Source organism: Lepidochelys kempii, chromosome 3, assembly GCF_965140265.1.
Source record: "Lepidochelys kempii isolate rLepKem1 chromosome 3, rLepKem1.hap2, whole genome shotgun sequence".
NCBI lineage: Eukaryota > Metazoa > Chordata > Testudines > Cheloniidae > Lepidochelys > Lepidochelys kempii.
The window spans coordinates 107,334,407-107,406,495 of record NC_133258.1 but is presented as its reverse complement, the minus strand read 5'-3'; positions in this window follow the sequence as shown (position 1 = coordinate 107,406,495).

Genomic DNA, 72,089 nt, shown 5'->3' with positions numbered 1-72,089 from the left:
TTCCAAGGGAGATGGGGAAGAAGAAAAAAGTTATGATAGAGATTTCTCTTGGAAAGGCTGATATTATGGGTAGGGTTGCCAACTTTGATTGTGCAAATTCCTGGAGATTTCATCACATGACATAATCTTTAATTAAAGCAGGAACTTTAATGCCTGGAGACTCCAGGACAATCCTGAAGGGTTGGCAACCCTACTTATGGGATGGTGTCAGGAGGTCATCCATTTGGGAAAGATGCCATATTCTACCCCTGCAGTACCACTTAGAACATAATTCAGAAATTGCATTACCACATTCATTCTGCACCGCTTCAGTTATCAAAAGGCAAATCAGGTGTTGCCAAGGAGAAATAATTGTCTTGGCAGGAAGAAGATTTGTAAACTGAATATTTTCATTTTATATGGTGTGCTTTAGTGAGATTAGTGAGCATTAGCTACTGGCAATGCAAGAAAACAGTGAATTTCTTTGGATACACGAGCAAGAGAACCTGCCATTCTCCATTACTGTACCTGCAAGTTATCTGCTGTAGCTACCAGGGAGACACTGTCAATCAATTCTATTGCAAGGATGAAAGAGTAGATGGTACAGTTTAATTTTATTATGGAAATTGATTTGCATCTTTTATATTTCTTGATTGAAATCTTTCCAGGTAATGGCATTGAAGAATACTCATAAAACTGCCATGACTGTGGTAATAACTATTATTATGATCAAATTTAATAAAAAAAACCCCATGCCTGCAAGGTGGGTGATATGAATAATTCATGTACAGTGTTGTTTAAAATGTGATAGAGAGGAAAAGACTTGTAGGAAAATTCTTAATGTATCCAGACAGGGATGATAATTGGTTTTTCAACTAAATGGGTACTTCATGTGCAAGACAACACTAACAAGGCAGGAGAAGAAATCTACACATTGGGAAGAAAACTTCATTTATCTGGTTACAGCAGAATATAAATGGTTTTCTTTAAAAGAATTGACAGAAAATGCATATCCTGGTAATAATTAGTTTTATTTGTGGCTACAAAACAACATAAGAGACACAGTAACATCTTTTCAATATGTAATAACATATGTACTGTGGGTCCATATGTCCCCCAATGATGCTATTAATCAAATAATGTGTACACATAGATCTGTTCAAATATATTTTTTTCTTAAAAGCAAGAGCAGGAGGCCTGCATATGGAGAAATGTTTCACAGTGGCAGTTTATTTAATTTAGTTTGATTTCTTTTAAGTATACAGTGCTGATCAGCTTATGTTTCATGCTTCTATTGCCCACCATCTGGTGGAAAAGACATGCAATAGCATAGCAGGGTACAGAATATGAAGGAAATATTTTGGTTGAAAGTTTAATTCTCCAGTGAACTCTTGATCTGGGATGCAAATTCTGGCAACAAAAAGTCCCTTTTAAAACTACCCTTTGGTCATGCCCCAATGAATGGTTTTGCTAGGCTTGTGATCCGGCATTTGTCTTCAGACTACCACTGCTGCAATCTTTCACATGTGAATTTGCATGTATGTCTTACCCAAGCAGGAGAAACCTCAAAATAAGTAATTTACCAAAACCCTACACAGTAGCAATGACCAAAATTGTCAAACTTGGGTGGCTAAACTTAGGCATCTGTATCCACTTAGCTTGGTTTTTTAAAAGACCCACAGTTCCCAATGACTTGGATAGGGTATAAATATGGATTCAGGTACTCAAGTTTGAAAACTGGGGCAAATATTTCTATCATATGACAATGTCAAATAGTCACAGAATTAGTTGTTTGCTTCAAACTTTGAACAAAGGACTTTATTAGTATAATGAAATAGGGCAATCCTTAAAGTCTGTCTCTCAGTACAGCCAAGCTTCTGCAGCTCCTATCCTGCTTGGCTTCCTATTACACATTTAAAGAAACTGAACACATCCGCCCTCCTTGTTAGTTTGGGATGGACAAAAGCTCATAGCTAATATTCTCTAGAGCTGGATGAAATTAGTGAGGCTTGCATTAAATTATTTGCTAGTACCTTTCGGAAGGTTTTTTTGAGTTCCTGAAGTTTCATTTTTTGTGTTTTAAGAACGCATAAACTTTTTGTGGAACCCACTCACAGCTTGAAATTTCTTACACTCACATTTTCACACACTCAAAAATTCCTGTTGTACAAAGATGTCAGCCACATTGAGCAATTTTGCAATCTGGTGAGAAGATGGGGAGGGGGAAGGACAGAGAAACACCAATAGTCACGTACATACTTATCAGATATTACATTTTAAAACAACAACAGAACTCTGACATCAACAAAACATGTAAATTGCACCATTAAACAAGCAAAAATCAGGAAAATTAAAGCTAAGCTTGACTTAACTCTGCTGTTTTGTGCCTATGCATAAATTATGTGATCTGATATTGTTTCCCAAAAACCACCATTCAATTTCCTCCCATAATCTTGGATAGATATGTATATCTTTTATTACTGATTACTAACATACTGTTATACTGGGAGAAGAGTTTAAACCTGGTGGATGAAACCACCACCCTTCATTAAAAAAAAATAAAGAAACAATCAAGTTCCTTTTATGGAATAGATGGCAGTAGTATAAGGGGCCTACTATCAATCAAATGTAGGCCCCACCCTCTGACCCCGCTCAGGCCCCGCCCACCTGACACCCTAAGACCCGCCCCCTGGGGTTATTAATTCCAGGGTCGAGACAGACACATGACCGGAAGCAAATGGTGTCATGTGCTCCCTCTAAGAATTCCACCCACTGTCCTCTACCGATCAGGATGGGTTTCACCCCCTGTAGGACCACCCCGAGAGGACATTTGATGAATCCGGGGTGGGGTGATCTGTCCAGAAGTGGGTCATGTGATCCCTCTATGAACTCCTCCCACTTCCCTCTACCAATCTGGATGGGTTTTGCCCTCATATAGGACCGCTCCCCGAGAGGAGATTTGATCATCTGGGGGTGTCCCAGGGTGGGGTGATCTGCCCAGAAGTGGATCATGTGACCCCTCTAAGAGCTCCTCCCCTCACCCTCTACCAATCAGGGTGGGTTTAAGCTGCAGAGTTTATGCTTTGCAATGTCTGGGCCTAACCCAAGAAAATTTAGCACAAGGGGTGACCTGTGCAATTCAGTGGAGACCCTGACAGTGTTTTAAAGAAAATGATCAAACCAGAAGATGCCTGCTTACAGTGTTATATTGACCATCTGGTCAGCACAAAAAGTTACAGAACCCTGCTTAAGAAAAAGACTATTTGTAAGAAATCTAAGAGGATTAAGTTAAAGAATGGCGAGGGGACAAACATGCATAAATCTTGGTAACTGTAAATAAAAATATCTATAGAAAAGGGCTTTGTGGCTATCTGTGTTTCAGTTAGTGTGGCCCTTAAGTAAGATAAAAGTTTTGATGGAGTATCTTGGTTTGTTTTTAAAGGGCCTGTATGTCTTTTAAATAAAAAAAAATAGTTTGTGAGAAACTAGCTCTTGTATCTTTGTGTAAAAGACACCTATTTACAGCAAAAAGCTGAAATGTGTGTAGTAGAATCTTGTGGGAGAAAACCTCCCCCCTCCCAAAAGTGTTTAAAATTAAAGCCCCCCCAAAAAAGGCTTCTACATAAAACATGGATGTTTGAAACATGTGTTTGAATACAATAGAGCTGACTCACCCTGTTGAGCTGATAGTTTAACCACACCCCCACTGAATAGCAAGGTGGACTCTATTCAGTCTCTAGATGTGATTACCCATCTTTGTCTCCATCAGGACTAAATGCATTAGTGATCAGTAATTAAGTTTGATGGGTGTATACCCACAGTAAGGGAGGTGAGTGGGGATGGTGAGCTCTGATTAATATTAAATGAAATAAAACCTCAGAAGTTTGTAGATGCTATTGGACAGTTTAAATATAACCCCAGGAGTTGGTAGAACTCTATTGGACAGTTTAAATAAAACCGCAGGAGTTGTTTGAACACTATGGGTCACGCTTTCTAGCAACTCAAAGTCATTAAAATAATACATTTACAAAATTAAACAAGGGTCTAACCCAAAACTGAAATGTTTCAAGGGTTCACAAACCTCCACCATACTTGTATAGAACAAGCATTTGCTGTAAAAACATTTAAAAGCTAGGGGTATTTGTAGGGTGTTTACTATGGTTATGATACATCGATTTTATTTCAAAAGAACCCAAATCTTTAAGCTTGAAAGAAACGTGTTTAAAAACAAACAAGACATTCATTGATATCAGTAACATTAAGGATTGTTGTGTATGGTGATTTACTGTTTAATACTGTAAGAAGGCCCTACAGTGCTCTGTTTTTTCATTGAAATGGAAAAATGTATTTTAACTTAAAAAAAAGCAGCCCAGTTGTGCAGACTACTTAATTCCCCCACCCTTCAGATCTCACAAAAGGGAACTTTGCCTAAATTCCTGAAGTATCTATTAATTCAGAGTTATAAGTGATCGAATCAACCTGCTAACTAGAGACTCTGAAACAAAGAGTTAGGATGGTATAAAAACCTCAGTTTTTTGGAGTCTGTCATCTTTCAACAGAAACTATCTTGAACAGAATAGCTGCTGGACTGCAAGACTAAGTATGCTGCTTGTTTTTAACTCAGAAAATATATATTATATAATATCACTCTTTGTCCATGCTGTCCTTACTAAATAATGGTATCTATCTTTCTTGCATGGAAATAGCATGGAAATAGCAACTTTAAGCTGCTTTTCACCAGGGCCAGGTAAAACCCCATTTTTATCCATAGTTGTGCTTAATACTGTTAAATTTAAAAACACCAGGTATAACACAGATTGAATAGAGATTTGATACAATTGGGGAATAATACTAACTAAAATTTTTACTTGTTCTTTAATCCAAAGGCCCAAATATACATGGGCGAAAACAGAATAACCAGATGCCAGTATCCTTTACCCTATGGTGGAATGCCTTTAAAAGCATGTGTGTGTTTTAAAATGTTTTTAATTAATTTTAATGTTTAAATTGTGAGTTAGGGGTCTGTGCAAGACATGGGGTGGGTTTTCTAAAAGTATATGGTTGCAAACAGTTGATTTGGTTTGTTTCAAACTAACGGGTTTTTTTTTACTCTGCAAAATGTGACGTGTGTTTTTAAAATGGGTTGTTTTAAAATTAGTTTTAATGTTTAAATTTTTGTTGGTAATTCAGGGGGCCTATGCTAGAGATAAGTGTGGGTTTTTTCAAGTATTTGGTTGCAAACTGTTGGTTCGGTGTGTTTAAAACTGCTGGGCTTTTTTGTGTAATTTAAGGGACCTATGCTAGCGATAAGTGTGTGGCGTTTTACAGTATTTTGTTTCAAAAATTTTGGTTTTTACTCTGCAAAATGTGATGTTGTCATAAATATAAAGGGAAGGGTAAACCCCTTTAAAATCCCTCCTGGCCAGAGGAAAAATTCTCTCACCTGTAAAGGGTTAAGAAGCTAAAGGTAACCTCACTGGCACCTGATCAAAATGACCAATGAGGAGACAAGATACTTTCAAAAGCTGGGAGGAGGGAGAGAAACAAAGAGTCTGTGTCTGTCTGTATGCTGCTTTTGCCGGGGATAGAACAGGAATGGAGTCTTAGAACTTTTAGTAAGTAATCTAGCTAGGTATATGTTAGATTATGATTTCTTTAAATGGCTGAGAAAAGAACTGTGCTGAATAGAATGACTATTCCTGTCTGTGTACCTTTTTTGTAACTTAAGGTTTGCCTAAAGGGATTCTCTATGTTTTGAATCTAATTACCCTGTAAGGTATCTACCATCCTGATTTTACAGAGGTGATTCCTTTACTTCTATTAAAAGTCTTCTTGTAAGAAAACTGAAAGCTTTTTCATTGTTCTCAGATCCAAGGGTTTGGGTCTGTAGTCACCTATGCAAATTGGTGAGCATTTTTACCAAACCTTCCCCAGGAAGTGGGGTGCAAGGGTTGGGAGGACTTTACGGGGAAAGACGTGTCCAAACTACGTTTCCCAGTAAACCCAGTTAAAGTTTGGTGGTGGCAGTGGAAATCCAGGGTCAAAGGATAAAATTAATTTGTACCTTGGGGAAGTTTTAACCTAAGCTGGTGAAAGTAAGCTTAGGAGGTTTTCATGCAGGTCCCCACATCTGTACCCTAGAGTTCAGAGTGGGGAAGGAACCTTGACAGATGTGTTTTTAAAATGGGTTGTTTTAGTGTTTAAATTGTTGTTGGTGATTTAGGGGGCCTATGCAAGACATACTTATGGTGAGGGATTTAAAAAGTATTTTATTGCACACTTTATTTTTGGATGCATGGTGGAAACGTGTGCTTGTACTAAAAAAAGTCTAGGTTTTATAGAAACACTAGTGGAGGAATTAAACCAAAACCTGTCTTTGTTGTACTTTTGTTATCACTTTTTAATAGGGCTGTAGATTAATTCGCAGTTAACTCATGCAATTAACTCAAAAAATTAATCCTGATTAAAAAAATGAATCACGATTAATTGCACTCTTAAACAATAGAATACCAATTGAAATTTATTAAATATTTTTGGATGTTTTTCTACATTTTCAAATATATTGATTTCTATTAGAACACAGAATACAACATATACAGTGCTCACTTAATATTATTATTTTTATTACAAATATTTGCACTGTAAAAATGATAAACAAAAGAAATAGTATTTTTCAATTCACCTCATACAAGTACTGTATTGCAATCTCTTTATCGTGAAAGTGTAACTTAAAAATGTAGATTTTTTGTTACATAACTACACTCAAAACCAAAACAATGTAAAACTTTAGAGCCTGTAAGTCCACTCAGTCCTACTTCCTGCTCAGCCAATTGCTAAGACAAACAAGTTTTTTTTACATATACAGGCGATATTGCTGCCTGCTTCTTATTTACAATGTCACCTGAAATTGAGAACAGGCATTCACATGGCACTTTTGTAGCATTGCAAGGTATTTACGTGCTAGATATACTAAACAAAAAGTTCTGGGACTACACATTCCTAGCACACAATTCCAAAGGTTATGATGTACCTTGTCATTAGACAGTTACTGAAAGAAAAGATGTGCATAGAACTGATAACTCAGGGTAGTAAACTAATGTGTGTGGAAGTTAAGGCCCTGGACATTCGTTTTATAGACTCTTTAAACTTCTTGCCCATGAAGCTTAGCAAGCTCCCGCAGGTGATGGGATTTGAAGATTGCAAAGGGTATTTCCCACATTAACACTTTAGAAAACCAAAATTACATGGGGCCTATGCCAAGGGTGGAGCACTATGGCACAGACAGCATGATGCCCAGGGAGAAAGCAGAATTTCTTGACTAGTATTGAGACAACAGATATGAGACGTTTGACTTGCAGAAAGAGCTTGTGTATTATTGTCAGCGGGATGTCAAAATTTTGAGATGGACCTGTATCCTATACAAAGAAGAAATCATGAAAATGACAGATATGGGAGATATTGTCAAGAGAGGCCGTGGTAAATTCACAGAGGTAGAATTGTGTTTAGATCCTTTCCAGTACATAACATATCTGAGCTGGTTTGTGTAAAGCACAAGTGTCCTGGTCTGAAAGCTAAGCTGTTACGTGTCTTCTATTCAAAGTTTTAGTATGCTTTTTGGCTGCTTGAAAAAGAGGGTTCACCCCACTGAAGCACCCAACTTCCCCGGGGTGTAATATATTTTCTTTAACAGAGCCGTCTGCATAGAAATGACTGTTACTTGTACCATCTTTTACTAACACGAGAATGGAGGGGACACATTCATATTGACAAATGTAAACAAGTTTTATTAATTGCCTGGCTTAACATGCCCTTTTACAGTCGCCTGTGAAAATGGATGCCATAACCCCTACAAATAGGGAGCCTGAACTGGTTCATTCTTCCATTTTGTACTTTTCCAGATTTTCCTCTTGAGATCTGTGTCTCAGACATGAGCAAAAACAGCTGACGCATGATAGATTTATTCCCACAGGGCTATCGATGTGTACGTTCTCAAAGGCCTCTAGAAAGGCATCATCAAGTTGTCAAGAGATTTTCAGAAAAGAAACAGTGTAACCCCCCCATCGCTTGTTTTTAGATTTACGCAACCCTGGGTCAGTTCCTAACCCCATTACACCCCATCCTCGACCATCACTTGTTCTTTGTCTACACTATGAAATTAGGTCAAATTTATAGAAGTCGATTTTTTAGAAAGTGATTTTATACAGTTGATTGTGTGTGTCCCCACTAAGCGCATTAAGTCAGTGGAGTGCGTCCACAGTACCGAGGCTAGCATCGACTTTTGGAGCATTGCACTGTGGGTAGCTATCCCACAGTTCCCGCAGTCTCCGCCACTCATTGGAATTCTGGGTTAAGCTCCCAATGCCTGATGGGGCAAAAACATCGTCGCAGGTGGTTTTGGGTCCATGTCATCAGTCGCCCCTCCCTTGTGAAAGCAATGGCAGACAATCATTTCACGCCTTTTTTCTGTGCAGGCGCCATACTGCTTTCAGCAGATGGTGCAGTAGGACTGCAAACCATTGTCATTGAATGACCGCTTCTGCTGCCACTCTGCTCTCCTGCTCTCCTGATGCTATGAATCCACCTTGCAGGTCTTCTATATGACCGTCATCATCCACCGCTTCCGCTGCCACTCTGTTCTCCTGCTCTCCTGGTGGTCTCGCAGGGCCGCTTCCGCTGCAACTGTGCTCGGCTGCTCTTGTCTCGCCATACCACGGCAAATGTGCAGCCCACTCAGCTGTTGTGTCCTGGCAGCAGACGGTGCAGTAGGTCTGCAAAACTGGTCATCCAACCAATGCTTCCCCTGCAACCCTGCTCTCCTGCAGACCCCATACCACGGCAAGCATGGAGCCTGCTCAGATCACCGTGGCAGTTATGAGCATTGTAAACACCTCGTGCATTATCATGCACTATATGCAGAACCAGAACCTGCAAAAGTAGGTGAGGAGGCGATGGCAGCGCGGTGACAAGAGTGATGAAGACATGGACACAGACTTCACTCAAACCACGGGCCCCTGCAATTTGGCCATCCTGGTGGCAATGGGGCAGGCTCATGCTGTGGAATGCCGATTCTGGGTCCGTGAAACAAGCACAGACTGGTGGGACCACATAGTGTTGCAGATCTGGGATGATTCCCAGTGGTTGAGAAACTTTCGCATGAGTAAGGGCACTTTCATGGAACTTTGTGACTTGCTTTCCCCTGCCCTGAAGCGCAAGAATACCAAGATGAGAGCAGCCCTCACAGTTCACAAGCGAGTGGCAATAGCCCTGTGGAAGCTTGCCACGCCAGACAGCTACGGGTCAGTTGGGAATCAATTTGGAGTGGGCAAATCTACTGTAATCCAAGTAGCCATCGCAATCACTGAGCTGCTGCTATCAAGGGTAGTGACTCTGGGAAATGTGCAGGTCATAGTGGATGGCTTTGTTGCAATGCGATTCCCTGACTGTGGTGGTGTGACAGATGGAATGCATATCCCTATCCTGGGACTGGATCACCAAGACAACCAGTACATAAACCCAAAGGGGTACTTTTCAATGGTGCTGCAAACACTGGTGGATCAAAAGGGAGGTTTCACCAACATCAATGTGGGATGGCCGGGAAAAGTACATGACGCTCGCATCTTCAGGAACTCTGGTCTCTGTGAACAGCTGCAGCATAGGACTTACTTCCCAGACCAGAAAATAACTGTTGGGGATGTTGAAATGCCTATAGTTATCCTTGAGGCAAATCCCCTGGCCGCTGATTATGCACAGCCAGACACCAGGGCGGTGTGATAGTTCTGTTTGTTTCTCCTTGATGAAAACCCGCCCCCTTGGTTCACTCTACTTCCCTGTAAGCCAGCCGCCCTCCCCTCCCCATTTCGATCACCACTTGCAGAGGCAATAAAGTCATTGTTGTTTCAAATTCATGCATTCTTTATTAATTTGTCACACAAATAGGGGGACAACTGCCAAGGTAGCCCGGGAGGAGGGAAGCACCAGGCGGGGTGAGGGAGGAGGGCAGGAGGGGAGGACAAGGCCACACTGCACTTAAACTTATTGAATGCCAGCCCTTGGAGATCTTTTCAAATATTTTGGCATTTCATCTTTTGGTACGGAGTTCTGATAGCACAGATTCGTCTCCCCATACAGCAATCATGCTATAGCTCTTTTGCGATTCTGGGACTCCATGGTCATCTCTGCTGATGAGCTCTGCATGGTCATAGCACGGTGGCCAAACAGGAAATGAAATTCAAAAGTTTGCGGGGCTTTTCCTGTGTAACTGGCCAGTGCATCTGAGTTGAGAGTTCTGTCCAGAGCGGTCACAATGGAGCACTTTGCAATTGCTCCTGGAGGCCAATACCGTCGAATTGCGTACACACTAACCCAAATTCGACCCGGCAATGTCAATTTCAGTGCTAATCCCCTCTCAAAGTACAGAAATAAATTTTAAGAGCCCACTATGTCAACAAAAATGGCTTCATTGTGTGGACGGGTGCAGGGTTAAATTGATCTAACACTGCTAAATGCGACCTAAACTTGTAGTGTAGACCATGGCTTTTAGAAATAGTCCTTTTCTTATGCAGGGTTCTGTAACTTTTTGTGTGGACCAGACAGTCAATATAACACTGTAAGCAGGCATCTTCTGGTTTGGTCAATTTCTTTAAAACACTGTCAGGGTTTCCACTGAATTTCACAGCATTTACCAAGGTCATCCCTTGTGCTAAATGTTCTTGGGTTAGGCACAGACATCGCAAAGCATAACCTATGGCAATAACACTGGTTAATAAACTTTTCAAACACAAGACAGCGCACAGGTCCTTGAGCTTGCACTTTATATCCTCTGAAGTCTAACTCACACAGTTATGGTGCCATTGGGCTGGTGTGTCTATGACACAGCCCTCACAATCTTTGAAAAGCTTTTCCTAAGGCAGTGATTAAGGATAGCATAAACAGCAACACATACAATAGAATACATGCCTTTTTTTATGCTCACAACGTGGCACTGGCTCAGTTAGTTCTTATGCCAAGCCTCCTCCTTAAATCTTCGGTGACCTCATCAATGATTTTGTACCTGCTTTGAGCAAAACCAAGATGGGCCCAGTTCATCTTTGTTGTCTGATGCAACGCTGTCCAGGGCCTCTGGGTCCTCTAGAAAGGCATCGTTGAGCTGTCGAGAGATTTTCAGAAAAGAAACAACTGTAAGCCCCCACTGCTTGTTTTTAGATTTATGCAATCCCGGGTTGGTTCCTAAACCCATTACACCCCATCCTTGACCATCACTTCTTAATTGTTCATTTGCTTGAGCGACATCTTTTCTGTTCACCTGGTTCACCGGTAACTCCTACAAGCCTTCCTCCTGTAGGGGGGTGGATGACGAGAAGCCATCATACTTGTTGGTCTTCCTCACAAGTGGTTGGGTTTCAGGGTTGGGTTCTGGAGTATCCATCAACAGCTGAGCCAAAGGATTCCCCTGACCTGCTCTCTCCTTGGAACTGTCACTGATGTAGCACTTTCTCCATGGGCCCTCAGAGCTACGGCCCTCAGAGCTAAAAAAAAGGCTGAAGTTCTCATAGGGCTGGTGAAGGAGTCCATGTTTCCGCTCAGCATTTCCACGATTTCTAAAACACATGTTCTTCTGCATGAAATGGCCTCTTCTGCATGGTGCTTGGACTTCCAGAGGTGGTGCTGTGCTCTGATTGGTAGAGGGCAGTAGCGGGAGCTCTTAGAGGGGTCTTCTGGGTGGGTCTCTCCACCCCAGAACTCTCCCCAATTGGTCAAATCTGCTCTTAGAGACATCCTATGAGGCTCAAACCCATCCTGATTGATAGAGGGCGGTGGGAGGAGTTCTTAGAGGGGTCACATGATCCACTTCCGGACAGCTCACCCAACCCTGGAACACCCTCCTGATTGGTCAAATCTCCTCTTGGGGCAGTCCTTGGGTACAAATCCCACCCTGATTTGTAGAGGGTGGTGGGAGGAGTTCACAGAGGGATCACATGACACCCTTTGCTTCCGGTCATGTGTCCGTCATGATCCTGGAATTAATACCCTCAGGGGGTGGGTCTTAGGGTGACAGGTGGGTGGGGACTGAGGGTTCACAGTTTTATTGATAATAGGCCCCTTATACTACTGATGGCTAGACCAATAAGCGCCATTACCGAAAACGTAGGCCTATTTAGAGCCGGTTAGAAACTAAGTTTTGTGGGGGAGGGGTTTCCCTAAGTATTGTTTGTTGGAGCTGTGTGGATGTATGAAATGCAGCCAGAAACTCCCACAGAAGGAGAAAGAAGGAAACACCAGACAACTACAGAAGCACTGGTAGCATAACCTTGAGCAAAAGCTAAGATAATGAGCTTTGGGCTAAGTGCCGGCTGAAAGAGGCTTGGAGTTGTGATTAAAAAAACCTCTTTCGTCTGCTGTTTTAGTCCCACGGTGTTCAGAAAAACAGACTTTGTACATTCTCTGTAAATAAACAACATAGTATCAAATAAATACCTGACTCCATCATCAATTTTATCCCCTAATAGAAACAACCTGCAAGATCAACCTCACCTTGCTTCCAGCAGGCCACATCTCCTCTCAGGGATGGGGACTGACATGCATCTGGATGGGCCAGGATGGAAGGTGGGGGCTGAGTGTGGCATGGAGTTGGCAGGTGGGGGGCTGGGGCCAGAGGCTGCAGTGGAGATGGCTCCACAGGGATTGACAGTGGGTACTATGTCAAAAAAGGATTGGGGGCACCTCTGATCTCAGCCGCCATTAGAGGGAGACAGAATAGATTTAGGTTACAAGGACATAGAAAAGAAATTGTAGTTTGCTTTGAAGTGCTGATGCCTTAGTTTTAATGTGTTAAGCACAAAATATAGGTTGCATTGCAAAGTTTCTCTATTGTCAGTTTCCATGACAACGAATATGTTAGCAGATTATACTGTCTCACATAGGATGGTTGCCAAGATTGTGACCTATTTGTTAGTTCTAATCATTTTTGTTTAAAGAGCCTGGCAATGCTACCTGTAACATAATTGATAGGATATTACATTAGTTTAGAGAGTCTTTAAACTTGAAAGGAATGCTGTATGTCAAAATAATGAAAATCCTTATAACTGCTTGGAAAGAAAAAACGCAATGTAATTCACAAACTAGAGCATGGGTAGAGTGGGGAGGAACAGGACACCTAAATGGGTAGAGAGTGGGATATGGAGTCTTTCAGCTCTAGGTCAATGGTCAAATCCAGCCCTGGGCATTAAGCATCATTATTAGCTGATGGCTATTGGGTGGTTTCTCTGAAGTGTGGCTTCAGTCCAGTTCCTAGTGCACGGTTTTTCATATTGTAAAAGCGGCCAATAAAACTAGTACTAATTGATACCCTTATTATGAGCAAAGAAGCCAAGGAATGAATGAACCTTCCAATGCAAGAGGCGATCCCTGCCATGGCAGAGTTGAGGCACACCACGGGGTTGTTGATGGAAATGCTGTTGCCCATGTTACCCCTTTTTTGTGCATAATCAGATACACTTCTTCCTGTTAAGAGATGTTAGCTCGACACTTTTCATAAGCACACAATTAATTCACTTTAAAATAGTGAAAGGCCAGCAGGACAATAGCAGTTGATATTAGTCTTTTCTCACTTAAGTTTTCTTTGACTGCCACTTCCCCAGATCTCAACTAAAATGCTCCCCAGATACTGTCACACAAAACGGTTTCTAGAGTGAACAAAATGGGGTGAACAATGAAGTGAGGAATCTGGTAGCGTAAAAGTATTGTATCAGGTTGCAAAATACCATGCAAAATACCTCACATGCTTCTGATGATGTCTTGGAAGAAGTGACAGGTAACACCAATGCAGGAATAGAGTGCTGGGATGGTGTACAATCCTGTGGCATCTCCATCCTGTGATATTGCATGCTTTATTGACTGAAGTTCATTGCAATTCCAAGAAACTTTCAGGCTCACTGTATTCAGCCAGTTTTGTTCTGTTCTGAAATGATTTCTTACTGCTCATGAAATGTAACAGGTAATCATTTTAATGATTGTTTATTTTTTCTGAGACAGTAGCTCCCACAGGCTTGACCAAGATCAGGGCCCCATTTTTCTACATGTTGTACAAACAAACCAAGACTATTTATTTGTTCTATTGAGGCAACAATCAAGTGGTAACATTTTTTTATTGGCACTAGAAACTAAAGTCTTCAAGTTATACACAGTTCCAGCATATAAATCAATGACGAGAGCTTCCTCTTGTTTTGTGCTTCATGTCCGTTCATATTCCTTACTCCCTTTGATTCAGCTGCCAACTTGAAAGGCAATTGTTGCCAATCATCATTGTGAGTAGCTTGTATGGTATAGACATCAGTCCATTGGGGTCTGTATTGAGACTACTTGCACATTTCACAGTGGCCACAAAACAACTGTCAATTTTGGGTCAATAATAGGATTAAGCAAACCAGTTTAGATGCAATGAGAGATAAGTAAAATCTTTCTGTTTTGTCAGATTCATATTGTTCAAGTCCAATGTGGTAGCCATCAGGGAATGAAATAATTGATATTAACAGCAATACAATATGGTATAGCCTTGATAATCCACCAGAATCCCACTTCATTTACTTGAGTATGATTAAGGGGATCCCAACATTACTTTATTTTACAGACACTTATTAGACTATGGTAAAAAAATCCTTCTTTTAAAGTTTTGGTCTCTTTTTTTGAAGCAGGTTGTGTTCTGCATTCTGTTATAAATCCATTTCATGATGTTCAGTTCCTCCTTCCCCAATTATTTTCTTCTTGACACTCACTGTTACAAGTAGCCTTTGTTGGGCCGTAAATTAACGCTGATGAATAAAAATATATATTTTGTGTGTGAGCAATTATCAGTCAGCTTCCTCATGGGACGCCAATAACTGTTAAATTCCTGAAAGCAGTTCAGATAAGTAGGGTTTTCAATCTCAGTATATCCCTGCTCTCAGTCTCCTTGTCAAAACAAAATGAAATATTTTCTTACTGAGTAATCTGCAGAAATCTCATCTGGCGTCTGGCCTCCATTTATTAAAATTATGTCTCCTTCAACAGATTTATTGACCCAGTTCAGAAAAGTTCATTTGCAGCATCTTACAAACAAGGAGTGGAGAAGTAATAAGGGGGGGGGGAGGAGGTGTTTACCTACATACTAGTAGCACAGATACTTTTATTTCTTATATAGCATTTAACATGGCAAGTAATGTAGAAGTGTCCCGAGAGAGAGTTAGCTTGTCCTAGCCAATAAACCAGTCTATGATTTTCTGACACTACCAGGAGTCATGTCAGCTACTGATAGTGACTCAGCTCTGAACCACTGGAACTGTGGCACTAAGTGGAAGAAAAATATATGGGGAATTTGACGAGGTGTCCCCTTAAGGGTAGTGGTACCTAGGTGTCAGCCCACCCTGTCATGTGGTGTGGCCCTTTAAGATTCTGAAAGTTCTGATATATATATATACACACACACACAAGGGCCTAGGAGATATTGATGGAGAGGAAGCAGTCCTGCATGAGAGGTCTACAAGAGTAGCAGACATAAATATAAAGCTTTCAGGGGCTTGCGGGTGACACTTTTAAAAGCATCAAAGTGACTTAGGAACACAAGTCCCTACACTTGGTGCTTTGACTGATTGAGCAGTCTGACTGGCTGCTGTTCACTTCAAACCTCAGGCATGTGAGAGTATAAGAATACCCTTGCACTAATTTCTACGCATTTCCTTTACTTTCCTTTTTGTACTTTTCCTGGTGTTCGAACATCCTTTGACCTACCGAATGCTGGCAATCACAGCCCACATGCTGCAAGTCTGCAAGAGTAGAAAACACAGATCCTAAGGCCCCACATCTTTAAAACTGAGCTCTTTAACAGACAAATGGTAGACTGTAAGCATCCTAATGATTGTTCATCTTACCTGAATTTGTTTGACTCCAAGCCCCACCCCCTAACAATTGCTAGTGGCATGTCACTGTATACGTGTGTGTCTGTTGGCATGTCACTATATATGAGTGTGGGTGTGCGTGTGGGTGTTTCCTGCTGCCATAATGTGAAAAATACATAGAATCTGTGGGGAGCATTTCCTTTACCATCCATTCTTCTAGTTCCATCATCTCAGGATCTTTTTAGAACATGATGTGTTGGAGTTATGGGGCAGGGCGGGGAGACACATAAAGAACTCCACATATCTACTCTCCTTTGCTCTAAATCAGATTTCAGGATATTAATCTGAGGTGAGAGAGACTGGAAACGTGTGCAAGTATGATGTAGTCAATTGGGAAGAAGAGTCCAATCACAGAAGTGGAAGGAACTGGCCATCTTATTCCAAAGAGGACTCCTTAAGCAGGCCTTGTCCAAAGTAACCTATCCCCAGCCAGCGCCTTCTCAACTTATTGCAAAAAAGTAAAATAAACTCTCAAGTTTCTCCCTCTTATGGTCTCTGAAGAGCCTCTAACAACCTGGCATCAATTAATAGGAGCTGGTTTTCTAGGTCATCACTTTGACTTTTCAATGCCTTACTGTCATCAGTATTGTCAATTAGAATGTCATGGCCATTGATCGGTGTATTCAACTCTTCAGTTTTCCTCTCAGCTCCCTGCAGTCTAAAGCTGAAACTTGTAAACTTCTTCAGTCGGATCAGGTTAGCCATGTGCGTCATATTTTGTGACACAAAAGTTATGATGTTTTGGATATCCACATAAAGTGTACTTTGTGATAGGGCTGAGAGTATTTCTAGTACTTTTCCATCAAGAAAAGTAGGCACTAAACAGGGACTCCACTCAACTAAAATTATTCATATTCTATTAGCGTGGGGGAGTTTGCACTTCTTCCAATATCAAGTGGTAGAGCTCAGTGAATAATTTGAAATCAATAGGACATTAAGAGGGAGGTTGGATGAATTTTATCTCTTTATTTTCCTTCATAAAGTATATAAACACCAGTTACAATCTTTTACAACTTATTTATTATTCCAAATTATTTGTCAAATAATTCCAGGGTAGACTCATGACTCTGGACCATTTGCTTATCAGAGAACACCCACAACCACAGTTGGGTATGACATCCATTAGGAAAGGTTTTCTGTCTCTTTTAATTCCAATTACAAGAATTTCACCCTGCACACAGTGCACAGATAGTGACCGATTTTTTGAAACAGCAGCAAACACAGGGAGCATCTTAGAATAATGGGATGACTGCAGCCTAGGAAAAAGTGGTTCTACCCAGGTTAGGAGAAGGGGGGTTTGGAGAAGCAGGTTTTCATACTAGGGTTCTATTACTTTGCCTAGATCTGCATATCTCCTGTGTTTTGTCTGAGTAAAGAGTGACTGATTGAGAAACTCCTTTATGAAGTCTGTGTATGTTTCTTGCTTCAAATGAAATGCATCTCTAAAGGGTTGAACTGTAAGCCAGAATACCCATGAAGATGCTACTCTGGGGCTGAGGTGCTTGAATTCTTGGTGGTCAGCCGTGGTCCTGGGGGCACAGGGCAACTGGATCACAGGGTCCCATCCCCTAGAACTAGTACTAGTCTCTGGGAATTGTGCCCAGGAGGCCAGAGACTGTGGCAGGAGCACAAACACAGGGAAGCTCTGAAGCTCATGAATCTAGAGCTTGTGTCCAAACACAGCTGAATAGGAATGGGGGATCTCAATCAGGACTGTCAGGTATATGAATAGCACATAACTAATTATGATTATAAGAGGTGATAAAGTAATTTAAACTTGTTAATATGATGTCTATAAATGTTCACATCTTAGTAGAACAGAAAAGAAACATTATCAAAGAATAACTTTGGTATATCAAACATTTTCTGTTATTCTAACCAGCTTTCAGGTGGTTCATTAGATAATTACCACGGACACCACTAAATGTTCTTATCCTAACTGTTATTTGAATTGAAAAGATCAAATATCCTGATCATAGAGCCTCCATTTTCCTAATGGCATTTTTAGACCTGATTGTAGGACTCAATTATGGCTCAGTGTAGGCATAAGAGTTAACTGAGTCACTCACCTACTGAGGGCTAATGGTTGATGTTGACTTCTTCACTCTGACAAAAATAGTTATATGGCCAAATATTTAATGTGTGAAAGGAAAGTGGTAGAAAAGTGGAGTCAAAAGATGCTTTTTGAGCCTTAAGTGCTGGTCCTGGAATTTAGAAGGCACGAATTGGAAGGAGTTCTGTGGAACAGGCTACATATTGCAGGAATCCTAAGCTGAGGCTTGCCAAAAGTACCCCACTTCTGTGAACTGGGATGACTAAGGGTTCATCTACCCCGTAAATTAAGATATGATTATAGCTCGGTTAGGCATACCCATGCTAGCTTTAATCAAGGTAGTCTGGGTAACAACAGTATTGAAGGCATGGAGCATGGACTTTGGCATGTTTCACTGCCCTGCTATGTACTCAGGGTCCCTCACAGGTTTGTACTGGAATGGCTAGTCTGTGCTGAAGTCCGCACTGCTACGTCTTCACTGCTATTGTTACCCGCACACTAGCTAGATGATGCCTACCTGTGTTACAATGACACCTTCATTTGTGGTGTAGACATTCCCATAGATATTCAAGACTAAAAGGCAAACATATTTATGGGAGGAGGGGAAGGTTGGGCGAGGGTATTTTTTTTTTTGTCATGGTGGAGGGCTAGTTGGGGATTTTTAGACTTAAGAGGCAGTTTGAATGAGCTTGAATAATTTCCTTAAAAATTTAGCCTGGGGAAATAGCATTAGGAATAAAAATAAGATGTAAAATATAGGAGACTAGCTTGTTTGCCTATCTTGTATATTGGCGTGTCTGCAGCAAGGTATAAAACCCAGAAGTCTCTACACATGAGAATAGCAAGGACAGCCACTGTTTATACAGTGCTGACATTGTCAAGCTCGTCTCTTTCTTCTTTTACAGTTGTACAGTATGTAAGAGATTTGCTAAATGATGTATCTAAAATATGGACAAAAAGGCTCAGAGTTTGCATTTAGATAAGGCCCTAACACAGTTCTCCACAAAGCTTATCTCCTCATGTGTGACTTTCAGGCATTTAGCTTCTAGTTCCATGCCCTGAAGCCAACACTTCAGTGCTGTCTGCCTTTCAGCCTCACCAAAACTCATTGATGAGCCAGGCAAGTGAAAAGGTCACTTGGAAGGGAGGAAAGGAAGTGCAGAACGAGTAGGGTCTCAGGAGAAAAAGATTACTTTTCAAATACTCCAGAGGCTTGGGGACCACTGAACTCATGCCTTCTGGTAAATTTTAGGGCCTTTTCCTCTGTCTTTTCGTTCTTGCCCTTCTAAGAAGAAAATAACCTAAAACTCACCAAAACATGCACACAGCTTTCTATCAGCTGTGGCTAGATGGCCCCCAAATACCCACCTTATTTTCCCTAGCAAGTGCTATCACGTGTTGACAATTATAATGGTGGTTAACTCATATTTCACAGGTCATAAGAGCCAGATGGGGTGATGGTCAGGGTGCTAGTGTAAGCGGGGGAATAGTACCGCTATTGTAGGGAACTTTCCAGGCTTCTGCACTACCCCAGTGAAGTGGGCTAGCGAAAGAATCTGAGTCCTCACTCCCGCTTCCTTTACCCAGTGGCCTCCCTGTCCTTGAGGACTCCCCTTCCCCTCTCCTGTCTGGCAGAGTCCTCGTAACCCCAACAAGGCTGGGCCCAGGATTCCTGGGGGGCTCGACCCCAACCCTGCTGTGGTCAACTAGGACAGGGGCTAGGGTGTCCCCTCTCCAGGGTACTCTCTCTGCACTGGGCACTTCTCTGACCCACTGACCATTACATACAATTTAAAGCAAATGCAAGTTATTTAATCAACAATTAATTTTAAAAAGAATAAGGAAAAATGGGAAAGGTTAAAGGAAACACATCAACCTGCTCTGTGGCAGGGAACATCACAAACAGTGTCTTTGGAATGTCCGGGCAGTTCACAGTCTGTTCCTTGTAAGTCCCAGGCCTCCTCCTCAGACCTTGGCTGTGCTGGAGGGATGCTGTGAGTTGGACACTTGCTCTGGTGCTGGCCACACGCTCTCAGGCTTTAAGTGGTAGGATCCTTCTTCCCAGCGTCGCCCCCGCCCTGTCGGGGTTATGATCCAAGCCTGGCCTGCAGAGCCTCTTGGTTGAGGCATCTCCCTCTGCTGGGCCCGCTGCCCAGGGTCCCCCTTGCTCTCCCCAGCTGCTCACCGCACTCATCTCCGGACTGCTCCAGTCCCAGCTCCACCACTCTGTCTCTGCACTGCTGCTGCTGCTCTGCCTCCAGCTCCCTGGGCTGCTTCTTTGGCCCCTCTGGCTCTGGTTGCTGCAGCTCTGCTCCCAGGACAGGTCTGCTCTCTCTGTGCTGTGCCCCTGGCTTTGGGGCTGCAGCTCTGCTCCCAGGACAGGTCTGCTCTGCAGGCTGCTTCTGTGACTCTGCTCCCAGCACTGACCTGCTTCCTGGGCTGCTTTTCCGGCCCCTCTGGCTCTGGTTGCTGCAGCTCTCCTCCCAGGGCAAGTCTGCTCTCTCTGGGCTGTGCCTCTGGCTTTGGGGCTGCAGCTCTGCTCCCCAGCTCAGCTTGGGCCCCTGCTTTCTCCTTAGCTCGGCCCCACTCTGTCTGACCCAGGCAATTCCAGCTCACACGGAGGATGGGACCTCCCTGGCCTCCTGACTCCCTGATTAGCCTGCCTGCCCTGTCATTCAGGCTGACCTGGAGCATTGGCCTCTCCCCATTGTTCCTGGGGACTATCAGTCTCAGGGTCCTGGTTTCCCATAGACCCTTCCCCTTTTAGTACTCGGAGCTAGCCAACTAAAACACCCCCACTGAATGTTAGTAAGGGGGCAACAGTCCCCTTACACCAGTATGTGTCTCAGAAGACCTGAGTTCAACTTCTTGCTCTGCTATAAACTTCTTGTGTGACCTTGGCCAAATCTCTATGCCTCAGTTCCCTATCTGTTAAATGGGAATAATAGTATTTCCGTACTTCCCAGAGATGTTAAAGAAGCATGTTAGGTACTTTCATCATGAGGGCCAGATAAGCACCCTATATCAGTGGTTCTCAAAGCTAGCTTTGAGAACCACTGCCCTAGATGAAGAGGCAGATACACCCTTTATTAAAAACTCAAAAAGGTTGCTCAAAAGAAGGGTGAAGGCTATGGAGGTAGATGGTGTTTTTTCCAAACATGTTCATGCATTTAATCAATTGCCTAAGGCTGGCCAGGCTCAACAATTCTTAGCTTGCGAGATCTGAGGAGATCACTTTTCCTCTAGTGTTCTATAAACTGTAGCATGTTTAAGAAGACCTAATTCTCTAACTCTTGTCTGGGTGGTTGACTTTCTAATGAATATAGAAAGCCCTTTCCCTTAATAATGAGGATTACAAAAAAAGGTGGCTGGGTGCTTTGCAGTAGTACAACAAATTGAGCCACTTTTATTAAAACAAATGAGGTAGCTGAGATTCTTTGATAATATCCATAATACGTATATCCTGCAGATGTCTGATTTCAGTCTATGAAGCTGCTATTTCCCAGAGTAAAAAAATTGTTTATGCAATCTCCTTTGATTTGTTTCACAGAATTTTGTTTAATCCTCTCCAGTTTTTCATTCCTGGCAAAAGCTTTATGGTAACATAAACTGTAATTGTGCAGTAAGGAAACCCACCGAGTGTTACAGTCTATAACTGCTTTATCACCCACATCCCAACACATGTAACCAGCACTCAAACAGCTACACATGGACAATAAAGATGGGCAACACACATTAACAGCACATTGATGCATGGCCTTTGAGACAAAGAACTGTACTTCTCTATGAAAAAAGATAGATTCAGGAGCATCTTTGGGATTTTACCTTCCTCAGTCAATGACAGAGAGAGGAACATATTAACATTGGAGCTGCTGATCTTTTTTTGCATGAAAAGCTTTCTTGTTTTATATATCCTTTTTTTAAAAGAATAAAAACATCTGGCAAAATTGTCAACATTATCAAAAATGTCCATGAACTTTAACAATGTTATTGACATTTTAATCTACATCACTTTAGAAATCATTATTGAATTATTTTGTTAGTGTTTACTAAATACGCAGTTTTCAGTAATGACACAGTGTTAGGTTTCAGAATTAGTTAAAAATGAAAAATATAAATAAAAAAATTGCAGACACTAGGAAATGCAAGTACCTTCAAAATCTTTTGCTAACTACATTTCCTGGTTTTCAATCAGCTCAAGATTACATGTATCCACCTATAATAATCCCTACAAAGTCTGCTGCTCCTCTTAAAGCTTCCACACCACTCACCAATACTTCTGTAATGCTTCTCTCACATGTTGTCAGCAGCAACAAGGATTGAGTTCAAATACTATGGGGTTCCTTTTATAATTTTAACAAATATCACTGACAACCAGTCAGCCTCACTTCAATACTTGGAAAGATACTGGAACAAATTATTAAGTAATCAGTTTGTAAACATCTAAATTACAATAGGGTTATAAGTAATAGCCAGCATGGATTTGTCAAGAACAAATCATGCCAAACCAACCTAATTTTGTTTTGAGAGAGTTACTTGTCAAGTGGATGGGCAGAAAGCAGTACATGTGATATATCCTGATTTTAGTAAGGCTTTTTGCCATAGTACCACATGATATTCTCATAATCGAACTAGGGAAATGTGGTCTAGATGAAATTACTATAAGGTGGGTGCATAACTGCTTAAAAGATTGTGCTCAAAGAGTTGTTATCAATGCTTTATTGTCAAAATGGGAGGATGTGTTGAGTGGGGTCCTGCAGGGGTCTGTCCTGGGTCTGGTATTATTCAATATTTTCATTAATGACTAGGATAATGGAGTGGAGAGTATGCTTACAAAATTTGTCAGTGCTACCAAGTCAGGAGGGGTTACTAACACTTTGGAGAACAGGATTAGAATTCAAAACAACCTTGACAAATTGTAGAATTGTTTGGAAATCAACAAGATGAAATTCTACAAAGGCAAGTGCAAAGTACTACACTCAGGAATTAAAAAATCAAATGCAAAACTACAAAATGGGGAATAACTGGCTAGGCAGTAGTACTGTTAAAAAAAGATCTGGGGGTTATAGTGGATGACAAATTGAATTAATCAACAATGTGATGCAGTTATTAGAGAGAGTACTATTATTCTAGGGTGTATTAACAGGAGTGTAGTACATTAGATACAAAAGGGAATCGTCCCACTCTACTTGGCAATGGTGAGGTCTCAGCTGGAATTCTGTGTCCAGTTCTGGGTGACGCACTTTTGGAAAGATGCGGACAAACTGGAGAGAGTCCAGAATAGTGCAACAAAAATAAAAAGGTTTAGAAAACCTGACCAACGAGGAAAGGTGAAAAAAAATGGGCATGTTTAGTTTTGAGAAAAGAAGATTGAGTGGGGACTTGATAACAGCTTTCAGCTATGATCAGGGCTATTATAAAGAGGCTGTGATCAATTGTTGATCAATCTGTGATCAATTGTTCTTCATGTCCTTTGAAGGTAGGACAAGAAGTAATTGGCTTAATCTACAGCAAGGAAGATTTAGGTTAGATATTAAGAAAAATGTATTAACTATAAAGATAGTTAAGAACCAGAATACATTTCCGAGAGAGGTTTTGGAATCCCCAGCATTGGAGGCTTTTAAGAACAGGTTGGACAAACACTTGTCAGGGTTGGTCTAGTTGTCCTGCCTTAGGGCAGTGGCTGGACTAGATGACCTCTTGAGGTCCCTTTTAGCTCTCCATTTGTATGATTCTTCCCAAAATCTTTAGTGAAAAGGGTTTAGTGGCTATTGGACTTTGAACAGAGACATTCACTTGTATAGGAGCATCCATCTATGTTTCTGTCAGCAGGGACAGGCAGGTTCCATGCAGATCTCTAAAGACCAGCTTGAATAGAGCTTCTAACACTGTGTGACTTAAGAGCCCCAGAAGAAGAGCTGGTTCAAATTTTTCATTCAAGGTGGTTGTTTTTGTGGGGGATTTGTTTGTTTTGTTTTGTTTGAAAAACTGTAAACTTCAATCTGAAATGTCAATTTTTGACCACTTTTTTTGGTGTTTGACAACTGAAAAGTAAAATATTTTGGCCAAAACTTGAGAAATTCTAGAGTTTAGACCAACATTTTGGGGTTTGTGTTTTCAAAGAAAACCAGAACTTTGGAAGGAGAATTTTGGTGGAAACTAAAACTTTTTTTAATTTTCACTGACATTTTTCATAGGACCAAAAACATTCCTAAATAGCTCTACCCAGAAGGCAGACACTTGGTACTGTAAGGCTCACCCTACTTCTCCCAAGATACTGCTTAGCCCTTTCTGTTCCTCCATCCTCAGGGAGAACAGTTGGTGGGACTGGCCACTGTCATCTTTTCTGCTGTCTTGAATCAAGAACAATGATCAGCTTGCTTCTTCTAGATTTGTCCTTCTAAAATGTAGTAGTGTGGGAAGAGAATGCAGATCACTGTTCAGATTTGGAGAAGGACAGCAAAATGGCAGGTAGGCAAGATGAGTTGCTTAGAGAAGGCAAGAAAGTTCTTTATGAAGAAAGAGCTACACTTTTTTCCCGGGGGCATGAACTCCGTTCATTGTTGACTTGACACAAGGAGCTAGCATTTTTCAAAGTAACAGGGAATAAATGTTGTGATACTGTAGAAGAAAAAAGATGATATGTTTACATATATGTATCCCCCCCACCCATATGTATCACCACTGTTGCACAATTGACATAAAGCTTATACAAAGTATGCCTTTTAAGGTATAATTGAAAAAGTTATAATCTGCTAAGTATTATTATCCTGTTTAAATGTGTGTATCACCTTTGTGTATGAAATTTTACTGTATGCTTGTTACTGAACACGTTGTGTTTCTGGGTAACACCCACAAGACAGATTTATACCAAGACTAGCAGGTGATGTGTTGCTGGGCCATTAAGGAGAATCAACTCTTCTAGTCAGCCCCTCCCAAGGATGCTTCAAAGAGCCTATGGACAATGGACCGCCAGTGACTCAGCAGGGCACATAGAACATGTGATCCCTGACTCCATGTCTGAGACAGTAACTTTTCATGCACATGGACTGGGGGTGGGGGTCTAAATTGGAGACTGTGACATCATCTCCTTACCTCTTTTCTGTTGCACATCTCTGGACTGTGGTTTCTAACCAAGAGAGCTTTGAACAATGGACTGAGGACTCCAATCATTTGGATGTAACAGAAGGACGTTTTTACAAAGTGGCAGATTCAACAGCATTGTATTATCCTGATCTCCAGACTCTGAAATCAACTGTAATGTATAGGATTCACTTTAACCATTTAATAACTCTCTTCTTTTATTTTTTATCAATAAATCTTTAGTTATTTTACTAAAAATTTACTGCAGTATGGTATTTGGTAAGATCCAAATGTACATATTGACCTGGGGTGAGTGTCTGGTTCTTTGGAACTGGAATAACCTAATAGACATGATTTCTAGTTTTAATAATTATTTATCCCAGAAGTCTGGCTTGTCTGGGTGGTTCACGGGGGACTAGAGGGTCTGAAGGGGACCGTCTGCGACTTCATAATAACTAGTTTTAGTGTATTAGAAGCACACATTTGTTACTGGGTTGGTGAAATCTTATGATAGAACATACCACCAGTTTGGGGTACATGCCCTGTTTTCTGGCAGTCTGCCCTGAGATTGGTGCTCTTAGTTGTGTCCCATACCAGGCAGCATGACACATGTAATTCCCTCCTTATTGCTGAACTGTTTGCTAATTATGTCTAGATGCAATTGGTTTGAATAACATTGTAAACCCCCCCCCCCCCCCCAAAAAAAAAAAAAAAAGATATTAGAGCAAATGTACATTTTTAGACAGAACAAACGGGTTAAGCACTTCTTAAATTCTTGACTCTGGCAAACTTGGAGAGCTTTTTGAGTGAGTGAGAGATTGCTGCCAGGTGGATGCAAATTCATGGTACAACAAAGAATTAATTTGCTTAGGTATGATACATCATCTCTCTCTCTTTCTATGATGATAATTGAATATTCATCACATAACAAGTGCAGTTAATTTGCAGATTACTCATTTACTGGACAAATAATGAGCGTTATCTTCCTAACAAAGAAGAAGAAGGGCGAGAGAAAAAGGAGGGAGAACCAGAGGGAGAGAAGAAAACACACATTTTTATAAGGCTATTATTTAAATTAGCTTTTAAAAAATCACTAAAAATATACTTTTTTTTGTTTTTAACAATAATAATACTACATTCCATGGCAGTATTGCTCAGGCGCCAGTTTAGAATAAGGAAGTTCCCTTGCGCTCTTTTGTGAAGCCTTGACTTCAGTGAAGTGAATGGCAAAACTTCCATTTACTTTAGTAGGATGGAATTTCACAATGGTGGTTGGTATTTCACAGTGAAGCAAGACTATTGTAGCTTTATGACAAGCCTTTGTAACTTGTCAGTATTTGCAGTTTCATGGTTTCTTTAATTAGAATGATTCTTAGAGTCAAATTCTCTGCTGATGTAAGCTGGCACAGCTCCATTAAAGTTAATGGAGCTGACCCATTTACACCAACAGAGAATATGGCCCTTAATTTTAAAGTTTACTTACTATGCCTTTTGGCTTTCTCTCTTGGGGGGCTTAAAAACAAAAGTTACTTACTTCATGGTCTAACACAACATCCAGATTATTAGTTCAAAGCAGGGATGGGCAAACTTTTTGGCCCGAAGGCCACATCGGGGTTGTGAAACTGTATGGAGGGCCAGGTAGGGAAGGCTGTGCCTCCCCAAACAGCCTGGCCCCTTCCCCCTATCTGCCCCCTCCCACTTCCCACCCCCCTCAGAACCCCTGACCCATCCAACCCTCCCTACTCCTTGTTCCCTGACCGCCCCCTCCGGGGACCCCCGTCCCGAACCACCCTCCTGGGACCCCACCCTCTATCCAACCCCCCCTGCTCCCTGTCCCCTGACTGCCCTGACCCCTATCCACACCCCCACCCGCTGACAGGCCCCCCGGGACTCCCACGCCTATCCAACCCCCCCACCACCACCCCGTTCCCTATTCTCTGACCGCCCTGCACCCAGAACCTCCACCCACTGCTCCTTGTCCCCTGACTGCCGCCTGGGAACCCCTGCCCCTGATCCAACCCCTCCCCCCCGCCCCCTTACCATGCCGCTCAGCGCAGCAGGAGCTTGCAGCCACGCTGCCGTGCTGCCCAGCAGCAGCAGCGGACCAGAGTGCTGGTGGTGCATCACGCTGAGGCTGCAGGGGAGGGAGGACAGCAGGGGAGGGGCAGGGGGCTAGCCTCCCCAGCTGGGAGCTCAGGGGCCGGGCAGGATGGTCCCGTGGGCCGGATGTGGCTCATGGGCTGTAGTTTGCCCACCTCTGGGTTAAAGCATAAGAGGCCAAAAATCATCCCTGATCTATTTCTGCTGAAATCAATGGCCTTATGCCAGGAATTAATTGGGCCCAAGATTTTTAAATTGTCCCATGTATTGATTCTCATTCAAAAGTCATGGTAGCGAGAGGAAATAATTTAACTCCTATAGATCTAGCAGAAGTTACATTGTGTGCTGATGCCATGAGTACATCCCATTTGTGAGAAGTTTCCTAATGGTGAGGTGGGTTCATCATTATAGTACATCTTCTCAGTTTCTCAAAATGGTTCTGAAATTAGTGAATTTCTCTTATTCAGTTCTGTCAACTCAGAATTTCTTTTTATCACGACTAGCAGTTTTGGGGCATTTTTTATCTGTCTCATGAAAGCAAGACAAAAGGCTGCCAACTCATGAATTTTCTCTCATTCAAAATGGCCACCATCTCCTATTATTGTCAAAGGAACTGAAGCCAACAAGGTGACCATCTTTTCCCTACAGTCTAGCTGCATGTGGAAGTAGGACTGCCATCTGCCACTGTTTTCAATAAGATTGAAGCCTTGTGCACAGGCAAAATGGCTGCCACTCTGTGGTTCAGGGAACTGGACAGAACATAGGGGCTGTGAGGACCAGCAGAGACACTGTGAAAGATGAATGGGAAGAGTAAGTGGGAGGGGAGCAGTGCAGTGGGAGAACAGGGGGTGGAATGAGGGGCTGCAGGAGCATGGGGCACAGGGAGATTTGGGGGCAGAAGGGAATGGAGTGAGGTGAGGATGGGTTCTGGAGCAGGGGAAGGCAAGGATGGGGAGGGGAATGTTGCTCAGTCTTGTGCGGAGAGGGCAGTCAGAGCAGTGTCACTCCTTGCAAAAGGCTAAATCAATCCCATATTGTTTTTACTATGATGTTAGAACTTATATGAATGATTGATATAAGTTAAGTTCTTTAATATGTATATCTGCAACTCATCAAGACTAAAAAGTAATATAAATTCTATATGTGAGTGTGAATCATATGCAGTAATTAGGTCAATGATTCTCAAACTATTTATCATTCAGCCTTTGTTTTATCAAAGGAAATAACTAGGAGGGAAGAGAGTCAAGACAGTAAAGGAAATGGATGGCTGTTCCCCTGTCTTAAGGGTGAGGAGAGGGTAAGTGGAGTTCCATCTGGGCAGGCAGAGAGAGGTGTGCATTAAAGGTTGACTTTTCAACCTGAAATTCTCACACACACACTGGCACAAGAGTAGAGGGGAGTTTAAAAAAAAAGTCAAAAGAAAGACAAAAACCATATAATTTGTTGGCTTTTTTAAATCTTATGATTTTGGAGGGGCTCTGACTCATGATTTTTGATCTCTTGAAGTTGGCAAGACTGTTTATAAACACACATGACTGGGCCAAAATAAAAATATTCTTACAACTGACAAGTTTTATGTCAGATTGGGAAAAAAGAGAAAGGCATTGAGAAAATGTAACCATTTTTTGATCTGTCTAAGGGCAGTGTCTTGCAACTGGAAACTGTTGTTCCTCCTAGCAAATGCCCCATTTCCACTTAGGCTAGCTCAAAAAGTTACTTGTGAAATGAAGACAGATGTAATGGACATAATGGCAAGGTGTGCACTGTAATGAGTTTGCATAATGTGACAAATACATCTTATTTCCAAAAAGTGTGCACACTGAAAACTGGTAGTGTGGTACAGCTCCACTCCCACAGTACTTTGTTTGTATAGACCAGTAAGGCTATGTGGTATTTCTCTGAATGTTTGTGGCCTCTTACTAGCAGTATACAGGATTCTGACAACTATACTGATGTCTTTGTGGCTAGTAATCAGATCTATTCAGTCATTTCTATGTACTATTAGCCGATGTCAGTTACTGTGCCTTTTAGTGACAGTTTCTGCTTATATCTTCTATTGCCAAAGGCTCAACCTACAGCCATGAAACTTGTTCACAGCTATCGTTTTGTTGCATCCCTAAGAGTAAATTAATGAAACTCCTCATTCCAGGCAATCCTGGGCGCTGAAATGGAGATGCTTTAAAAGTAAAATACCCTAAACTGAAAAAACCCAAACCTGCAATACTACTTCCATCTAATTGTTTTCCCCCTGCCCTCTCTACTTTTTCTATCTAGTCATTGCGAGTTGCAACAGTAGAAAATTATTCTGCTTTCAGCTATCGTTAAATATAAAGTAGTACAAAAGTGTAAGCGGCTGCCCATTTTGAAGAGGAAGGAGAAACAAATGCAGAACATTATTTATAAACATAAGTGTGAGTATCTTCTACCCTCCATCCCTCACCACCCTCCAGTCATCAGTCTGCTGGTGAGGAGCTATCCCTCAGAGTTGAACTCCTGATGGGGAGATATCACAGTCTTCCTTACTATACTCAAATTGAGGGCTAATCTTTGGACTTCGTTGCCTCTTTCTTCACCTGCTACAGACCCTGTTTTATTGCAAGAGCGTCAGGATGCCTTTAAAATTCCCCCTTGACCACCACCTGTTTCTGCATGATATCAGTTGATGCAATCAGCATATGTCAAAGACAAAATTAGTTGAAAGTCTTTGCTTAACAGGGCCCTAAAGTTGGTTGGGAATTTTCTGCTGCAATGATTTTCCAAGAGAGAATCCCTTTCCCCCAAATTGAAATTTTCCACAGAAAGGTTTCAGTTTCGCTGGAAATTCTACCCCTCCTCCCCAAAGCAGCTCATTCCAAACTCCACAGCTCTCCCACTCTTTGGCAGCCCCCTACCCCACAGTTCTGGGCTCCTCAGCAGCTTGTCAGATGGACTAGACTGCCCTGAAGCCTGGCCTCTCATAGCTTCCAGGCTCCCAGCTTCTTGGCAGCCCGAAGCTCTTGGAGACCTAACTCCCAAGTTCCCTGAGCTGCTTAGCTTCTCTCCCACTAGGGTGCCGGGACTCCAGGCAACTTGTGGAGCCTTGGGAATGCTTTGAAAAGGTTGAAACAAAATGTTATTTTTTTTTAAATCACTGTTATCTACCTGACTTCCCTCAATCTGCCTCACATTGCTCAAAAATATTTCATGAGGTAATTGGGTAATTATACTCTGTTAAATCAGCATGCATATTGTTTGGATGCTAATAACTCAGAATAATAATGAAAAAGTTTTATTCCTAAAGTGGCTTGAATGTGTGTGTTTGAATAAAGGGGAAAATGAGGAATAGAGTTTAGTCATAGGTTACACATGCTCAGTTATTCATGTACATACACATGTAACCGCTGGCAGGAATTGAAAGTTACCTTCCCAAGTCGTGGAGCACAGAACCTCCCATGCCTGTTAAATACTTAGAGCCTTTAGTTCACGACCTCTAAAGCCCAGAAATGACAATAAGGCGTCTTGGACTTGTGCTCACTCGTGTCAGGCCTGACATACTCACTACATCTAACATTGTGTTGTCATGATATATATCCTAAAGGTGGCACATAGTACAGGCAACCATCAATCCACTGGATCATGGTGTATGCATAAGAGGTCTAGTCAGGTGCCTGATGAATCTGCTTATGGCTGACAAGCCCAATTCAAGACCAACACAGTTTATTACAAATTTGTGCATCCATGTATTTGAGTTGGGGTCCAAGATTACAGCATTTTGCTTTCATCCTTTGCTTCCATCCTCTGGATCAAAGCCTCTTCATGTTGAGCTGCACCCAGTGCCAGATATTCCCTCCAGATTGGACAGAATTCTGTGCACTCCACCCAGCTTTCCACACTGATGTTAAATGACTTCATATCACTTTTGCACATGTTGTGGTACTGCCATAAAGGGCAAAGCACTTTTTAGAGCCATCTCGAATCTCACTGTACACGCTGTATATGGTCTCCTCCCATTCTCCTGACATGACTGAGCCATCGCAACCTCTTCTTCTTGATAGTGGTTTCTAAATTTGTTAGTCCTGCACTCTCCAGCACCTCTGTCTTTGGTATTTTGTCGTCCCATTTTATTTCCCGGATCATGCACAGGCATCTCATAGGGAAGCTATTTGATCTCCTGAAGTGCCTAGCACACAAGTCTCGTAGATTTGCATCTTCATCTTTAGTGGATAGTTTGCTGTAATTCCATGCACTTTTCCGCAAGAGCCCAAAATTCTTAGCTGCTTTTCCAATTCTGTTATTCAGTTCAGTCTGAAGGGCAAGCTTTCTGCTAATCATAGAACCCAAAGAGCAAAAGCTGTTGATGTTGCCAAGAAATCTGCTTTCCAGAATGATGTCCACCCCTTGGTATGTGATCACTGTCTTCTTGAAACTAATTGTCAACTTGAAGCTCTTGTATGATGCAGAAAATCTACCCAAAAGATTTTGCAGGGAAGGTTCACTGTGGGGAGCCAAGGCTGTGTCAGCCACAAATAGGAAATCTCTCAGAATCAGTTCATCTTGGTTTTCACTCTAAACCTTGCCCTGTTAAACTAATAACTCACTGAATAATATTTTTGTGTGATTTATGTATGCGTTGTGTATAAAGGTTATTGATATGTGCTAGAATGATGTTCTTGAAATGTGTTTGGTACGCGGTGCATAAATTCAGTCTGCCCTAGACAAAGGAATGTGTATTTGTTTATCTGAGCAGCCTGGTCGTCAGGCAGAGACAATGAAGGCACATTTACATAAAAGATAAACAAAGCCATCAGTCTAGTGAGTGGAGGAGATAGTCTCTGGACTATAAAGGCGGGGGTCTGAACCTCAAATGCAAATTCAAGCTCTGTTTTTTGGCTGACCTTCAGGCCTCAGCCTGGGTTCTCTGATGGCTCTCCATGGTGACTGCACCAGTCTTAACCCAGCTTCTCCAAACTGAATGATTGTGGGCAGGATTTTCCCAGCTGTCAGTGGGAACGCTGAGTTTCTTCAGGCCTTACTTGACCTTGCTGCTGTATTGGAACTTCGGCCTTCCTCTACGTGGTTTTTAAATTAGCCATAGAGCACAGCCTTCGGCATACAGTCTTGAGGCATGCGCTCTATGTGTCCCAATCAGCAAAGCCTGAGAACGTCCATGTCTTCTGCTCTGGAATCGTCTGATGTTAAACAAGCTGTCGTCCATCCTCGATTCAATTAGTACATAGATTGATCATTTCCAAAGGTGTACTTAAGAAGAACAGATGCCAAAGCCCCTGGGTGCTAAAATGCAGCCTTGTTTCATACCAGTATCAATATCCTATTGAACAATAATATTTCTAAAATAAATATTTCTCTTCTTTTCTGTCCAGGAGATACTTAAGAGTATTTACCAGCACCACATATCATCGGCTTCAGTTTTCCTCTTGTCAGCAGCACTAGTTTCCCATGATTCGCATCCATAAGTTGTTATGGAAGAAACTAACCTTTTCAAACTAACCAGTCAAACCTTTGTGTTTTGGAATCCCCATCTCTGTCAGTGTCCTCCAGAGACACTCATGACAGACAGTAAAGGATGCTTTGGAGTAGTTAGTGAAACACAATCAATCAATGGGTGATTATATTCCCTGCATTTTTCAATGATATGACAGATGTTCATAATTTGATTATGCATATCTCATCCCTCTCTGAAACCAGCGTGCTGTGATGGTGGTTCTGCTTCTGTCATTTGCCTCATGTGATCCTGAATTATATAGAACAGCACTTTATTCACCTAAAGCATCAAGGAGGTGGTATGATGGGGATATAACAGAGTAAAGTAACTTTCTTTGGTAAGGGCAGAAAGATTCCTTTCATCTAATCAGCAGGACAATATTTAGTCATCCATACATCATTGCAAATTTTCCACATGAGATCAATATCACGGTCACCAATCACTTTTAGCAGTTCTGCTGGTATTTTATCTTCCCCTGGCACTTTCCCAGGATTCATTTTCATAATAGCATGCACTACTGCCTCTCACAGGATTGATGGCTCTAACTCTGTGCTTTCTTTTCTGTCATCCTGTATTGTAAGTGTCTTTGATGAAGCATACAGATTGGCACGGTATCTCTTCACCTGAGTTTGATATCATACCTTCAGCAAGAACTGTGCCATCACAATAATAAATTATGCTCAGTTGTGGGAAAAACTTTTTAGAAATAAGTCTCACCATGGTGAATAAGCCTTTTGTTCTATTCCTCTCTTTATAATTCTCAAGTTTCCTCACATTTTGCCTCCATGTATTTGATCTTATCTAATCTAGTCTGCCTTTGAATCTGTCTGCTCAATGCCTTGTGTTCTCTCCTATGTCCTTCAGTCTCCATATTACTCTCTTTCACGCTGCGTTGTTTATTTTTACTAGTTCAAACACCTCTGTAAACTATGGTGTGGTCCAACACTGACTTTTCAGAATGTGTACTTTGGTGGCTTTGAGCATAACAGTTTTTGTTTTATTTCAAAGTTTATTTGGATCAGGGCCGGATTTAGGGGCAGGTGACCAGGTGACTACCTGGGGTGCCAGTCCTGGGGGAGGAGGGGCACCAAGCTTGGGATGCTGTTTTTGTTGTTAGCGACACATGGGAAAATAGAATGTTTGAAGTAAAATGTTTCAATATTCTGTGAAATGTGCTACAAATGCAATAAAAAGAAGGTATTCAAAAGTGTAACAAATGGAGGGGGTGTGCCAAAGACAGTCCTTATCTTTGGTGCTATGTGTCCTAGGGCCATCCCTGGTTCGGGTTGTTCTCTATCACCTGTGACAATGCCTCAAATCAATTCTGTAGTTTTTGTCGATTATGGAGAAGTCCAGATGCGGTGGACCTGCTGAACATCTTACTATTTAACGTTGTAATTAAGTTTGAGCCTAACTGCTCCTGGTTTGACTCGCAATCTGAATTTAGGAAAGTCTTTGTCGATTGGACACTAACTATCTTCTGTGTCCCAGTATCATTACATAATCAGTGTGGTTCTTTGACATGCTGTCAGGCGATCTCCATGTATATTAATATCTCAGATACTGTGTGAAGATGTTGTTGTACTGACCAGTGATTATAGCAGCAGAATTCTACTAAACATCTTTCACTCTCCTTTGTAAATCCAAACTATTGTTTTCCATTACTTCTTTTTGAGAGTTTACAGCTCCAACCTTAATGTTCAGGTCTCCAATTACAAGGGTGATGACTTTTCTGGGTGTTTTGATGAGCATCTCTTCAAACTATTCATAGAACTCATCAATCAAGTCATCCACTGCTGTCATAAGGGCATAAGTCTGGTTGATCAAAGGTGAATTGTAATGATTCTGTTGCTGATTGGGTACTATCCAAGCACACACTTTGATGTCTCCTTGGATAAGATAAATGCAACCTTATTTTCTCTTAGAATCATAGAATCATAGAATATCAGGGTTGGAAGGGACCTCAGGAGGTCGTCTAGTCCAACCCCCTGCTCAAAGCAGGACCAATCCCCAATTAAATCATCCCAGCCAGGGCTTTGTCAAGCCTGACCTTAAAAACTTTTAAGGAAGGAGATTCTACCACCTCCCTAGGTAACGCATTCCAGTGTTTCACCACCCTCCTAGTGAAAAAGTTTTTCCTACTATCCAACCTAAACCTACCGCACTGCAACTTGAGACCATTACTCCTTGTCCTGTCCTCTTCTACTACTGAGAATAGTCTAGAACCATCCTCTCTGGAACCACCTCTCAGGTAGTTGAAAGCAGCTATCAAATCCCCCCTCATTCTTCTCTTCTGCAGACTAAACAATCCCAGTTCCCTCAGCCTCTCCTCATAAGTCATGTGTTCCAGACCCCTAATCATTTTTGTTGCCCTTCGCTGGACTCTCTCCAATTTATCCACATCCTTCTTGTAGTGTGGGGCCCAAAACTGGACACAGTACTCCAGATGAGGCCTCACCAATGTCGAATAGAGGGGAACGATCACGTCCCTCAATCTGCTCGCTATGCCCCTACTTATACATCCCAAAATGTCATTGGCCTTCTTGGCAACAAGGGCACACTGTTGACTCATATCCAGCTTCTCATCCACTGTCATCCCTAGGTCCTTTTCCGCAGAACTGCTGCCTAGCCATTCGGTCCCTAGTCTTACTTTTTTGGATCCTGAGTACTACATTGCATACACATCCATGTCATGAAATGACCCCTACTATTCCATCACAGCTCTTAGTTTCCACATCTATCTAATTTACATCTTTCCAATTCTTTAGTTGAAATGGCGAGCTTCCTTCATACATACTCCTCATGTTATGTTCCTACTCTGATTAATTGTTTAGGAAGGTTCAGGTCATTTTTTTCCTTGGTGCAAACAGCAGGCACTGTACATCCCAAAGGATTTGGTACAGTAACATCATAACCGCAACTGGTACTCTTAATGGCTGGAACCTCCTCCCCAGTATAATTTTGTCATGCCTTCTGGCCTGGGGATGGGGTGCAGTCTGACTGTCCGGTGTCACATGTGGATCGCATTGCCTTTGTTCTGTCATGATAGTTCTTGTGGAGAAAATACAAAAATGGTTTCCAATCATCTTCCCTCCAGTTTGTGGCTGCTGTTTGCTTAAATTGTGGTTTAACTCTTCTGTTTCTTCATGGCATTTCCTCCATTACTCCATTCCTCTACTGTGTTCTCGCCAGGTGCTCACCTCTCTGAAGCCATTGGCACTGCCTGTGCCTTTGGCCAGACACAGGTGGTACCGTCTACTGCTATTATGGCAGCAGACTACAATACAGCCTGACCTGGCCACCTACTGTAGTAGGTGAGTGGAACTAGTGCACCTGCCAAGGCCATGATTTAGGGAAGAAAGACTACAGGTAGATCTTGAAAGGTGTGTTGGTCATTGTAGCACTGGAGATATGTCTGCAGGGTTTTATATCTGTTGTTCTGGCAGTGTCTGGTGCTGCTTCTACTTGATGTGTCCTGGTCTGTGGGGAGTTTGATTCTGATCAAACTGGGAGAGCTTGGGTGGTTTTTTGAAGGCGAGAAGAGGGAATTCAAGAAAGATTTCTTTAAGGATGGGGTCCCCATTGAGAATGGGTTGTAGTTGTTTGATGATACCCTGTATAAGTTCCAGTGTGGGGTGGTATGTGATAGCTAGGGGACATCTTTCTGCATTGAAGCAGGTTCTCTTGCTTTTTGGATGGCCCATTCCATTCCATGATCTACTTCTCTTGTAGAATGTCCTTGTTTGGTGTAGGTGGTATTGAATGTATTGAGGTATGTATCCCAGACTTTCTCCTTGGAGCATATTGTGTGGTATCTGAGTGCCTGACTGTAGATAACAGATTCCTTGGTGTGTTTGGGGTGGTGACTGGATCTCTGCTACTATGGGAGTATTCCAGAGAGAGTTTAATGAATGGGTGGTGGTTACTGAAGTTTGGTGGAAATCTGAGGGAGTTTAAGTCATCAGTCATGAGCATGAAAATATCATCAATGTATCTCAGGTACATCATTGGTTTTGTGGTGCATTTGTCCAGAAATTTTTCTTCAAGGTGGCCCATGAAGATGTTGGCATATTGGGGACCCATACTAGTATTCATGGATGTTCTATGACTTGGACAAAATGTTTGCTGTTGAACATAAAATTGTTATGGGTGAGGATCCAATGGATGAGTTTGGAGCTGTGTTTGGGATGGATATCTGAAAGTTGTCCATTGTCTTGTAAATATTTGAGGCAGGCAGCTATGCTGCCATTGTGAGGGATGTTGATGTATAAGGAAATGACATCCCTGGTGGCAAGGATGGCATTCAGAGGGAGGTTGTTAATGTTGCAGAGTTTGTGGAGGAAGTCAGTTGTGTCCTGGAGGAAGCTGGCCCTTTGTGTGGTGAATGGTTTGAGGATGGTTTCTCTGAGTCCCAGTATTCCTTTAGTAGGAGTGCCGTGCCCAGATATGATAGGTCTGCCTGGGTTCCCTTGTTTGTGTATCTTGGGAAGCATGCAGAAAGTGTTACCCAAAATTGGGCCAGCTAGTAAGCTTAGGGAGGACTAATGACCCACCAGAGTTTGGCAGAAAGCAGCAAGTTTATTATACTGATAGCTAAGCTCAGAAGAAGGCGGGGGGGTCACACTCACATACTCATGCTTCCAGGACAGGCACAGCACTGGAGATGTCAGGATCCTTCAAGGTAAGTGTTCCACAGTGCAGCAATGGATGGTGTGATGAAGATAAGTCTTCCCAAGGCATGATGGAATGCAACGCAGCAGACCACTGGCCAGGCGGTCCGGGCGAAGGGCCTTCATGGGAGATACAAGCTTGTGAGTGCACTCCTGAGCACATGGCCCCTTCCCCTTTTAAGGATCTGCTCCTCATGGCCTGCGACTAGAGATGACTTGGCCGCATCTGGTTGGTCACACTCCACCTCGGCCAGTGTCCATGCATTGGGGGTGGGAGCGCTGCCTAATTAGAGTCCCAGACACCTTGTCTACCTGGGAGCTCTTCTGATCTTCCAGCTGTTCAACCAGCCCATTCCTCCCACAAGCATTCCAGGAGGGAGGGGCAGGGGGATAGCCACTTCATAGGTATTCAAAGAGGGAGAGGAGACAAAAGGGCGGGTGGGGGGAGTGTAACAGACCTTTTGAGCATATAGGTTATACATAGCATAGTCACACAGAGCATACAGATCACTGCTGGTCCTACAACAGAAAGTACCTGTGGTGGGTCCTTGGGATCATTTATAGGGTCTCTCTTGGAATTGTTTGGGGAAGGATTTGATGAAACTATTAAATTCCTGGGTAAAATGTGGTGTGGGGTCATCTTTAAGTTCTTTATAATAGGTGGTGTCAGAGAATTTTCCATTGGCCTCATTAACTTAGTCATTACAGGCCAGGACTATGATGGCATCCCTTTTGTCTGCTGGTTTGATTACTATCTGTTGGGATTTCAGGGACTGTACTATTGTCCTCTCGGCAATGGAGAGATGGCAGTGATGTTTGTCAAAGATTTCACAGTCAACTTTTTTCCTGAAACAATCAATGCAATGATCAAAAGTGTGATAAAAATGATAAAAGACAAAAACTCCATATCACCTGTAGGTGAACACTTTTCACAAAGCAATCATTCTATATCTGACCAAAAAGTCCTAATCTTCAAAGGAAACCTGCACAACACTTTCAGAAGACAAGCATGGGATTTAAATTCATAACTTGGCTAGACACTAAAAATCATGGACTGAACAGAGGCACTGGATTTATGGCTTAATACAACAATCTATAACCCACTAACAAATCCCCCAACTGCCTTTCTTCCCTCCTCCCCTGCACGTCCCCCTATAATTGGAGAGGTGTAAATAGGCCACTTCCCCTTGAATGGTCCCTTGAAATATGTGTTAACTACTTAGGCTAAACAGTCTGTTCCATCTTGTGTTTAGCTGTGACATTCCGAGTACACTTCCCAGACCTGAAGAAGAGCTCTGTGCAAGCTCAAAACTAGTCTCTCTCACCAACCAAAAGTTGGTCTAATAAAAGATACTACCTTACCCACCTTTTGTGTCTGATTTCGTATCTGATATCATTTCAAGAGAAGAATGCTGGTCTGGTGTATTTACAGACTTCAAAGGAAATGTTGACTTAAATGAGTGTTCTTATTTGTGACACTGTCACATCAAAGCTAAGGTGCCACAACGTGTAAATGAGCTTGGAGTTAAGAGTGATGACAGTCTCATAGGAAGAAAAGGAGTACTTGTGGCACCTTAGAGACTAACCAATTTATTAGAGCATAAGCTTTCGTGAGCTACAGCTCACTTCATCAGATGCATATCGTGGAAACTGCAGCAGACTTTATATATACACAGAGAATATGAACCAATACCTCCTCCCACCCCACTGTCCTGCTGGTAATAGCTTATCTAAAGTGATCATCAGGTGGGCCATTTCCAGCACAAATCCAGGTTTTCTCACCCTCCACCCCCGCACACAAATTCACTCTCCTGCTGGTGATAGCCCATCCAAAGTGACAACTCTTTACACAATGTGCATGACAATCAAGTTGGGCTATTTCCTGCACAAATCCAGGTTTTCTCACATGCCCCCCACCCCCATACACACACAAACTCACTCTCCTGCTGGTAATAGCTCATCCAAACTGACCACTCTTCAAGTTAAAATCCAAGTTAAACCAGAACATCTGGGGGGGGGTAGGAAAAAACAAGAGGAAACAGGCTACCTTGCATAATGACTTAGCCACTCCAAGTCTCTATTTAAGCCTAAATTAATAGTATCCAATTTGCAAATGAATTCCAATTCAGCAGTTTCTCGCTGGAGTCTGGATTTGAAGTTTTTTTGTTTTAAGATAGCGACCTTCATGTCTGTGATCGCGTGACCAGAGAGATTGAAGTGTTCTCCGACTGGTTTATGAATGTTATAATTCTTCACATCTGATTTGTGTCCATTTATTCTTTTACGTAGAGACTGTCCAGTTTGACCAATGTACATGGCAGAGGGGCATTGCTGGCACATGATGGCATATATCACATTGGTGGATGTGCAGGTGAACGAGCCTCTGATAGTGTGGCTGAATGTCCTGAGGGGCTTAGGCTACAGTAGACAACTCACACATACTAGTAGCTATTAGGTAACTGGGCTTGATTTAAACCTCTTCCCTACATGGAATTTAAATTAATCAGATTAGCTTCTGTCATCTTATGTTGAAAGCCTTAAGCATATAAAGGGACTTCCCTACAAGAGGACACAATTTTGAATTGGCAGTTCATTTTATTCCCATAGATTGATAAAACATCTATTAAAAAGCACCAATCCTCAACTCTAGAGAACTTTATCAAAGTCAAAATACAATCAAATTTAAAGTAAAGCCATCAACCACTCCACATCCCAAAATAGCCAACACAGAAAAAGTCAAGCCAAGCAGCAACCGTCTGTCTCCAAAAGCCTAGTTAAATAGATATATTGTTCATTGTCCCCTGGAGTCAATAAATTCAGGCTATCTGAGACCTATGGGATAGAGATGGAAAAGAGGTTCCAAGCTTGAAGACTATCCTGGAGAATGCTGTGCTTGCAGCTCCTCCGGTTTATATGAAAAGGGCTCCAGATCAAGCCCTTCCACTGATTGCAGTTGTGTCAGTAGGTCAGAGGGAGACAGATAATCTCTAAAGAAGGCATGACACAATCCATTTAGAACTTTATAGGTCAAGACCAAGAGTTAAGTTTCCACTTGTAAACCACCAGGCAGCCAGTGAAGAGCCCAGAGCAGTGGTGACATGTGCTCTGATCAAGGCATACTGCTAAAGAAGGGATGCTACATTCTGTACCAGCTTCCCTTTGTGGATTAAGTTAAGGGATAGCAACATAAAGACCACACTGCAGTAGTCTAATCTTGAAGTCACAAGAGCATAGATCATGGTAGCAAGGTCCACATCCAAAAGAAATGGTTGCAGTCACCAAGCCAGATGAAGATATAAAAAAGCTTTCTTCAATAAGATATGATAAGATATGATTGTTTAACAGCAGCTGGGGATCAGCAGATCCTAGAGATTGAAAATTGTGCAAAAGTATCAACATCATAACATCTTATCCAGATTGTTTTCCAGCCAGCTAGTGCTCATCCATGCCTCAGTCTCACCCGAACACTGGACCAGGAATTCAGCATCCCGGGCTAGGCTTGGTCAGATACCATCAGTGTACTGAAAGCACTGCAGCCCATACATCCTCATTAACCTTCCTAACACTTTAAACAAGAGAGGAGAATACCTGGAAGTCCACATGATATCTGACTTCTGGACATCAAGCAGTTGCTCAACATCACCATTTTGGCATGCTTAGCAAGCAAGGAACCGAGCCACTCAAGAGCTGCCCCTTCCATACATGCGAGAGTCCAGAGATGGTCCAAAAAAAAAAAAAAGAAGAGAAAAGGTGGGAAATGGTTCTGCAGAAAATGTTAGCTGGTGGGTTTTTTTTCTGGCAAAAATTTAAATACCATTTTTTTTATTTGAGAACTGAAATACTTGAGCCTGAAACTGATTTGGGGTTTTAGGTGAATTATTTTGTTTCTCAGACAGTTTCATAACTAAAATTTCATTTAGTCAACCCCCCAAATTTCTGTAAAAAACAAACAAACAAAAAAGTTTATAAAAACATTTCAACCAGGCCCAGTGAGCATTACTTTGTGAGCAACAGTATCAAAGATAGCCAATTGAGCTACTGACATGGGCATCTAAATTTCATTCATTGCCAGGAGGAGATTATCTACCAGTGTTGCTAGAGTAGTCTCTTTATGCCTATGCCCATACTGACAAGCATAAAGCAGACCACAGATGACCTATATACTCTGAATTGTCATAACTAGAACTGGTTGGGAAAAAATGGATTTTGCTATGAAAAAGGACATTTTTCCCCCAACTTTCATAAAAAATGTATATTATTTTTCATCCAGTTCTAGTCATGATCTTTTCTGTAAACTTAACCAAAACCAGAAGATTAGACATTGACAACTTCTAGTTGTCAACTTCAAGTGTCTGTTTCTTGAGCAAAAGGGGCATAACAGCTTTGTTCAGAGAAGCCAATAACCTGCCTTCCTCAAGGAAGCCACTGCCAGTCTCCATGAAAAATGGACCCACTTATTTCCCAGTAGTCATAACCACGCATCAGAAGAAATGGCACTGAAGAACAGGATGTGTGATGATGAGAACTCAACACCTTTAAATACTTCTGTGAAGTTTTGTGGCCTAAATTTAAGCAGGAAGTACTTAGCATTTTATTCCTTCAAAATTCCCTCTGCACCAACAGAGGCAGAGGTCAGATCTGCTCAATTTTATTTGCAAAGTAATCAGTAACTGCCTCACAATGAAAGGGACAAATCAGCTATGAAGTGAAGGCAGCTCAGATTAACCAGCCTGTTTGCTACTTGAAAGAAATCCACTGATCAAAACATTGCAGTACCTTGATGGAGACGGCTCTTAGCTGTTTCTCTTTCAATGTTGAGAGATTCAGCCTATGCACTTATAATACACTTTTGTGCATTATATAACAGAACTGCATTATTTCATTCAAAAGAATCATGCTGTCCAGTGTACAATAACATGGTGTGCATAATGTGGTTGAAGTATAATTGTGGAAGCAATAGATGAGGTCCATTATTAAACAAAATCTTTATTTAGACTAAAGAGCATGACAGGCCCAGAACCAGAAAAGGAGTAATTAAAGTTAAAAAGTTTAGTAGGGTTAGAAATGTGACACATACCAAGTTTGGAAGCAATTTTTCCAAGCTTGGATTTCTACAAATATGATTTGGAAATGCCACATATAATTCAAATCAATATAGATATATATAACATTGTAAGTAGGGCCTGATTCTCTTTTTCTGTGTCTCCCTCTTGACACTGTGCCAAAAATATGGCATGACTCTCTCTGCTAGTTAGCTTAAGTTCCAGAGTTTTGTACCTCCTCCATCCCTACCAAGTGGCAATCAGCTTCCATATTCATATATGGTATCTTCTGGATACCGATTGCTGCTCTTTGATGCTCCCAAAATATTAAAATAAAATATTAATCTTCATTCAGCATATCTCTAGTTTGGAGCAATCAAGTGGACTACTGGGGATTAGAACACAGAAATTGCCTTATTTTATCAGACCCATCATCCATGTAGTCCGGGGTCCTGCCAATGACCAGAAGTTTCAGAGGAAGAAGCAAGACATCCTATGGTAGGTATGTGTTAGGATATAGATATTCAGGCCTGTCTGTAAAGGCCTGTACTCTAAGAATGTAGGTGTATTCTTATCACTTGGCTAGTTATAGAGATATAAAAGAAAGAATCAAAATCACTGTCTGCCGGTATAAGGGCCTTCTCTTACTGTGACAGTCTGAGGCCCTGTTCTTAGGCTAAGGCCTTTGGCTAAGCAGCAGAGGCAGCCATAAACTGGGAAGCGACCGGTCACCTCCTCACATTCCAAACTAGTCACATTGAAATAAGGTGCTATTGGGCTGTTAGGAATACAATCCTGTCCTGATAGTGCCTATCACCTCCAGAGAAAGGGAAGTGCCTAGAAGATGTAAAAGGAAACTTAGTTTGATAGCATCCTGTGTGGCAAGAACTCACTTATCAATAGCTGGGATGTGAAATCCTCACTTCTGTATTGTTTTGTCATTATAGTTCCCACTTTGCTATTGTTTGTCTGTATAATCTCTGTCTGGTTCTGTGATTGTTCCTGTATGCTGTATAATTAATTTTGCTGGGTGTAAACTAATTAAGGTGGTGGGATATAATTGATTACATAATCATGTTACAATATGTTAGGATTGGTTAGTTAAATTTCAGGAAAATGATTGTTTAAGGTATAGCAAAGCACAACTCAAGTTTTACTATATAGTCTTCAGTCAATCAGGAAGTGGGTGGGTGTGGGGAGGGGAAATGGGAACAGCGAATGGGGGTAAGGAAATTGGAATCATGTTTGGCTAAGGGCAGGAATGGGAACAGGGACACAGGTGTAAGGCTCTGTGGTGTCAGAGCTGGGAAGGGGGACACTAAGGAAGGAAACTGGAATCATGCTTGCTGGAAGTTCACCCCAATAAACACTGAATTGTTTGCACCTTTGGACTTCGGGTATTGTTGCTCTCTGTTCATGCGAGAAGGACCAGAGAAGTAAGTAGGTGAAGTAATAAGCCACCTAACAGTATGCACTCTACACGGACAGACCAAGAGAACTTCAGAGCTTATTATTAAAGGAATTTTGCAAAGTCAAATTACCATCTCTCCCATTCCATGGACTATGGTCTCATTTTGGGAAACTGTCACTTTCTCCCTCACAACACATCTTCCAAGCAATACTGAATATTTTATCCCAGCAGCAAGAAGAGGTAAAATCTACCTGCTTTAACTTATCTCCTGTTTTTTGTTAGTTAGTATCAAAAACTTTCCATCATTTAAGTGCTTATTTCAGATTCTGTTTTTAAAATGTTCCATCTTTCTTCTGCAATTATAGATACCTGAAAAAATATTGAAGCTTACAGAAGTGATTTGAACCAAATGAATAAGTATCACTGATAGCTACCTTATGATTTGAAGGTAGGAAGTTCAAACCCTGTAGGAGGTATATTTCTTTTCAAAATGCTTCCTATTTCAATAGTAACTGGTTGAATACATTTTCAACATATAATTATATTATTCATCTGAAACATACTGAAATGACTTTTTTTTTTGTCCAAGCAGCAAAAGAAAATACGTGGTATTAAGTCTAATTTTTGTGAAACTTCCTCTGTTTCTCTGCAAATGTTGGTATGATCACAGGAAAGCATTTTGCTTCAGTTTCATAACCCTTTATATTAAATCTATTAATTCATTCGCAATATATCTCTATTACATTAAATGGAAATGGATGACTGTATGACAAATGGATGACAAATACTGTATATTTGGCTGGGAGTTGTATTTATTTGCATACAAGCCAAAGGGAGAATGGGGCCAGGCAGTCTGAAAACCTTAGACAGACAATTGTTTGGACCTTAGGGTCTTCTAGCTCTGGTGGACCCATGGTTAGGTCAATGTTGCCAGCTCGTGTGATCAGGGGAAGGGACACAGAATCTGTTTGCAAATTTAGGTCATATTGGATGAATAAATTCAGCTGAAAAAAATTGAATTTATTTAAAAAAAAGTCAAAACAATTCATTTTGACCATTTCAAAATGAAATGTTTTGACTTTTTATTTTGAAATAATATTTCAAATAGAAATTTAGGTATATTTAACTTAAAACATTGAAAGAGCATCCAAAAATGAAACAAAATAAAAAAAAAATCATTTCACAATAAAAAAAATCCCAATAACTAAATGAAATGAAAGTCTGAAAAACTTGGTTCATTTTGGTGATTATTTGTTTTTGTTTGTTTTGGTTTAGGTATTTTTTTGATCCAAAATGAAAGTGTTTTGGTTTTTAATTTTAGCGAGAAAAACAAACAAAAAAAACAACAGCAGCAAAATCAAGTTTGGTTCAAATAAAACTGAATTATTTTATCTGGGACTTTTTTTGATGTAGCCCACCCCAAAAAATAATTATGTTTTCAGCTCAACTTAAAAACCATAAGGCAAATGAAAGGAACCCAATATTTATTTTTAAACTTATGATTCTGGGAGAGGGATCAATTATGGGGTTTTCAATATCTCTATGTTCCTTCCTAGTCTGTGAGAGCAGCAGGGGGACCTATTCCTTCTCCTCTGAGAGAGCACTTTCTTCATTTCCTGTTTAAAATACCTGCCTTGCCCAGGACCGATACACTTATCAGGTTACTGTCAGAATGATCAGGATCCCAGAAATTAGAAAAATTTAAGTGTTGCTGCAGTTGGTTAACACTTACCTTTCTCAATCCCCAAAAAGTGAAGGTTTGAGACACAGCAAAAACTGATAAGACTGTTAGCAAGAAGAGTTGGTCTCTAGGCAGGAGCCTACCTACCTCTTCATTCAGAGTGTTAGGCAACTTGATCTCGTAAAAGGAGTTATTAGTCGTTGTCATCCATAAGAAACCCAAGCTCTCTCCATTGCCTTTTGGCAAGCGGGAGTTTATTCTGTAGGTGGTTGAGCATGCACAGTCAGAAAATCCATCGGTGAGTGAAATTCAACCAGAAAAAGGGCCCTTTTGCCTCTTCCAGAGACTATCACAAGACTACTCCAATCTTGTCTGCACAGTACATGGGAAAACTGTTCTCAGTGAGAATTATTTGATTATGTCTCTGAATGGAGACAGTCTTTATGCACCAGGCTTTCCACCACTTGGAATAGTTCTACTCGTCTAGGCTTCACAAAGGCTGTGACAGAGTAATAGAATAACCTTCGTCATATACGTGTTAACAGTATTGTAATGCACTCTACTCGGGGATGTAATAATATTCTGACTCATAGGACTGCTGGAAAGAGAAATTAAATTTATTTCCTGGCCACACAATCACATGGCCTGGGTCACATTACTGAGGCCAATACCCTAGTCATATAACATAGGTCGATATCCACTGTCTCAAGTGGTTATTCTTACAAGGACACCTGGAAGCCTCAGGCAGTCTAGAATGTAACCACATGGCTTTTAAATGAGTTAGGTCAGTTTTCCCCCTAGCTGTGGGGTGGAAAGGCTGTACACAAAGAACTCTCAATTGTTCCCTGGAGTCTCAGCTTTAAATAAAAAATAAAGCTAGTCTCAAGCCAATAGTGCTGTGAAGAAAACGTTCAAAATGAGAAGCATGTATAACTGGCACTGCCTGAGTTTGCAGAGAGCTTGAATAAATTATTCCTGTGGTGCCTGTTGATTTCAAAGAGTGCTAACAGACGTCAATAACACTTTAAATGTCAACACTGTAAACGGTATAAGCTCCTCAAGACGTGCAAGAATGGAGAGTACGTATGATGAAGACCTACACTAGTATTTCCCAAAGCATGAAAGGGAAGGAGGTGTGAAGGATTAACTGTCTGGGTGCAGAAGTATGGATTATGTAGGCCTTTTAAACATGTCAGAGTTGCAACAGTCCATGAGGATTTCACTTCCCGTATAGGGGCACAGTTTTCAAAAGTTTGGGAAACAGCAAGAAGTTGGAATAATCTGTTTTAGGGTGCTGTATAGGGATCTACAACGAGCTGTAATATGGGTTAATTTTAATATTGCTTATGCATCAAAATACACCCAGTTTGGTGGCAATTTGGCACCATGACAAAATTCGGGCTGTAAATTGCAATAACTATTAACAAAAGACTGTTTGTGGCAGGGAACCACCCATGCTGAATCAAGTAATGATCAGTGTATTAAGGGGAGAGTTTCAAAAGCAGACCTGGCAGTTAGGAGCTTAACTCCTACTGACTTTCAATGAGAATTAGGTGGTTGATTACCCTTGAAAAGCAACTGTTCTAACATCACCCTATTCCAGTGTCTTTGGTTTTAAAGCTAGTACATTTTTATATGATTAAACTGTTCATTTGGTGTCTTGTTTTCCCCCCCACACACAATGAGATGTTTTGCATCATAGTACAATACCATGCAGATCAGTTTATATTTTGCAAGCCGCATCTGCTAGTGAGAGACATTTGAGAAAAGCTACACATTTTTTGCAAAGTTTAATTGCTAGTGTGATTTGAATGCCAGCAAGGCAATGTCTACGTGAGAGTTTTTGTTTTAGTAGTACCAGCTGTATGTTGCCAATATAGACATAGTTTAATTGCAGAGGCTCTTTTAAGTAAATCATTATCAGTGGCTGTCATTCCAAAGTGATAAACCATTAAAATAGACATAACATTCAGCACTATTTAGACAAATATACCAAAACTTGGTATTTTTTAAAGCATGTATTCTTTAGACCACATAATTATGTACCTTTACTAGTAAGACCTTTCAAATCACAATATAAGTCAAATTATTCAGAAAATATTGAGAACTAGTTGGGACATAGGAGCAAAGAGTCACAAACGTTGTTGTTTCAATTTTTATCCAAAAGAAATGTTATATAGCTGTTTGATTATTGTAATTTCAACAGGATCTATCTTTGGTTAATGACTGAAACAGAGGTGATGTCTCATCTTGCTTTGCTTTGTACGTAAGGAGGTCTCCCAGTCGATACAATAAAGAGAAAGGTGGCATGATACATTTAATAACCACATGTGATAGTCACACATTTGAAACCAGTAGTCTGTAATGAATAGCTGTGATAGCCACCATGTTGGCTGACATGCAAGGGATTGAAACAGTGATCTCCAGAGTTGAACATATGAGTAGGGCCCCACCAAATTTACGGTCATGAAAAACACGTCAGGGACCATGAAATATGGTCTCTCACCGTGAAATCTGGTCTTTTGTGTGCTTTTACCCTATACAATACAGATTTCATGGGGGAGACCAGCGTTTCTCAAATTGGAGGTTCTGACCCAAAAGGAGTTACAGGAGGATTGCAGGGTTATTTTAGGAAGGGCCATGGTATTCCCACACTTACTTCTGTGTTGCCTTCAGAGCTGGGTGTCCAGAGAGCGGCGGCTGGTGGCCAGGTGCTTAGCTCTGAAGGCAGCGCCCCGTCAGCAGCAGCACAGAAGTAAGGGTAGCAGTACCACAACCTGCCCCTACAATAACTTTGCAACCCCCCAAATTCCTTTTTGGGTCAGGACCCCTACAGTTACAACACCATATGAGAAGGATGAGTTTAAACTAACACTGAGCCTTCTTTTAATCTAGCATATGGTCAGGACATTCTATCCAAAAAAGGGGGGCAACCCTTGAGGAAAGGTTGGAAACACTGGCCTACTAGGACCACCTAGGACTGATGGGTGACCTCTCATAAACTTTTAGCATGTGTATTGTTTTTATCTGTTTTCTCTGTAATCCTTTTATACAAAGAATAAATGTATTCTGTTCTGTGAAGGGATCACACTCTGCTATTTGTATGAAAGGAGTGTGGGAGAAGAAACTACCTTTTTTCCCAGTGTGATGGCCAGTGCCAGGATTTGAACTGGGGAATTGTCAGAACCAAAATCATGAATATCTACAGCTTCAGCTAAAGCGCCATCTTCTCCACCTGGGGGAAATAATAGATATATCCTGTGTAGATTAGGTACTGAGGGAATATATAATAGACATTGAAGAAAGAAAGTGCTTTTATCATAATCTTCCTTCAAGATTGTTTGTCCTCGGATCATCAATTTGTCTACAGCATTGGGGTCCTCCTACGAGCATGTCAGATGATGAACAGACATAGCTACAGCTTCAAAAAAAAATTATGCCTGCCAGACTTGGTCCTGGCTGCAGTCATCTATGCATTCTTGAGCTCTGCACGTGGTTATTGCCATACAATATATTGTATGTAAGAGGATAACATTTCTGACCATTAAAAGGGCAAAATTGTTCAGAAGGCAGCAGGCCACCTTCGTAACACAAACCATCAGCAGCACCCCACCCCAGTGCTCTGCTCCCTACATAGTTTCTTGCTGAATACCGGGTCAATCTTCAAGGCTTTGTTCCTTTTCTGCAAAGCCCTCCATGGAAATGGTGCCTAAAGGACTGTGCCTCTGCCTTTAAGACCAAGATGAGCTTTGACAGTCATGTTTCACTAAACCAATGGAATCATCAACAAGAAGAATTAGACTTGTGAGTGCTGAAGAAAGAGTTAGCGGGCAGCCCACAACTGTGGCACTCATTCCCAGAATTCTTCCGAATGACCACTAGCACCACTTCCTTTGCAACAAAATGGAAAACACTCATCTTCACCTTAACTTTTCTATAATAACTGCATACTCCAAAGCAACAGACAAAAACTCCCCTTCACCTGGGGAATCAATTACTACTCCTATGTATTATTTCTAGTAACACCTACAATGTACTTGGAGCACGGTCCCTTCCTCAAAGGCTGGTCAAGTGGTGACTGACTACATCCTAATGGAGAGGGTAAAAACAAAGATTCAATGTGTTTCTTTTAAAATCGAAGATCCACATGTCTCTTAATCTGTAAAGCATTTTGATATTAGGGCAATAAACATGGTATAAAATATTATCTATGTAATTATAAACACACACACACACACAAACAACCACACTATTTTGAAAGAACATTATTCAGGTTGCAAAGTCAAACACTCAAAAATTAGAAAATGCCAGTGTGACACATTTGGAGCTGCCCTGTAATAATTTATGAACATTGTAGGATGACCTGGACATTGGGATGTTTGCTGTATGCATATTAGTTTAGTTTAATAAGCGGTGGTAGAGAAAAACAAGCAGGAAGGAAAAAGAGTGGCTCACAATAAGCACTCCTCAAATGTTTCAAGGAACAATGTGACAGCTACTATCTTGGATGATTTTACCTCTGGCTCCAGCCAAACTTCAACACTTATTTTGATTAGAAACTCGAGAATGTAGAAGACAAAAAGACCATTTTCAGTTTAAAAAAGAGAGGGGGTAACAGTTTGGGGGAAGAAGACTGAGACACACGATAGCCCATGAAGGGTGCCTGAAGAAGTGAGGCCTGGCTAGATTACAATCAGGAGATGGTAAGCCTTTAGGTAAGGCAGACCGGCATGACCACTGTTGCTTCAAAAAAACTTTGTTTCCCTGCTTAGTGTTTTCCCTACTGCTAAGCAATACATGTGTTTTGAGAAGGCTGGCTGATCCCTGGTGATAGATTCCCAAAGGGAAGAACCACAGGTGTTCACACTCAATTGGACCTGCTGGATAACAACAGTTGATACATAGGGTACTATGAGAGAATCACATGATTCCATCACCGGAGAAGTAAAGACATGAGGCTTGACACCTGCAGGGGTACACCTCAAAGAAACCAGGAGAGGGACAGCAATGCAGTTAGCCCATATTTGTGACAGTCAGAATCAAGGATGCATAAGCTTATGGAACCTTATTCAATCCCTCTTGTGTGTGCATGATAAAGTCTTTAATTATATGCTCACATACTATTTTGTTCCACAGAATGGACAGTGCCCACTGCTGAGCAGCTACTCAATATTTTGTTTTCTCTTCCTTGTTCAATGTGTGGTCCCATTACTTACTTACTGCACACTATTCTGCACCCTTACTGCACCCTGCTCTGAAGACAGAATTATTAATTTCTGTATGGACTTTCCTATGGTGCTCATCGCTAGAACATTTGAGTTCTTCACAAATATTAATTACAACAGCCCTGTGAGATGAGTGGGCATTATTTCCATTTTTATATATATAGGAAACTGAGACACAGAGAGTTTAAGATCAAAAGTATCCACTAATGTTGGGTACCTAATTTGAGACGCCTAGCACCTGATTTTTCAGAACATGTAGCATTATGTACCACATTGTATGATCAAAATACTGACCTCAGTTGCAGCTAAAACTTCTCAACACTTCAGAAAATCAGATCCCAGGGTCTCCAGTTTTATCTCCACACCTCAGCTCCTCATCAAATTTGTCTTCCCCCTCACCACTGGTTCTCATTTCCAGGCTCCTAGCCCAGCCAATCCTTGTTCTTCCTACAACTCCTCATCCAATCTCAGTCCCCCCCTCACCTAGTGGCTCCCATTGCCTCACCACCACTCTGTTTCTTTCCCTGGCTCCCAGTCCCACTGTCTTTGCCCTGCCCTGTCTCAGACTTCCTCTCCAAATTCCTGCCCCATTTTCCCTCTACCCCTCTCTGCCACTTCCATTCCCAGTCTCCTGCCCCCCCCCGCCATGTTTTTTTGTCCCAGTTTACTTCTTCCACGTGCTCCTTTCTGCTCCCTGGTCAAGCTCTTGTCCCTTCTGCATTCCATTCAGGAAGCTTCTTCCACACTGCCTAGGCTTCATTGATAGCCTAGGCTCTTGTCTCCCAGTTCTGGTGCCTGGACCTGGACCTAGACATCCCAGAACTACAATGGCAGGGAAAGTTCTACTCAGTCCCCAGCTGTAGCGCACTCAATGTGGACAGAATCTCTGGTGAAGTAAGTTATGAAGTTCTTAACTCTCTTTACTGAGCATGTTCAAACTGCAATGTTTTCAAAGGCTGGTAACATGGCCATATTTGGGCAGGTTTTCACAGATTATATAAGAGAACATTCCTGAGACAAAGGCCATCTTCCTGCCAAATTTCAGTTCCCTACTGCAAAGCATTGGAATGCTAGAGCTTCTCAAAGAAAAAGTCACCAATATTTTTTAACAAAGGAAAAACAAAATATTTCCCCCTAACTTCAGTCTTGGAAACAGCTGAACTGTTTTGGCCAAGTATATTTCTAAAATTCAGGCAGACACCGGGCATAGAAAATTTCAGCCTGAATGGTTAAAGTTTGGTAAAGTTTTAAGCAACTGAAACCAGGGAATTGTTGAGCAACCTTAATAGCAGGTGATCCTCCCAGCCCCACCTATGATATAATGGAGAAGTCACTGGCTCAGATTATAACATCATAATTTTAAAGGCTGTGGGTGGGATTTTCAAAAGCTCTCAGCACTAGCCTAAGCTCTGTTCCCTTCACTTCAATGGAAGCAGACTTGGATCAATGCTGTGAGCTTTTGAAAATCCCACCCTAAATTTAGCTTCCAGTTTTGGCAGGATAATTCTTCAAAGGACTTTTCTATACAATTTTCAAGCAGCAATATACCATATTTGGAATAGGAAACATTAGAAAATACTCCATGAAATATTGCTCTGCTTTTCCAAACGTTTTCTTGGCTTCCTTCACCTAAACAACCACTGTCCCCAGACATTCCAGACTTCTCTCTTTCTCCCCTGCGCACAGATACGATTGCAGACATAGGCCACATTTGAAACTTTAATTTTTAACACACAAAGAGTATCCACAATTCAGGATAACCTAGATGACTTTCATCCTGACTAGCTGATGTAACTTTAAATTTCTGACACCCTCTTTTATCTTCCAATTCTGCCAACTTGCTACACCAGCTCTATTAATTAAAAACAAACAAAAATACACAGAGTATTAGGCTGAGTAACAAAGGGCATGTGGATAGGTTCTGAGGGACAGACAAAGGTCTTGTAGCTGTGGAGGAGGAAAGGACAGGGAAAAATTAGGGGGATGAACAGAACTTCAAGGAGGCAGGTTAATTAGCAGGGATGTGTAGTCCAATACATGAAGAGGCTTGAATATGAGATGTGGAAGATCAGGGATCTGTGGCTGTTCTGGGAGACTGCATGGGGGCAAGCCCTGGGTCTCTAAGTCAATGAAGAAACACCCTTCTCCTCCATCACTGCTATTTTGGCTCTCTTAAGCTTAAGTCATCAGTGCTGAGCAAGCCAAATGTCTCTGCACATAGGCACAGCAAACCAAGGGCTACCTGTCAGCAGCCTAGGAGAGTCCTCAAACTCTAGTACTTTGGATCAAAGAACTTGGCTCTCCACTATTCCAGGCCCTCTATAAAAACCCTCCCTATTCTCCATCCCTGATCACCTCATGCCTCTTCCACAGCCCAGCTCCCTCCAACCCCCCGTGGGAGGTCTGAGTGTACATGTGAATCAACAGCCATATAAAGGTGGATAGGAATGAGGGACAGACTTTGGCGGGGATCATGGGGAAATAGTGGGAACCAAGCTGGTGGGAGTCAGAGAGGAGGAAAGGAGCTCCACCCTGTCTTGTCCAAAAAGGTTGAATCAACATTCAGGGCTTGTCTATGCTTGACATGCTACAATACTGTGAGATTTCAAAAACCTGAAACCTTTCAAAGTTTTTGACAAAACAAAACAAACAAACAACCACACCATACACAGAAAGCACAATCCCCGAGACTAGCCCATATCTTGGTGGTTAGGGCAAGCCCTGGGGCTGTGGGACACCTCAACAGGGCCTGATCAGAGCAGGCCTTTAACTTTCATATGTTTATATGAAAGTAGATATTGACAATTGTTTAAGTCTGTAGCAACCTCCCTATCCTGAACACCTATAGAAAGCATAAAAACAGTGAGGCTTAAACAACCATGTGGATGAAGAAATAATCTAGGATTAATTGAAATGTTCAAGTACTGGGGATTAATCTTTTTATTTGCCCTTAACAGCATATACTTTTTTCTATTGTGCTATTATGTGATGCAAGTGATGCCAATGATCTACATGTAATTTAGACGTTTTATCATTCTAATTAAGAAAAATGACCTTCAGTGGAATCGTGAAAAGAATATTGAAATGTTTTTGACTTGAGTATAGAAATTTATCCAGGGGGGAAAAATCTAATTTTCAAGCAGGCAAATGAGGCTCCGGTCAATAATGTTTATGTGTTTATGACCATAGGGGGTGGGGGCGTGGGGGATTTATCTTTTAAATGATCTCATTGAGAAGTGAACTAATAGGTACGTGTTTACACATGACTTCATATGAACTAGATTATAATGATTTCCATTGCAGGACAGTTAAAAATCGAATCAGGTAGAAGTGCTGATAACACAAATTGTTCTTATATTATAAATCAGGGAATCCAGAATTTTAACAAGAGTCGGGTATCCAAATCCCTTTGGCTCCTTTAAGAATCCCTGCCTGAATCCCGTGTATACATTATTTTTGCACTCAGTTAGTCTTTTATTAATAATATGTGTGTTATATTTGTATTGCAATATTTTACACTGCTTTAACATTTTTAAATGTCACATGCCTGTATTAATATAGTTTACCAGGCCTAGGACAGGCTAAGAAAATAGAATTCATTTTCACGTGAAAAGTAATGCTTTTACCAAATAAGCTGATTTTGAGTCTGGAAATGAACAGAAAAGTGCAAGATGCATATATCCCCAGTATCCAAGAAGACATGCTAGGGAAGGTAGTTTACACTTACGTGCTAGACATCTAAAAATGTAAAGCTCACAAAGGAATCCTACTGGATATTGCTGCGGAATGATAGTCACTAGGTGGCAGAAGCACTCCTTCTGCTGTTCCTTATACCCCTTGTGGTGTGGGCTGTAATTAGGTCAGCGTATGGTAAAGTAGGACTGAGAAATAAATAAAGTAGGTTTTCTCTTCTAGAACATACTGCAGTTTAAATTCACTTCTTTTCAGGTTGTGTTACAAAGTTGGATTCAACTGTTAAAGGCAAAGAAAGAGTCCTCCTGCCAAAGTAAATGAAATTTAAACTTGCTGAGGAGTAATGGCAGAACAGGAGAGAAAGAAAGGAAAGAAAAGATGACTCTTTTGTTTGTGACACTGATATTCTGTTCAGAAGAATATTGAGGAGGGGGAGGACTGTGTTTTTATATCTGAAACCTAAATTAGCAAAATGTGCATTTTTGCCAGTTTTTATGTGAGGCAATAAACACACACTTTTCCCTTGAGGGATTTTTTCTAATTTTGCCATGAACAAAAGGCAGTTTTAGTCAGCAAAACACAACTGAGTTTCCCTTCCTGAGATGAGAGTGTACGCCTTGCTGTGGAGGTGCTATTGAAGGTCAAAAATGAGATTAAAGCCTTGTGTGTCCCTTAGTCTCAATCTAAGAGTGAGCCATGTTACCGGTAGAGCTCACAGTCATCTTGACAGGGTAGGGAAGTTACAAGTTGTCAAAAGAACTATCAAAAATATGTTTAATAAGAATCAACCAAAAAACTGTTCTTTTGGGGTTAAATCACAGTAAGGGCCTGATTCTATTCCCATTGAATCTCAGTGCAAACCTCCCTTTGGCTTCAGTGAAAACAGGCTTTTGCCCTCAGTGTAACATTTTTCATGCTATGAGAAATGGTAGAGATGGGGTTTTAAGGACAATTGTACAGAGTGAGGAATAATTCTCACCCTCATCGCTACATCCCCAAAAGAGAAAAATCAGGCTTATTTACACCACAGGTTGATTTGGTCCTTTGTCTTCATAGTAACTTAGGTATTTATAGGATACCAAGAAGCCTAGTATCTGGGTTCTGGTATGAACCTCAGAGTGGGGACAGAATTCCGTAAGCCATCTATAGTGAAGAAAATGAGCATGAGCCAAAGGTATACATGCCACCAAAACAGTCATCTTCGCCTTCCAAGATGTGTGTCTTATTCTTTGTAGGCTTAACAGGGTGGGAAGGTGGACTTGTGATTAAGGTACAGAACAGAGTAGGAGTCAGGAACATGGTTTCCAATCCTGGTTTAATGTGCACCCTGGGATATGTCACTTTAGCTGTCTGTACCACACTTCCACAGGTGTAAGATGGTCAGATAATTACTTACCTATCTTGCAAGGGTGTCACAAGGATGTATGAATGATTGTAATGTATGCAGAGATCCTCAGACGGAAGGTGCTATATAGAGACTCTAATAAGGGATAAAAGGAGGGTGATATAATAGACTTCTGTAAGGCAGTTGACTTGGCACCACACAACATTTTGATTAAAAACTAGAATGATATAACATTAATATGGCACATATAAATGGATTAAAAACTGCTTAACTGATAGGTCTCAGAATCTACCTTTAAATGGAGAATCATCACTAAGTGGGTGTTGCCAGTGGGATCCCGCAGGGATCAGTTCTTGGTCTTTGCTATTTAAATTTTTCTTATCCTTGAACTGGAAGAAAACATAAAATTTTCAACTGATAAAGTTTGCAGATGACACAAAAATGGGAAGAGCGGTAAATATTGAAAAGGACAGATCTCTGATTCAGAGCAATCTTGGTCACTTGGTAAACTGGGTGCAAGCAAACAATATGTGCTTTAATATGGCTAAATGGAAATGTATACATCTAGGAACAAAGAATGTAGGCCAGACTTACAAGATGGGGGCCTCTGTCTGGGGAAGATGTGACTCTAAAGAATGATTTGGGAGTCCTGGTGGATAATCACCTGAACACAAGCTCCTAGTGTGATGCAATGGCCAAAAGAATGAACATGATCCTGGGATGCATAAACAGGGGAATATTAAGCTGGAATAGAGAAGTTATTTTACCTCTGGCACTGGTGCAACGACTGCTGGAATACTATGTCCAGTTCTGGTATTCATAATTTAAGAAAGATATTGATAAATTGGAGATGGTTCAGAGAAGAGCCATGAGAATGATTAGAGGATTAGAAAACATGCCTTATAGTAATAGTATCAAGGATCTCAGTGTATTTAACTTAAAAAAAAGAATGTTAAGGGGTGACTTGAATACAATCTATAAGTACCTTCAGGGGGGACAAATATTTAATAATGGACTCTTCAATCTAGCATAGAAAGATCTAAGACAAACCAATGGCTGGAAGTTGAAGCTAGACAAGTATAGACTGGAAATAAGGTGTACATTTTTAACAGTGAGAGCAATTAACCATTGGAACAATTTACCAATATTTGTGATGGATTCTCCATCACTGACATTTTTAAAATCAAGATTGGATGTTTTTCTAAAAGATGCTCTTGGAACTATTTTGGGTAAGTTCTGTGGCCTGTGTCATACAGAAGGTCAGAGTAGATGATCATATTGGTCCCTTCTGGCCTTGGAATCGATGAATTTATAAATGTGCAAAGTGTTCATGTTATCTCACCTCTGCCTTCTCCTCCTCTTTGCCTCTAGTCAATAAACAGGTATAAATTCTAAATATCTGTTTGAATATCTGAAAAAAATAAAACAAAAACTGATATGTCACAAGCAAAATAAGTCTTCAGATAATACACTGTCTTTCTGTAACAGTTTACTGAACTGGCTTCAACTACCAAGTGCCTAGTAATCAACCTTCTAAGGCATTGCACAGTTGCTAATCGCTTTGTGTTACCCAAATATTTGTTCAAACCTACTGCGGAGGGAATTCCACCTGAATACGCAGGCAGTTTTCCATCTGCAGCAACAGCTGATGTGACTGCAGACATTGTGTGCAATCTGATGTTCTTGTGTTTGCTCATGAAATCATGAACAATCAAGTTAAAGCTATGTGCAAACATGGCTCATGACTAAATTCTTCCATCCTAAATACCATTTGCCATATTTGCCTTGTTAACAAAAGCAATAAATTCAGACACAGAAAGGGAGAGGCTAATTTAAAAATACAGCTTCACTGGCAATCACTGTGTGCAAACTGGAGAGAACCCAAACCACACCAGGCAGTTCCATCACTTGACAACAAATACTGGCCAGAGAATGAGAAACTGGGCACTGTATTATACAGGTGACTTAAAAGAGATTCAAAGTCCATTTCTACAATAGGAAAATGTACTAAAATATTCCCAGTGGTGCTGTCACTGGTTCAGCTAACTTAGTATTAGCACAAGAAGGAGCCATAGTAAAGACAAGTCTCTTGTACTCAGACCTGTGTTCACCATCACCCTAGTCAAACCCACTGAAAGCTAACCTCAACAAGATGGTGATAAAAATGGGTCTGGCTGGAAGAGTCTTATCTACACTTGCTCTCCTATCAGAGCTAACACCAGACCAGCAGAACTAGTGGGAATTTGCTTGTAGATTTCCCCAGTGAAAATAAGACTATAATGAATAATTATACATGGAGTGAGGACGATCCACATACTAGTCCATAACTTGGTTCTCAGATAGATCTTTTTCCCACTATTGATACTGAAAGCTTGTGTCTGCTGCACAGGAAGATTTTTTTGTTTTTTTAACTGTTCTTGGAAGCATTTAATTGAAAAGTAGGTGTGGTTCCTTCATTTCCAGTATGGAATGTTTAGCCCATGAGTTCACAAAACAAATTCTACAAGAGAGAATTCTACTTCACGTCCACTGAAAAATATTTCTTCAAGGAAAATTTTGCTGACTTAGACACCACATTATTCTTTTTTTTTTCAACTTGCTTCTCCGATACTGTCAAGGTTCCTTCCCCACTCTGAACTCTAGGGTACAGATTTGGGGACCTGCATGAAAGACCCCCCTAAGCTTATTCTTACCATCTTAGGTTAAAAGCTGCCACCACCAAAGTATTACGCAAAGAACAGGGAAAGAGCCCACTTGGAAACATCTTTCCCCTCAAAATCCCCCCAAGCCCTATATCCCTTTTCCTGGGGAAGCCCTGATAAAAATCCTCACCAATTTGCATAGGTGAACACAGACCCAAACCCTTGGATCTTAAGAACAATGAAAAAGCAATCAGGTTCTTAAAAGAAGAATTTTAATGAAAGAAAAAGTAAAAGAATCACCTCTGTAAAATCAGGATGGTAAATACCTTACAGGGTAATCAGATTCAAAACATAGAGAATCCCTCTAGGCAAAACCTTAAGTTACAAAAAGACACAAAAACAGGAATATACATTCCATTCAGCACAACTTATTTTATCAGCCATTTAAACAAAACAGAATCTAACGCATATCTAACTAGATTGCTTACTAACTCTTTACAGGAGTTCTGACCTGCATTCCTGCTCTGGTCCCGCCAAAAGCATCACACAGACAGAGAGAACCCTTTGTTTCCACCCTGCCCCTCCCCCCAGCTTTGAAAGTATCTTGTCTCCTCATTGGTCATTTTGGTCAGGTGCCAGCGAGGTTATCTTAGCTTCTTAACCCTTTACAGGTGAAAGGGTTTTTCCTCTGGCCAGGAGGGATTTAAAGGTGGTTAGCCTTCTCTTTATATTTATGACAGATACTGAAAAATAAAAGATACTGCCAGAAATAAATTTTATTTTTAATAAAAATACATGCATTTTACTTACATCCCTCATTTCACCTGAAGATCTCAATGCATTTTACAAAGACAGGGAGAATAATCTCCATTTTACAGATGGGTTAGCTGATTTACAGAGAGGTTAAATGTCATACTCAAGGACACACAGTAAGCCAGTGGCAGAGAAAAAATGTACTAAACATAACTTAATCAAGTCTCAATTATATTTAATTAAAAAATTGTTTTGCTGGGGTAGGGAAAAGCAGTCGGGTATTCTCCATCCAGTGATACATTTCTCTCCAAGGATCAGCTGCAGACGCACAAAGCACCATCTCCACCACTGAAGAATTTTTCAGTTCAGCACAAAAACATTTTCAGTGATATTTTCTCAATATCATAGTTAGTTTAAGTAGGCTTATTGGCTTCCAATCATAGAGAGTTGGACTTTTCTGATAGGCCCAATGACATGATTTAAAAATAAATTTTATTGTGTGCTTAGGTGGATATTGGTACACTCATTTGTGAGCTTTTGCATGTAAGTCTGGTATTGTTTGTTCAGCAGAGATATCAAACTGTGGTGAACAGGTTGCTGCAGTTTTCATAAAGAACTTAATTGGCATTCAGTGACAATAAAATAACACAGGGTATTGCAGGTCAAGATTCAAATCCATTGGCAGAGCTTTGTGGGGAAGCTTTCATGGTACCTGCTGCGCTGTGTCTTGCTATTTTCAGTGCTATCAGTCTCTCTCTATCTCTCTTTGATGAACACTACAATTTTTATTTTAAACCAAGAAATGCAAGCCATTTTGTGTGGCTATATGATGTAATGGATGATTTCCATAATAAAAGGAGAATTAAAGTACCTCTCTCAAAAGGAGGGAATTGAGTTTTCCATTTTTTGTTAGTAATAAAGTCTCAAGTCACATTCAATATCTCATTGTAAGTCTTCCACAAAATCAGTTTGGTTGAAAATGCAGAATATAATTGGCATGACAAAAACAAGGACACAAGAAGTGATGTATTATGTACTGCTTCCACAAATATCAATGTTAATTGTTTTGATTAATTTAAGAAATCAGTCTACAGTAAATCACTTGAACACACACCAGCACAAATTAAAATCATATCTCCTGAGCTCTCTACAGACACACCAATGCTACCCACATGGTCAGAGTTTAGGATAGATCATTCAAAATAGAATGAGCAAAGAGTATCTCTGATCTGAACTTTGTTAATCTACCCGAGGGGGGTGCTAAAGATCCAGAAAGTCTTCAGCATAACCCTATAGCTATTACAGCTTACTCCTCCCCCTTCTTCTTCTTTTTCTTCTTCTTCTAGCCCTAGTCCCATCTACATGGGGTCGGCTCTTCAAGTCCTCCTTCTCCATTAGTCTGTCTTGAAGAAGTTCCTCAGAAACTCACAGCTAATCTGATCCTTTTGTATGACATCCATCCATCCCTAGTTTTGGGATGTCCAACTCTTCTCTTACCCTCCACTTCTAAGTTTAACATCCTGTTTCCTGTATATTCTTCTGATATTCTTTTCACATGCCCAAACCATCTAAACCTGGACTCCCTCAGCTTTTCTATAATTGGTACGACCTTTTGTCTATTCCTCAGTGCCCAGCATTCAGAGCCATACAAAGAGGCAGACCTAATTACCATCTTGTAGATCTTAATTTTCAATTTCACAGGCATTCTCCTATTACAGATCACTCCATTCACTTCTCTCCATTTAGTTCATGGTTAAGTTCACCATTATCCTGTGCTATCAAATCTAGGCACTTGAATTTCTATACCTTTGGAAATGGCTGGCCTCCAGATTAACAGTCTTCTTGTCACATGCCATTTGAGTTAAAGTGTGGATGTAGGAATTGAAAGACAAGAAAAAAATTGAATGAACCCAAAACTTTTAGTCATGGGAAAATTAATTATGGATGGAAAGTTGCATGTCCAAGTGTACATTTAGATATATTTTATAAACTTATGGGTAAAAATGAGACAGTAGATATTAAAAATGAAGTGTATCCATATATAGCTGAAAAGGGTAATCAGATTTGTCAAATATATACAGATGGGTCTAAAAGAGAAAAAAAAAACAGAAGGAAGAGTAGGGATGTCTACTGTATACCAAAATTGGAAATTAGTATATCCCAAGGAATATCAGACTATGTAGCTGTCATGACAGCCACACTAGAGAAATAATGTTAGCATTAAATTAGATCTGAGATGGACACCAGTGAGTGTCATTTTTTAGGAATCCATCTCAGGCCTTATGGTAATAAAAAAGGGTGTCTCAGTATGTAGAAGTGATTTAATCAATGAAATTATATTTCTAATAACAGAGCTAGTACAGATGGGGATACACATAGTATTAGCTTGGATCCCAGTGCTTACCAAGATAACAGGGAATCATGGACAAAGCAGCTGAAGACATAAGAAATATAAGGTTTGACATAGAATAGTCTTAAGTAAACAGGAATTCAAAAGTCTAGTACAGAAAAAAATTAAAAATAGGGATGGCAAAAATTTGAATTGATGAAAAAAGAGAAAGATGTTTTGAATTGTACCCTTGACTTGAGGGTAAAGACATATTTCAGGGCATGGATAGGACTAATGAAGTGCTTTTATTTAGAGTATAATGACCATTGTGTCTTAAACAAAAATATTTTTTCAGATATAGTCTGGAAAAGAGAAGACCGAGAGGGGACATGATAACATTTTTCAAGTACATAAAAGGTTGTTACAAGGAGGAAGAAGAAAAATGTTTTTCTTAACCTCTGAGGATAGGACAAGAAGTAATGGGCTTAAACTGAAGGGAAGTTAAGTTGGACATTAGGAAAAACTTCCTAACTATCAGGGTGGTTAAGCACTGGAATAAATTGTCTAGGGAGGTTGTGAAGTCCCCATCTTTGTAGATATTTAAGAGCAGGTTAGACAAACACCTTTCAGGAATGGTCTAGATAATACTTAGTCCTGCCATGAGTGCAGGGGACTGGACTAGATGGCCTCTCGAGGTCCCTTCCAGTTCTATGATTCATACACAAAAGTGTGCTCTGTAAGGTGGAAGAAACATTTGATCACCTTTTATGGGTATGTACAGGCTTTGATCAAGAAAGGATAAAGCTTTCCAAGGAATTAAAAAAGGTAACAAAAATACATTATGTTGTTTAGTAACATTGTTTAATAGCATATGGTATTTAATAAAATATCAGGGAACGGGGTATTATTAGAAAGGTGCTGTTACATAACCAGGTAAGAGCGAGAGAATAGAAACCGATAAATATTGAGGAATTATAGTTGGTGGCAGCTACAGACTATTTAGTCAAATGTGCTTTGCCAAAATAAAAAAGAGAAAAAAGAAAAGAAAGAATGAGGTTGCAGGGAGACACTCTGCAGTAATTCTGCGGGACTAGAGTGGAGAGACCAGGAGATTCAAGGAGGAAACCGATGAGGAAGAGTTGGCCTTGGGATTCTCTCCTGACCAGCAAAGTCAGGCAAAAAGCTGATAGAGCAGCCACTGGGGTGGAACAAACTTTGACGGTGAGCCTGATGATAGGGCAGGATCTGAATTTCCAGGGAGAGTGCCCGGGGACACACTCAACTGAAGCACAGAGAGAGATGAAAGGTCAAATTAGGGCCAATGTTCATATGTTTGATTTGGTATTTATTGGTTTGGAAATTATTAGATATTCCAGCAGAGAGTGCTGTGAGTTCTGCCTCTGAAAGAAAGTTGAACTCAGAAAGGCTGTGGAAAAGGCCTGCTAACAGGCTTTGTAGGAAGAAGGCCAGGGAGGTGGTACCAAGGAATCTGGCAGAGTGAACCTTGACAGCCAAGGTCCCTGGGCTGGAATCCAGTGTACTGGACAGGCCTGGGTTCTCCTACCAGCCACTGCTAAGGTGGTGTGAATCCCCTGAGAAGGGTTAAGGATGACTGTGTGGACCACGGGGTCCAGAGTTGGAGCCAAAGACCTTTTGTGAGGACATTATACTGTTGGATTTTGTTACTCTGGAAAGCATGAAAACAAAATGTGATTGGGACAGAGGGCTGAGCCATGAGAAGAGATGGACCACTGTGATACCAGACTGACCATTGGCAAGGAGCGCTAGACAGGAAAGAGCTTGTACATCGTGCCCAGCCACAAGGCGGAGTGCCTATGGTGAGCCCACTCTTCTACAGTTGCAAAGTGCATCTTATATATTTTGAGAATTGACAATTGGTGTTCACTTTTAATTATTTGATAACATTTCAGAATATACTACTATATTTACTGTCACCATTTGTAAAATGTATAAGTTCCTGCTAATATAAGGCCACATTGCAATGGTATGGCTATGTTTCACTGCCCCCCAAAAAATGTATTTTACACTGAGATAGATAACTTAAGGAAGTTAGTTGTTCCCAGGCATAGAGTTGAACCCAATTAGTCACATTGAGGTTAAAGACTACCTGTCCCTGTTTCCACTAGGATTTTACATTGAGATAGTCATCTTGATGTAAAAAGCACACTGTTTTGTAGTGAAAATATAGACAATATCCCTTTATGTGGGATTTGCCAGTGTTGTCTGTCTGTGCAGTGTTGAGGCTGAATGCACTGTTCAAGCACACAATGGTATTCAGTTAAAGATCCCTTTTGGCCAACACAGTTTCTGATCATAAGGTTCCTTATCACTACAAAGAATGAAAGAGAAAAAAGCCAATTCCACTGCATGTGCTTTTGAACTATCAGTGCAGTTTTCCCTTTAAAATGTGCAAAAAACTGTAGTGTCTTTGGTGCTTGAGCATGTCTCACTCTCTGTCAGTGAGTATCCTATTGCTACAAGCATAGAAACCCCCTTTCGAAATATAAGGACTGCCCCCTGCCATCTTCAGCGTATGTTCTTTTTACTCATCCTAACTCAGTTCATGTATCTCCAAACAGCTCTGTCAGGGTGTGTGTGCCCAAGGCTTCCCAGGAAGAGCTAAATCAAGAGGTTCAGATCTCAAATGTTTATTGCTGCCTTTTTAAAAAAGTTTCAAAGGAAGTTATAATTGTAAATCTTTTACAAGAGGGATGGTGTTATAGCTAGAAGAAAATGCCTTACACTCTGCCAAACCAGCCCTTTGTGAGAAAAGGAGAGTGAGGGTCAGAAGGGGGAGGGCAAGAATGAACATGCCTCAATCTAAAATCCTTGGGACTGCTGTTCCATAGATTCAAGGCACTGAAGGCCCCTGGTGATCATGATATTCAATGGGTGTAAGGTACAGCCCCAGCAGTCACTCATGACTCTCCATGTTCAAAGAAAGATGTCATAGACTTTACAGATTATTTTCCTACCACAAAATACATGAAGATGTTTTAATACCATTTAACCCTACGAAGAGCTTTATAGTCTTATTCAGTTTGCTTCCTTTTTAACAACTAACTTTGCTTTAATTCTAAAGTAGTTAAGCCCTCTTTCCCAGTCACCTAACATAGCATGCTCAGACAGAAACAAATAAAAATGATATACAAAGGACTTTTCTCTATGTAAATGAAAACCTAAATAAAACAAATCTGAAAAAAAAAACCCTCTCAAGATGATGGATTTAACTTGTGCATAATAATTTCCCAAATTTTGCACATTGTGCCTTAGTTATTTATCAGATAAGTGTTGTGAGATTTGTATAACATTTTGAAATGAAATGTTTAGATCAGCAGTTCTCAAACTATGGTGCAGGCCTCCCAAGGGAATCAGGGGAATGTGTCAAGGGAGGTGCGAGCTGTGTTTTTTTTTATTATTTTTTTTGAAGAGCTCTGGCTGTCAGCCCCAGGTGGCTGGGGGCTTGTGCAGAAGGGCCATGTACACCTGGGAGACAGGGGTAAAAGAGACAACCAGAGCCCTGCCAGCCAGGCTCAGGCTCTCTTTCCCTTCCTCCCTATCCCTCATTGGGAGGCAGCCCAGGTGTGGGCTCTCCTTACCTGCCCCATTCCCTCTCCTGGAGGCTGCAGGACTCTGGCTATCCACCCTGGGGTGGCAGCAGCAGCGCAGAAGTAAGGATGGCAATGCAGTGCTAAGCCTGCTGTGAAAAGTGATATTGACGAATATCCCTTTTCACATTGCCACCCTTAATTCTTTGCTGCTGCTGGTGTGGCGCTGCGTTCCAAGCTGGGTTCCTGCCCAGCAGTCCCTGCTCTCCGCTCCGCCTTCAGAGCTGGGTGGCGATATGTGTACTTGTGGGAGTGAGGTATGAATGACTACAGACACAAAGAAGGAGGGACTCATCTAACAAGTTTGAGAACCAATGGTTTAGACCATAAATATAAAGTTTTTATCTAAAACAGCTGTTTATTAAAAAGTAATTTGCATTCACTAAAGTGCAAAATGAATGTTTATGCCTCAGAATTGGACAGAAATGGCGGGGAGGGTGGAACGCTTTGGTTTGTTTGGGTTACTTTTTTTAGACTGCATCCAAGCCACATTTACTCTTAATCTGCCTCTAGCTATAAAGGGGTGACTGTCAGGTGGGTCCTGCTCCCATTTCTTCACATGCCAACATTTAGCACTGAGCAGGAGAGAGACATGTTTTTGATGAAGAAAAAAATCCCCCTCCCTCCCCAAAAAATCTGAAATACCATATGAAGCATTGTGCACTGGGATCATGTAGCTAAGGGCCCGTGCAACAAGTTTTTTTGGCTACTTGGTTCTGATTTGTGGAAATCATGTTCTGTTACTATACCAGTAAATAACCACTGAACACCAAAGGCTCCAAAACCACATTTCCTAGCAGGTGCTGTGAGTTACCTATATACATACCTGTATGCACAGCTTATTCTCTACAGTCACTCAGGGCTGGAACTTGTGCCTGTGATTGTGGTGGACTATGCCACCTGGGCTGTTGCTGATGACACTAGGGCCACTTGCAGCTTCCTCCCAGCCAGCTATTGTACCTGGGCAGGGTCCGCTGTTGAGCATCTAATATGATTTCTGGACACAAGGAGGGGAGGGGTTGTACATATGTGGGGGAGGGGAGTGTGGTAAGTGGAAGCACTGTAGCGCAGGAGTGGTATATCAACTATAAGATGCCCAAAATGGTTCATCAATGAACAAACATGAAGACTGTCCCTGCCTACAGAGATTTGTCTGAAAAATAGAAAAACAAACAAACCCAGCAGACAGCAAAAGAAAGGGTCAGGAAGTAGATGAGGGTGCATTACTAAATGAGGTAACTTTTCTGGGCTGTATGTACACTCCATAAGCTGAAGGAGGTTGGAGTTGTTTTAAAATATGAGACAATTATATTACTTTTTTCCTGATGTTAGGGTAGTCAGGTGGCATGATGAAGATGGGCAGAAGTTGAAGGGAAGGTAAAAAAGGTAGGGAGACGTATTTCTTGTAGGAAAGGGGCAAGGAGAGAAGTGATGAAATTGGAAGTTAGATGGTGATGGGAAGAAGGTGGGAGAGATTAAGATATAGGAAGAAGGTGGGAAAGATTCAGAGATGAGAAGAAGGTGGGAGAGGATACATGAGTATGAAGGCAGAAGGAGATTACATGCATGATGGAGAGATGTAAGGGAGGCCAGGCTGTGGAGGGGACATCCAGGTTGGGGGATGACTGGACACAGAAGAACTACTACTGGTTACAGAACAAAGCTCAGTGATGAGTCCATTAAATGTCCCAGGCTGCAGGTGGTATGGGAGCATGAAGTGGACTGGAGTGCCTGATGTTCTCCTGGCTTCCACTAGAACTGCAGGTGCATCCAGGGACAAGAGCCCTGAGTTTCTTGGTGTCCTGAGCTTGCAAAAGAGAGTAGCTACTACTGAGCCTCATAGTGCAGAGTTGCATGGACTAAATACAGCAATGAGAACAGGGAATTCCTGAGTTCTTTCTAATCCTGACCCTTACACGGACTTCACTCTTAGGCCTTGGTCAAGTTACACCCTTTCTGCTTTTATTTATACTTACTTCCTCACAGGGGTGTGGGTGAGAATTAATTAGCTAATGCTTGTAAAAGTATTATATAAAGGCTGATATTCTCCAGAATACACACAAAACTCTCTTCTGTTAAATTCCAGACAGTTAAATTCCAGATATGCCAAAGCACCATCCCAAATAATCCTCATACTGATCATATGGATAGAGGTGTTACCAGAGCTCCTAACATTTTCAGGGGTGTGGCAACATACTGTTTTGGAAGCTCACCCCAAAGTGCTAATACCACTTTTGCTTATAATGCGCCTAGTCAATTGTGCAAAGCTTTCCGTGGGAAAGATAATTCAATGTCTGTAATTGTTAATGGGAGATGCAACTGTAACTCCCCACTTATTTGGCTGAAATTGTGTCCTGTACTGTATTGCTTTGGGCTTACTCAGCATTCAGCGTGTATTCTTGATACAGCACAGGCTGATCTAACTAGACACAATGTGACCCATACAGCAAATTGCACTAAAAAGATTTGTTTCCTTAATGGATAAAAACAGGCAATTCCTTTGACAAGAGCATTTGCAGCTGCCCTTTCATATTAAAGATAACTATGCTTGCTAATAAGCACTTGACACTGAATCCACATTGCATTAATGTTTGTCCATTCAGAAAGCAGGAATGCCAACATGAAGGCATTTACTAGCTTCTCAGCATAGTGTACTAGTTGGGGATTCACTGCAACAGCTTTCAGAAATATGAAGTGTGTGATAAGATCCTGCCCTTCATATTCTCAGCAATAGTAACATTCAGACAACAAGACAAAATCCATTTAAGGTGACCCTAAAAGCAAGTGTTTTGCACATGATGAAAGTGCTACCTTGTGGGCAAACTGGTTGAGACAGTCTACATTAAGGGGAAGAACAAGTCTGAACTGATATCTTGCCTACCTGGAATGAACAGTGCTGGCTAGAGCCTGGCAACATACAACACAGAACTGATTCATACTGACTGCAGCAACTGTTGCTGTTGCCAACCCAAGCACACAGAGAGGCAGTATCACCTACATTGAACAGTTAGTATGATCAGATTAGTATTTTCCTGGGGGTTGAGGGGCAAGGCACAAGGACTCACCCTGTCTCCTTGCCACTCCCAAGTACAGATAACAGGAAAATACTCTGCTGAAGTTGAGAGACAAGAGAATATCCTTGACACTGAGCCTCATAGTATTAGAACTACTTTTACATTTACTCAGGCGCATCCAAAACCCTCTGTGCCTGCAAGAGTGCAGCTGATAAAAACAGGAGGCCAAACCCTCAATGAGGCATCTGTGGAACTACATCCATTGTTGTTGGACTGGGCCAATAGTTCAAGTAGTGCTTATAATGCACGGAAGCTTAATGAGAGATGGCAGGGAGAAAAATTGTGATTGCAGTACCTTCATCTCCAGCTCCCAGATGTCTGCTGTTAGCAAAACACACAGTTGAAGGTACACAGAGTACAGTTCACATTTTTCTTGAGGCAAGTGCCCTGTCCAGCTCTCCTCTGATTGAGTCATCTGACTTTCCGGTCTGGACATTGTATTCCAGTGATGTTATTCCGAGATCTTAAAACAAGTACATTTTTTATAAACCAATAAACTGCACTGAGAATAGACATTGTTATAAACAACTCGTTTTCTCCTTGGAACACAAGAAGCTGAAGACTGTTCTGCTTTTGACCCACTGGTTCACAAAGTAGAAGAAATTGTTAGAGGGGTCCCAAATCCCTGTTTCTGAGAGAATAGCTGCTTTTAGGTGGAAATAAAGATACCACAAGACAATCCTTGATTTCAGAAGATGATAAAGTTATAGGTGACTATAATTTTTGTGCTTCATTTTGTGTGAATTAAATGTTCATAAAAGTGAACTAATATCACTGCATAGATGCTATGTGAACAGCTTGCCAACACTCTACTCCAGCTCTGCAAATGCAACTCAATCCTTTATTGTTCTAACCTGTGCAACATAAACAACGTTTCACTAAAGGATACAGGTGAGAACTCTTACATTCTTTACAATTGAGACTAATGCCAGGATGTAGGGATTTGACAAATCCATTTTTCCAGATTATTCAGATATTGAATACCTGCCTTGACATTAATCAGACATCGATATAGATATTGATATTAGTACAGATATGAGAATTCGCATGGGAAGTATCCTATTATTAGTATGAATATAGTAACTGGTATCAGTATAAGTATTGTGACAGGGTCGGACCAGATGGCTATAGGAGAGTAATTTTTTATTTTTGAAGCAAAAGATGTAAATAAAATAAAAGATGATAAAAGAGCTGCTGGTCATATCGGAGCCCTCGGATGCGGCGCAGGATGATGTGCGCCGGTATGCTCCACGCCGAACTGCCTGCACTATAAAGGAGCCTCTGTAGGGCCTGGAGGCGGAAGACGCAGACCTGAGTGTGCAGACACTTCAGGCCCTGTCCTCCTTCCGTCAGGGGTAGATGAAGAACCCCTACAGGGGCCCAGTGCATTCCTGACCAAAAGAACCGAGACAGTGACTAGGTCTGGGCCAAGGACGTCCCAAAACATGTGGTAGAACTCCACGGTCAGCCCGTCCATGCCTGGAGACTTATTAGTGGTCATACGATGGAGGGCTTCCGAGAACGCGGCCAGAGTGAGAGGCAACTCTAGCCGGTCTCGGTTGCTCACGCTGACCATAGGGATCTCCTCCCAGAGCACTCTGCAAGCACCAGGGTCGGTCGGATCTGGGGAGAAAAGGCTTGTGTAGAAGGCTCAGGCCCTCCTGCACATCTCCACCGGTTCTGTGAGTGGGGTGCCGTCTTCTGTCAGGAGGCAGGTGACATGTTTCTTGGCCCCCCTCATTTTCTCCAGGGCATAGAAGAAGCGGGAGCCGCGATCCATCTCCCGAAGGAGGCGGATGCGGGATCGAACAAAGGCGCCCCGGGCCCTATGGTCCTCGAGGGCCCGGAGCTCCTCCCGCTTCTCCCGGCACGCTCCGCAGAGGAGCGAGTCCTTGGGGCTGGCGGCCAGACACCTCTCCAGCTCTAAGACCTCCCGTTCCAACTGCTCTATCGCCGCATTTCTCCGTCGGCTGGTGCCCCGGGTGTAGTCGCAGCAGAAAAGCCGGGTGCGCACCTTCCCCAGGTCCCACCATTGCCGCACCGAGGGAAAGGCACGCCGCTGCCTTCGCCAGGCCAGCCAGAATTCCTGGAAGGACGTCATGAAGCCCTCATCCTCCAACAGGCTGTTGTTAAAATGCCAGTAGGCCGGCCCCGGCCTCTCTGCACAGAGGGAGGCTGTCACAGTGGCTAGATGATGGTCAGAAAATGGGGCCAGCCGAATGCTGGAGGAGTGGGCTCGTGAGAGATGGAAACGTGATAGATAAATGCGGTCCAACCGGGAGTGGCTCGACCGATGGGCTTTCACCCGGACAAAGGTGAACGTGGAAGTGTTATCCAGGTGGTGGTCACACCAGATGTCCACTAGGGAGTGATGTTCAACTATCTTCCGGAGGGTGCCCGCGGCAGCCGGGCACTGCTCGGTCCCCAAGCGGTCTTGCTCCTCGAGGGTGGTATTAAAATCCCCTCCCAGGACCAGGCACTCGTGAGCATCTAAGATGCTGAGGAAGGTGGATGCCTGCTGATAGAATTGCAGCCGCTCCGGGCCTGATTTCGGGGCATAGACGTTAACGAGGTTAACCACGATCCCCTCTATACGGACCTGGAGTTGCAGCTGGTGACCCTGCACAGCCTTGGCGACCCCTAGCACTTGGGCCGTAGGTCGGGGGAGAACAGGGTCGCCACTCCAGCCTGCCGAATCATGGAATGGCTAAAGTAGACCCTGTCCCCCCACTCCAGCTGCCAACTATCTTCAGCGGTCGGATCCATATGGGTCTCCTGCAGGAAAATCACAGAGTACCCTCCCTCCTGAAGGAAGGAGAGCACCTGGGACCTGCGGAGAGCCATCCTACAACTCCGGGTGTTCAACGTTGCGATGGTGAGAGGTGTCATGGGGAGGGCCAGGGGGGATCCTCACTGGCAGGGATGCTCACATCCCCCAGCAGGACGCGCCACAGTCCCTGACCCATCCCGTAGGTGAGTAATTGATCACGGAAGACGCGGACCTGCTAGTAGGCCGCGGCATCCTGCTTCCCCATCCCTTTACCTTCCCCCATGAGGGCCCTTGTGGCCTGGAGGATTTGAAAAAAAATCCCCCCATCGCTGGAGAGCAAGCTGTACCTTGTTGCAGGAGCCACGGACATCCTCTAAAAATGTCCGCAGCTCTCCTTGCAGCTCATGGCGGGGGGGGGGGGGGGGGATTACGGTTTCCCGGTTGTTCCCCGGCGGGGCCCTTGGTGCAGCCCCGTGGCCCACTAAAACGGGTAAGCAGGGTGTGGACCCCCGATGGGGTGCCTGATGGGCTGGAGCTTCTCGGCCCGCCTCAAACCCTGGGGCGATAGGAGGAGGTGGAGGGAAAATAGCAGCCCCTAATGGGTAGGGGCAGGAGAACGCAAAGGCCGCTCCCTGGGGGTCATAAATTGGAAAAGGGAAAGGGGACAGCCCTGGGGGCAGCGATAACTTCGCAGGAGGTAGACTGGATGGGGCAGGGGCAGGGGCAGAGGTGAGGTTCTGGGTTTCGGGAGGCAAGCAGCTAGATGGTGGCGCCTCCCGATCAGGCTCGAGGGTTAAGGGGGTAGGGAGGGAGCTCTCAGTGATACCGGGCATGGGCTCTATGGTGGATTTAGCGGCTACAGCATCAGGAGGTGGATTATCTTCTGTTGAGCCCCTGCCCGGGAAGGAAATCAATTGCTCCACACCAACGGGGGGTGCCCCTGGCGGCTCGTGTCCCGGCCGTGTGGCGCCGGCTGTCACCTGAGGAGGCTCGGTGGTCATCAGCAGGGTGCCATCAGCGGCAGGGTCAATGGAGGAGTCCAGGGGCTCCTCAGAGGTGGGAGCAGAAACAGCAGTTAGGGGGAGGGAGCATGGGGAAAAGAGGGGTGGAGTGAGGTCGCCCAAATTGAGGTTTGCTGGCAAAAGGTCGTCCTCCCCCTGGGTGACCAGGGTCAGATCTAGGGCCTCGATCTCCTTGTA